Source organism: Pistacia vera, unplaced genomic scaffold, assembly GCF_008641045.1.
Source record: "Pistacia vera cultivar Batoury unplaced genomic scaffold, PisVer_v2 Contig261, whole genome shotgun sequence".
NCBI lineage: Eukaryota > Viridiplantae > Streptophyta > Magnoliopsida > Sapindales > Anacardiaceae > Pistacia > Pistacia vera.
In genome coordinates this window covers 86,415-158,503 of record NW_022196070.1, presented here as the reverse complement: position 1 = coordinate 158,503, position 72,089 = coordinate 86,415, and the positions used below count along the sequence as shown (strand labels likewise).

General features: G+C 33.9%; 5 protein-coding genes across 6 annotated transcripts; 4 read left to right on the top strand and 1 right to left on the bottom strand.

Moving 5' to 3' along the window:
• The first annotated feature begins 7,259 nt into the window (after nucleotides 1-7,259).
• On the top strand, nucleotides 7,260-12,494 carry LOC116132892 (agamous-like MADS-box protein MADS2). The gene is made up of 8 exons (XM_031418572.1): nucleotides 7,260-7,444; nucleotides 10,505-10,583; nucleotides 10,676-10,737; nucleotides 10,849-10,948; nucleotides 11,813-11,854; nucleotides 11,956-11,997; nucleotides 12,143-12,285; nucleotides 12,383-12,494. Exons 1-8 carry the CDS (start codon nucleotides 7,260-7,262, stop codon nucleotides 12,492-12,494), a joined length of 765 nt encoding a protein of 254 aa, XP_031274432.1.
• A 10,770-nt stretch (nucleotides 12,495-23,264) lies between these two features.
• Nucleotides 23,265-27,354, top strand: LOC116132890 (truncated transcription factor CAULIFLOWER A-like). Its single transcript, XM_031418568.1, has 8 exons — nucleotides 23,265-23,729; nucleotides 25,836-25,911; nucleotides 26,151-26,218; nucleotides 26,308-26,407; nucleotides 26,511-26,552; nucleotides 26,618-26,659; nucleotides 26,736-26,839; nucleotides 26,934-27,354. Exons 1-8 carry the CDS (start codon nucleotides 23,545-23,547, stop codon nucleotides 27,034-27,036), a joined length of 720 nt encoding a protein of 239 aa, XP_031274428.1. The 5' UTR covers nucleotides 23,265-23,544; the 3' UTR covers nucleotides 27,037-27,354.
• A 1,167-nt stretch (nucleotides 27,355-28,521) lies between these two features.
• LOC116132893 lies at nucleotides 28,522-29,971 on the top strand. The gene is made up of 3 exons (XM_031418573.1): nucleotides 28,522-29,042; nucleotides 29,149-29,234; nucleotides 29,562-29,971. The coding sequence occupies exons 1-3, from the start codon at nucleotides 28,706-28,708 to the stop codon at nucleotides 29,844-29,846; spliced, it is 708 nt and encodes a 235-aa protein (XP_031274433.1). The 5' UTR covers nucleotides 28,522-28,705; the 3' UTR covers nucleotides 29,847-29,971.
• Nucleotides 29,972-30,614: 643 nt separating this feature from the next.
• Nucleotides 30,615-34,416, bottom strand: LOC116132891 (ADP,ATP carrier protein ER-ANT1). 2 transcript variants are annotated; one of them, XM_031418570.1, is made up of 4 exons: nucleotides 34,240-34,416; nucleotides 32,939-33,234; nucleotides 31,260-31,631; nucleotides 30,615-31,018 (listed from the first exon to the last, which is right to left on the bottom strand). In XM_031418570.1, exons 2-4 carry the CDS (start codon nucleotides 33,200-33,202, stop codon nucleotides 30,707-30,709), a joined length of 948 nt encoding a protein of 315 aa, XP_031274430.1. In that variant the 5' UTR covers nucleotides 33,203-33,234; nucleotides 34,240-34,416; the 3' UTR covers nucleotides 30,615-30,706. The 2 variants fall into 2 exon arrangements, with proteins under 2 accessions (XP_031274430.1, XP_031274431.1); XM_031418571.1 differs by having other exon boundaries at nucleotides 32,939-33,219.
• A 3,573-nt stretch (nucleotides 34,417-37,989) lies between these two features.
• LOC116132889 (probable galacturonosyltransferase 11) lies at nucleotides 37,990-44,660 on the top strand. The gene is made up of 2 exons (XM_031418567.1): nucleotides 37,990-38,575; nucleotides 42,875-44,660. The coding sequence occupies exons 1-2, from the start codon at nucleotides 38,423-38,425 to the stop codon at nucleotides 44,327-44,329; spliced, it is 1,608 nt and encodes a 535-aa protein (XP_031274427.1). The 5' UTR covers nucleotides 37,990-38,422; the 3' UTR covers nucleotides 44,330-44,660.
• Nucleotides 44,661-72,089: the final 27,429 nt, after the last annotated feature.

The following is a 72,089-nucleotide window of genomic DNA, read 5'->3' as shown; positions in this document are numbered from 1 at the left end:
GGGAACGAACTTCTTTTTTGCCAAGTCCTTGGCTATAGCTTTCTTCAGGCCACCAGCTTACCTAGCAACCTCTTTGCTTGAGCCACCTTGCTACTCGACAATTTTTTGCTTTCTAGAGCCCCCCTACGGCTCGGTTGACTTCTTCTTGCCTGAGCTTTCCTATTGCTCCGACACCTTCTTCTTGCCCAAGTCATCCTACTACTCAAACATTTTTTGTTGTTTTCTTTGTCGGGCCCTTCGAGGGCTCGGAGGCACCTTTCCCCCTGACTACCTTAGAGGCAGTCACAGGCTTCTTGGCACTTAGGCCTTCCCCAAGCTTGCCATCATTGCGCTTGAGGACTAGGCATGAGGCACCTTGCCCAAGCATCTCAGTAGTATCAGCCGGCTATTTCTTCGCTGGAGCAATCGATGGTTTCTTGGCAACACTAAGCGCTGGTGCCTTCTTCTTTAGGCCCTTGGGTTTCTCGACCCATATATCTGCAAAAGAAGAAGCAAATTGTTAGCGACCTAACAAAGCAAGGACAAAAACAGTGAGCTATTAAGCACTTACCTTTTTGAAAAATGATATTGAATTTAGCTTCGTCAGCGCAAAAGTTGTACGCTTTCAACCGAGGAAGCGTAATAAGCTCAGTAACGTTGCGCTCGTTGTCGAAGAGATTGTTGAAATGCTGAAGTCACTTTAAGCTCTCTTCAGGAGGGAAGTTATGCTCGACGTTTAGTGCAAAGCAAAGGAATTTGGTTAGTTCGACGGTCAAGCTTGAAAACACTCTTTGAACACATAAGGGTTGGAATCTTACTAGCTTTTGAAGCAAAAATGTCGGTTTCCCTAGCCTCATAGAAAAAATACTGAGAGTTCCAGTATGGAATTTTCTTCGGAACTTCGAACAAATTGGCAAAATGTACTTTCCTCACTTTAGAGAGGTAGTACGTTTGGTTCTGACTCTTTTTCATATTATACAAGTGGACGAGCTTTTCTATAAATAGCTCGCCCAAGTCAGCTATTTGGTAAGCTATATACATGCCTACAATAATTATGTACAAGTTCGTCGACAACTGAAGAGGAACGATACCAAACCATTCCAAAACGTTGGCAATGAAGAAATGAGAGGGAATTGACATCCTGCACCTCAAGAGGGTATCATTGACTGCCACACAACTGGTGGGGGGATTTTTCTGGGATAAGCCTCTCGGAGCCCTCAGGGGAAGTTGAGGCGCATAAACTTTAATTATGCGCTCAATATCCTCAACCCTAATCGAGGAACATGGTCCCTTCTAGGGCCTATGAGCTGGAGATTTCTTTGACAGAGGAGTCTCCGCAGAAGCATGGTTAGAAGAGCCAACTGCATCAGCATCCAAGCTCCGTACAATGAAGTCCTCGAAAGCCTCCAGGAATATGTCCCCAAGAACTGTTGAGCCCACCGGAGAGTCAAACATGTGGTCTATACTGTGGCTGCCTGACGAAGACATGGTAATAGCTCGCCTTTGGGTACTTGAAACAGAAGCAAACAAGTGTTAGAGCTCAAAAATTCGGTGACCTATCCACACTTTACTTTCAATTTAGGCACCCAGGGTAGCTCGTGTTGGACAACGGACACAAGCGAGCTATTGGGATTCCAGCGGCTGCCTCTATAAACCCATATTAAACCCAAAACCAATGGAGACACTCAAAAAACCCTTAAAAAGCTCTAAAAAGCTTAATGTGGCCACGACAATGGCCACCCTCAACCACAAAAGGCGTAAAAACAAATGGAAGGAAAAGAAGCCTTACCAAAGTGTAAAAGTGGAGGATATTCGCCGGAAAAACGCCATGAAGTCGAAAGAATAGCGACGGAGTAAAAGCTAAGAAATCTGATTTTTTTTGCAAAGTGTGTGGATTCTGACGAAGTTGCCCGTTTTTATAGTGGTTTGCATGGGAGACAAAGAGGTGAGATTCGACTGTAACCATCGATCTACAGTGAATCTCAACCCTCTAATCGTCGAGCAATCCTAGCCATTAGATGTTGTCACGTATCAATCATATACGAAGGTCGATCAACCGTCAGACTGCTGCAATCATAATCGTCGCCACACGTCGCCTCGACTTCACGCACTAACAATTGTAGTTGCCCACACGCAACTAAAAGTAACTGCCAAAGGCTACTATATTTAATGCGACATGACCATGTGGAAGTTACACATATGCCCTTCATTTCAAATTTCAAAATTTTCAAGAATATCAGAGCAGAGGAAAGGTTAAGTGCTGATTACGTCGATCGAAAATGAGTTCAACTCATGAAGCTCGGTCAGATCTTTCTTTAGTGCACAACCTTCGAAGTTTGAGCTTGACATAAAATCAAGCATTTAGTCTTCGAAGCTCGAAACGAGCACCAAATACAAGGGGTAAATATTGTGTGTGATTTTTCCATCAAGCTCGAAGAAGTCAGAGATCGGCATGGTTATAGCTCGACCCAAAATCAATTCGGCTCTATCAATTGTCTGGCCCAGTATAAGCTCGTTGAGATGTAGCTCGACCCCAGAGTAAGCTAGTCATGACCAATCTCGACAATTGTTCAATCAGCTCACAGATAACCTTAGATTCTGGATATCTCGAAAGGGATCAGATCGACAACAATCTTGGCGCAATCTCAACGCTCAATTGCGAGAATATCGGAGTTGAATTTCAATTTTAATTGTAATCCCTTTATTTTCATTATTTCCTTTGTACATAATCTGTATATAAATCTCGTCCAACGAGGAGAAAAGGGTTAGCAAATTATTCTAGAAATACTATTGTAAGCTCTCATAGCAAGTACAAAAACAGTGGACATAGGCTCAAAATTCAAACTTGCCGAACCACTTTAAAACTCTCTTGTGTCATTTACATTATTGCTTCTTACATACATTGCTGGTTATCCTTAATCACGCACACCTGGGTTCCAATTCTATCAAAGTCAATCAGATCACTCTAATTGATGTAAATCTAGTATCAACAGATAATATTATATATTTGTGTCCACAAAATTAAGTTAATTATATATAACTTAAATTTTAGATAAGATATTCTGTCTTAACAACCTTATTAAAAAATTTCCATTTTGATTATAAAACTTTTGAAAAAGAATTGTGATAAAATTAAGTTAAATTTTCACATATTTAGTAAGATTGGTTGCGGCGGGTTGATTGACTATAGTAATGGTACAACTTTGCTCATTTTGATGGATTTTTTTTTAAGATAAAAGAGGGCATGGGCATCGAATATGTATATATATATACTTGAATACATACAAGCTATTATATATTTCATGGAAGACGAGAGATAATTAAACTTGATTAGGACATTAATAACTTCATCATCAATGAGAATATTATAACTAAACCGATCCCACTAATTAATCATATTGTTGTACAAAGGCACCCCAACTCTCAGTTCAATCATTTAATTTCATCATTAATTATTTAACTACCATTTTGATTAATTTGTCCATTTTTTTTTTTTTTTTCCACATATCTATATCACATTGGAATAAGATTGTTCTATCATATGAATATTGCACGCAAAGATTGTAATAATGATTTTACAATATTTCAATATGGTATTAATAAGGGTTTTGCATGATAGGTAAATTCTATAAAATAATATTTGTTTGATGCAATAATATAGTATTAGTCTTTTATTGGAAAATTTTCAGAGGTGATTAATTTAGCTAGCTGTTTGAAAAAAAACCTTTGAATTTTCTCTGCCTCCGCAATTAACCATTTCACTCTAGATAAGCAAGATTTATTATCTCATAATCCATATTCATTTGAGATGGAAAAGGTTTTTTTTTTTTTAAATCAGGACTTTAATGTGCATGTGTGATCTTGTTTTGACAACAAACTCCGATGATAAAATTGATTCTATTAAATCAAAATGATAGTGATAATGAACAATATTTAGGGTATGTTTGGTACATGAATTCTTCAAGAAAAACTTAAGTAAATATAGTTAATTATATAAATGATTTTTCATATTAATTCTTCTAATCTTAATGTCGTATTACTTACTATCATTTAATGGACATTTATTATTGATTTTTCATATTAATTCTTCCAATTATAATCTAACACATCACTTTGTAGGAAATATTTTGTATAAAATCTGTGTAAGTGTAGTATTATTCTTTTTAAAAACATATATAGTTGAAGGGTATGCAAAATTTATTCTCTTTTGTCCATCTTAATCGTGGTACAATATGAGTCTTGTTATGACAGTATTTTTCACTATTTTTTTTTTTTTTAATTATGAATAAACTCTGTCAAATTGAGTATGAAAAATAAACCTAATTTTGGTGCTCCTTAAAGTATATTCATCTTCATTATTCACAGTCAAACACAGAAAAAAAAAATCCTTTTCCGTGCACATAAGCCAGACCAGACAAGCACGTATCCATTGAATCTAAGTCATTGCAATTGTTAGAAAAATCAACTCAAATCTTAAAAAGTTGAAATTCCTCATTCAAAATCTAAATCAAATCAACGCAAAGGTGCCTTAATTCCTCATCACATTTGCATATAATGAGAAAAAATAAATTATGAAAAAAACAGTTCGTCCTATGCATATATATTTTTTATTTATTTCTTATTTTATTTAGCGAAATAATTAAACAAAAAACAATCCATCTTATAAGAATATGCCTTTACATTCCTTAATATAATTTCTTTCCTTTTAGAGCTAATCAAATGTCTAATACTGTTATGGGTAAAATTATACTAACATCAGCACCACCAATCATAATGAGTTATCAGTCCCATCAATCAAAGTTTAACAAGAGCTAACAGATAAAGAGAATGTTTGCCTGAGCTTATAAGCTGATCAAATTAGCTTATAAGTTATAAAATTAAGTTGACATGTTTGTTTATAACTTTTTTTTTTTTTTTGGTTATTTATTGGATTGACCAAATATATTACCACATTATCTCTATTTAATTTTAAAATTTCACTGTATAATGAATTATTTGATAAAATAATGTAGCACTATTTTTAGTCATTTTAATAATAAAATGTACTTATAAGCCACATTTTACAAAATGCATCAACTATTGATCAATCACTTGTAAATATTTTAATAAAAAACGTAACTATAAAATTTCAAATGCTTATAAACTCAAATGAGCTTATAAATATTAACTGCTTATAAGCTAATTTTTATAAGCTTAGCCAAACAGCTGTCAAGACCAAACCAACCTAAGAGCATTTATATCAATCATATCCTATTTTAAGATAAGGATTAAGGAGTGGTCCCCAAATGTCAAGACAACTTACAAAAAATACTTATTACATTGAGTTCAAATGTATAAATAGACATCTCTTCATGAAACGAGGAGGCTGGATATATGTGAGTTAAGCATACGTTTGAGCTTCATTATTTTCTCTATAAACAAAGTATCATTCCATCTTTGTACGCCTCACAGGCGATATCAGAAAAATAGTCAGAGAATAATAAAATAACAGTGGATGTAAGATTTGCTTTAAACATCCGAACCACTATAAAAATATATCTTGTCAATCTTTTAATTATGTTTCTTCAAACATTTATCATCTTAACTCCATAATCAACTCTCATAATCATTTCATGTGTAATTTCTAAGACTCTCTTAGCACTTTGTACATGCGACGTCGTTGGTGTCAAAATCACGCATCAACAAATACTTGCTTCCTTAAAACTGAAAGTCTGTATTATTGAAATGAGCGAGCATGTCTTATACAAAATTAAAATCTATAATGTTATCAATATATATGTTATGTAATTTCTGTAAAATGATTAAAGTTGCAATTTTGATCTTGAAGTAAAAAAGCAATAATTTATAACTAATATTCATTAATTTGACCGAGTCTCAAATGTATATAAAGAGTAAATTAGAAGTGCTATAATAGGAACTTGTCTAAAGTAATATAACTTGTCTATATCATTTCTCATAGTAAATTTGTAAATGGTATGCTTAATTATTGACTGGTACTTTGTGTTAATTTAATAAAGAAAGGTCCACATGCTTGTTACCTGAAATGCATTTCAGAATGAAAGAATATTCATTAACACCATTATACTTTAATTAAAATTTTAATATAATTCAATGGGACTTAGAAATCCTGTTAACTTTTAGAAAATATTTCTTATTGACTATCTTGTACGTTGGGGTAACATGCAACATTTTTTTTTTTTTTTTTTTTTTTTTTACCGAGGTTGTCCAGGCCAACTCATGCACTTTAACTAATTAATCCCTTGAGACCGTAAAGTTAACGACCAAGTAAGCCTCCTGTGACCACCCTAATTAGGAACCGAGATAAATTAAACTCAAAACCTCTTGAGTAATATACCCAAGAATCCTAATTGACCACTTGACTACTCAAACACCTTTCAAAGAGAAAACGGACCTGTTATTGGATTAAAGCTCAATAAATAATGTACATTATACTCTACTTAATTCAAATCATATTAATTGAAAGGATCTAACTTATATACCTATATAATATTTATTTAGATAATAATCCTAATATTAACTATATCATGATGTCATATGATTAATTACAGGTAGATTATTACATAAAAATATTATTTCAATCCAACTAATAAATCACGATACTTAAGTATGATCTTGACAAAATTAATTTCGTATGTCATTATAGAATTTTTTTTGTGTATATACCTATATTCAACTAATGCTTTATATAATTTAGAAATTTTAAAGTGAAAAATTTGGTCATCAATTTTGAGGATAGCATTGACATCCAGTAGTCACTGACGTTGCTATGACAAAGCTTTTGTATTACATGTTGACATCCATTAGGCATTGCTATGTCACAAAGACATTACATGGTAAAACCAAAAATAAAATTTATAAATAAATGGTAAAGGTTAAAATAGTATTTTTATGAATAATATTTGCAATTGTTTAACGGTTAATGTAAGCAGATATAAAATAAATCTGAAGAACACACAACACAGTGAAAAACCTGGGATTTGTACAGTGTTTAAACAGTTGCTAAAAAAAAAAAAAAAAAAAAAAAACCCTGAGATAGATACAGGGAGAGGGAACAGTATCTAACAAGTATAAAGATAAAGCAAAACATAAAAACAACATCCATCTCTACAACCAATTCCCAGGGTTTCCATTTCTCTCTTTTATTTTCTCTTTTAATGCCCTATAAAGACACCCTTTCAGTAAAGTTTCTTACCTGTTAACCAAGATTAGAAAAACCAAAAAGAGAAAGGAAAAAGAGGAGAAACAAAAAAGAAAAAATTATGGGAAGGGGAAGAGTTGAACTGAAGAGAATAGAGAACAAAATTAATAGGCAGGTTACATTTGCTAAGAGAAGAAATGGGTTGCTAAAAAAAGCTTATGAACTCTCAGTTCTTTGTGATGCCGAAGTTGGTCTCATCATTTTCTCCAACCGGGGAAAGCTTTATGAGTTCTGTAGCAGCTCTAGGTATGATCTTCTTCTTCTTCTTCATCGTCATCATCCTTACTTTTCTTTTCTTTTCTTTTTTTTTTTTTCTTATAAATTTTCAATCTTCCGTTGTCCAACCTCACTTCTTTCTTAATTGTGAGTGTTTGTGCAAGATCTGCACCTTTTTTTTAAAGAGATTTATTGTTACGTGTTTGATGAGGTTTAGTGGTTTTCATAAGCAAAGACTTATCATTTTTGCCCTTTTTCTCTTTCAATTTTCTTGAAAACTGTGGTTTAGGGTTTTCATTTGCTCTACCTCTATCTGGTTTGATTATTTTTAATTTTTTTCAAGAGAAAAAAAAAAAAGCTTTTTTTATTTCTTTTGTGGATGTTCTTGTAAAGATCTCTCCCTTTTTCTTTTTCTTGTCTTGGATTCTTATAGTATTAATTTAGGTTTCATATAAAAAAGGATACTTACAAAAATTTGCTATATTTTTAGTTATTTGTCACTTTTCTAACCTATTGTTGGGTAATAGTAATGAAAAGAGTAGCTGTGCAGCTGTATATACAACTTATATATACATAGTTTACTTCTAAAATCAACAAAACTTCAAAGCCTCTTGTTGATCACTGGTTTTCTTCAGGGAGGTTTGATCTTTACTGGGTTATTTTGTTAATTAAAAATAATTAAAGTTTTTCTAAAATTATTAGATCGAGGAAACTGGTGCTACTTCTTGACCCTAATTATTATCAGTTTCAGGTCTAATACTGATTTAATTACTGTTGTGATTCACTGCCATGGATGTGATGTTTTACAGAGTTTAGTTAGCTGCACTTTGTGGTGCAATTAAACCAACTCTTTCTGAGGAGAGAGAGAGAAAATAAGCTTTTGTTTTTCTTCATCTAGAGCTGCAGATCTGTAAAACCCATCAAAACAAGTTTTTCTTTTTCATTTATTGGTTTTTCTTCAAGTTTTTGTATAGAAAATAATTTGATCTCTCAGTATTATTAAGTCACAATAACGGTTTGAGAAACACAGAGTCTGCTATATACTGAAGTTTGATCTGACAGAAACAACACAAGATTCATTTAGAAATAATTTTACCTGGGAATTGACTTTATTTTATTTATCTTTTCAGGGTAACCTACATTTTTTTTATATATATATATTTTATCACTTTTTTCCACTTAAAAAAAGCCATGATCTTGAATATAAATGTTTTCTTTTGTTTTTTCTTTATTTATTTTTTCGTATTTTCGGTTATACTCTTTTCTTTTTCTCTTTGCATATATAATTATTTGGTCTATAAATATAAAGGTTTTTGGAGTTAAAAAAAAAATTAGAAACATCCCTCTCTTTGCTTCTAAACTTGAAGAAAGCTTTCCGATTTGTTTGATATTTTTTTGTTTTATTATGCTTTTTTTTTTTTTTTTTAATATTGTTCTAACATGGTTCTCACACACATCTACACAAGTTTTTTTCTTTAGAGTAAAGATGTTTTTGTGGTTTTTTTTTTTATTTTTTCGTTTATTTATTTATTTTCCAGAGATAGGTTGGGTTAGTATAGATATTGTTGAGAATATTAATTACAGAAAACTTATGCAGTGTTGCTGCTTGAGTCCATGTGAACAATAATTAGAAGCATAATTATCCTAGTTAATTTAGAAATAAATTTTAAGTTTTCCCGGAAGTCTTTTCAAACTGATTGTGAGTTAGCTTTGACAATGAGAAAAAAAAAATCTAGTAATTCAGTGTTTGAGTTTAATTATGGATTTTTTTACACAAAAATCGTTTTAAAATATAAACCGAATCCTTAATCTCCAAGTTGAATTTCAAAGTAAGTTCAACTTAATTTTTAGCTAGATCATTCTTTTTGTTGATCATTGTCATATGATGGAACTAATTTTATGTCAAGTTAGAGACCTTTTGGTGCTTTGTTTTCAAGTGAAAAATCTGGGTAACAAAATTTAGGACTTAGCTTAAAAACTTAATGTCAATGCAAATAAACAAAAAAGATTGACAGTAGGAAGTAGAACTGATTATATACAAGGACTTGAATTTCTGAGGAGAATCAATATACGATTATTAGTAAGAGAAGAGATAATGAAGATTTTAATTAATATATGTTAGCTTTGATAATTTCTGAGGTGCCTTGATTATTTTTTCCTTAATTTGTTGATAATTATAGATAGTTGTTTACTAAGTTTTGATTCTTTGGCTTGCTCATATTGGCTGTTAATTTCTGAGCATGTTCATTAGCAACACCCTATATGATGTAATATTGGTGATTGGTATCCATTTTCTCTATGATTAATTTGAACAGATGTTTAAATACCTTCAAGTGATTCTTGATGCAACCTACTTGAACAGTTTTAGCTAGTGATTAATTATTACTTGCTCAAAAATTACCTATATATTTATCTATCTCTATATAGATACCTGAAATGTCTGAAATGAATATACTGTATGCGAAAGCCAACCTAGTTTCTTGTGGCATACACTTTTTTTTTTTTTTTTTTTTCTTCAATTAGCCTTAGGTTGTTGTTGGGTATGATGTGGCATACAACTTCATTTCTGTATATACTAATGCATTATGAGAAGAAATATCTTACCCATCACACTTAAATTATGATATTCATAATACTTTCATAATTTATTTCTGGTTGTGGGTTTGATATGTTAATGGTTTCTGTTTAATTCTTTAATTTCCATGATTTAATTTCTTATTATTGTATTGCTCTGGCTTCCTTCATGTAAGATGATTTGATCATTCTTGTAACTAATTACGGACAATGTTGCACTGAAGAGAGCTTTAAAAAAGGATTTGTAGCTATGATATCTTTGAATCATGGTCCTATTTTCATGGTTATTGCAGCTTGATTGTGTTTGATATATATGTGTGTGATGACACTGGAATAGATAAAATTTGCCGCATACATCTTTTAATCCAAAGTCTGTTCATCCTTTATCATTCTATTGACGTGCGTATAGTTTTATATGTAAGTTTCAATTAGCTTTAGTTCATATACATGAATTAGAAGTTTAAACTTTGGGACCTGACCACAATATTATGTTTTATTTGTTTCTTCTTTAATTAGTATGATGAAAACTCTGGACCGATACCAAAGGTGCAGCTATGGAGCACTAGATGCTAACCGGGCAGGCAATGAGTCACAGGTAAATTCTCATTTTCACACTAATCTCACAATGAAAATACACAGTTTAATCTATGAAAATATAAATTAATTGTTATTAAATTCCTGAAGCAGGGAACTTACCAGGAGTATTTGAAGCTGAAAACAACGGTCGAGGTCCTACAGCGATCTCAGAGGTTATTTACTATTGCTTTAAATTATTGTAATTTGTACAACGAGGACCTCAATATGTTTTGTAGATGAAAATAGAAAAATGATCGTGATTTGTTTACTTTGACATGGTGCAGAAACCTTTTGGGAGAAGATCTCGGTCCGTTGTGCACAAAAGAGCTTGATCAACTTGAGAATCAGCTGGAGACATCCTTGAAGCATATCAGGACTACAAAGGTACGATGCGTGAAAAACTTTAAAGAATGATAATATGAAATTAATTAGCTAAAATTAATATTTTTTTTTTCCTTATTCTCGATTATTTATAATAAATGTCATACTATTATATCTCATCCAATTATCGTATACCAAACGAGATGTTAATGAAATTATATTAGATTGGATTTGCGTTTGTAATTGTTATTATATTAATGTTTGTGGTTAATCATAATTGTGTTCTATCCAGATGTGTAAAATAAGAAGAACCGCAAACCCTAAACCTAATTAACGTCTGTTAATTATTTAGTCACGTAACTCTCACTAATCACTGATATTCTTCATACTCCCACGTAACCTATTCAATGTGTCTTCAACATTCTTTGAAACCTGATTCCAATTCCCCGTTGTTCATCAAAAAAGGATACCAACATGTAGAACCTACCAGAATGTCTGTTTCTCTCTTTCAATTATCAGCTGCATGGCATTTTCTGTACTGTGTTGTCTCTTAACTCATCTGTTAACTCACCTCTCTCTCTCTCTCTCTCTCTCTCTCTCTCTCTCTGTCAATATATATATCTCAGTTGGCTTTTATTGTCTCAAAAGATGAGACTCGGATGGTTATCTTTCTCTTCTTCCTTGCATATTTCTTTTTTCTGCACTCATTTAAATTGGTTTTCATGGGACTGTTCAGGCTAGATTTACGTAGTAAATTTCTTTTCTTTGTTGTTTTGTGAACAACTTGGACTTATACATGACAATTGACATCAAAGGGATTTGTTATATAACATAGTTAAAAACCTGACCATTAAAAAAAAAGCTTCACGACACAACCTATATTTTAGCAATTCTCACATTATTTTTCTCTCTTTGAATGATTTACAGACACAATTTATGGTTGACCAGCTTGGCGAACTTCAAAAGAGAGTACGTATGCATGTCATAAAATTGTGAATTTTTGTTAAACAATGGTGCTATTGTTAAATGCATTTTACCTATTTTAACGTCTCAATTTCTAATTGATTCAGGAACAAATCCTACTTGAAACTAACAAGGCCCTGAGAAGGAAGGTACGAATTTCTCAGTGTCATAGATCGAATTCACAACTTTATTAATTCCGGCATTCTTTTAATAAGCACCCTAATATAACTAAGATTCGATACCAGAACTTATCGGAAAATTGGTGAAAACAAAATAAATTCTCTTTTGAAACAGTTTGAGGAAAGCAGTGCACAAATTCCTCTTCGACTACCATGGGATCAGAATGGAGAACAAAACATGACATACAACACTCGTCTCCCTTCTCAATCAGAAGGGTTTTTCCAGCCCCTGGGAGCCAACTCCAATATCCATATGGGGTATCTTCAAGAACTTTCACTGACTAGGTAAAATTATTGAAAATTTTAAACTCGATAAACTGATAATGTTCAATAATTGCTTTTTAATTTTTGACAGATACAATCCAATGGTGGTGAGTACTGCTGGTGCGGAGGAGGTGGTAAGTGTTAGTGTTGCAGGGCAAACTCAGAGTACTGTGAATGGATACATTCCAGGATGGATGCTTTGATTATGAGTTTGGTGAATTGAAGTATTTGATTAAATTTTTTTTTTTTTTTTATTTTGCTTGGCTTTTATGGTTGTGATTATCTTCTTCATGCAGCATGTAATTACGTATGTGCAAAACTCTAAGTATTGTTTGTAAGTTTTATGTAATTTGAAAAATGACAGATGCTTTTATTATTGTGTTACACTGTTACTTCATGTAAAACTTCTAAACCTTTTAATTAATTTTCTGGGTGTGTTAGCCATTAATATATCTTTTCTCTTTTCTCTTCTCATATTAATTTTGTCATTTAGGGATAAAATTAACTAACCAATAGCTCATTCTGAATAAATATTTGCCACTACCCATAATATCTCTAAAAATAGAGCTTTGAACCACCACTGGGTGGCCTGATGGTTATAAGAGCAAAAAAAGGTTCTATGAGTTCTTAAATTCGAGTCCCTACAAGCTCTAATAAAGGTGGTTATTGAGGGGTTTACTTGGTCGTCAACTTCAGGATCCCAAGAGATTAATTGAGATGCATGCAAGCTGACTCGGACACCCCATCATCAAGAAAAAAAAAATAGAGCTTTGGTTATTTATATATGGAAGGGATTTTGGTGGGCCTGAGTTTGACCCAGACTAAGTTAATGGTGTTGAAAATAAATGGCCCAAGCCTACCACTGATAAATGTTTCTGGGCAAAGCCGCTAAGGAAAATTTGCAAACCATTTATTTATTCACTATTTTGATTTTATTTATTTATTTATTTATTATTCATGATAATTCCTTTTTAGATACTTGGATTCAAAGGGAATATTGATGTGTTTTCAGATTGAGAGGTCTTAGTTTCCTTTTTTGTGATGACTTAATAAACAGTTTTAAACTATTATTTTACTAGTAAATCGATGTCTAAACATAAACATAATCATAATCATAATCATTTTATTTTATTTTTATTACCAAAGAGTATTGGTGATGTGAAGTGTAACCCAAAGCTTATAAAATGTGTTTATTTATTCTCACTTAAACCATCATTATATGACCTCATTTCTAAACTTTATTCTCTCACTAATCACTCATTTAATTTTCATAAACAAAAGGGTGTTAATGTTATTACTACATCCATTGACCTAAAGAATTATATTTAAATATAAAATAAAAATGGTGAATATATATATATATATAAAGCTGAATACCCCCTTGGCTGTAGAATTGTTCTATCTTGACACATTGGATTGACAAGTAAGATTTATGGTTTAATGAGCCCAATCAAATTGTTTCATCTTGACATGTTGGATTTTACAATTAATAATTAATAAAAATTATTGGATCTGTATCAATAATAATAATAATAATAATAATAATAATAATATATGTGCATTGCATTGACATTCTAAAGCTGTAACCATTAATAACAATAATATAGGTGTATTGCATTGACATTCCAAAACTGTAACCATTTTGACATGTTGGATGTGCATTAATAATAAGTATACATGTGCATTGGATTGCTATTAATAATTGTAGTTTAATAACATCTGTCTAGGATTATTATTAATAATTATATAGGTGCATTGTATTGATATTGCAAATATTTCTTCGTATTTAATTGTGTTGGTATTCAAAATGTCTGAATAAGGGGTTAGAAAATGGGCAAATGTTCAGTTCATATTATCACAATATGTTAGTTGGTGTCAACAATACGTCTGGTGTTTTATTAATTATTTATAGGTCATGTTAGTTTGTGTCAATAATACGTTTGTTCTTCATGATTTTGTTAATCGATGATTTATTTATTTATTTATGTTTTTTTTTTGTCGGTTACAGGTAAAAGATTCATGAATTAGCATGGAATAAATGCAAGATGTCCAATTGACATTGTCAAATGAGTTGTTATTTTGATTTGTTCTTTGAAATGTAAATATATCTTCTAACTATTTTAATATGAAACTGTAAGTATATCTCCTAACTATTTTAACGGTTATTATTTGATTGAATGATTATTTTTGTTCGGTCAATCTATTTGAATGATTAATTGTGCTAGTCTTGTTGAACGGTAAATGTATTCCTTAACAATTTTAATATAAAGATTAATTAACTTTTGTTGATTTTGTTTTCAGGTAACGGTTGTTATACGAATGAATCATTGTTCCTTAATAATTTTAATATGAAGATCGATTAAATTTTGTTATATTTGTTTTTAAGGAAATGTTCTTGTACTTTACTAAGATCAAATTGAGGATGATCATATTGTCAAATGAACTGTGAGTATTTGTCATATCTATATTAGTTGAAACAGTTCATTTGTGTTGAATATGTTTTCTGTAAAAACATTCGTGTATTTTAATTTGTTATATGAATGATTAATTGTTTATGTTCTACTGATGTGCGAGTATATACGTTAAATTAATTAATTTTGGTTGATTCAGTTTTCCAATTAATATGTGTTATTTGAAATATTTCTTATCAATCCTAATATGATAATTCCTTAAATTTGGGTTAAGTAAAACATTCATTTTATCATCACATACATTTCGATTTCCATTGAACAATCGGTAGAAAATTGACCACCATAACTTGCTCAATAAAAATCTAATTGATGAGAGGATTGAATCTTTAGAAACTAGACAGAAAGAGATTTAATTTGATATATTATACGCTTAATTTGGATAACTGTAGCCCCACTGCTGAACCATTCTTTTTATTATCATATACGTTTCATCTTTCACTGAACATTCGGTAGTAAATTAACCATAACTTGCTCAATAAAAATTAAATTGATGAGAGGTTTGAATCTTTAGAAACTAAACAGACAGAGCTTTAAATTAATATATTATACACTTAATTTGGATAACATTAGCCCCACTGACAAACCATTTCTTTTATCACCACATACATTTTGGTTTCCCCTGTTTTTAGATTTCCATTGAACAATTAGTAACAAATTAGTCATAACTTGCTCAATAAAAAATCCAATTGATGAGCGATTTAAATCTTTAAAAACCAGATAGATAAGACTTTAATTTGATATATTATATGCTTAATTTGGATAATTGTAGCTTCACTGCCGAATCATTCCCTTTATCATTACACATATTTCAGTTTCCACTAAATAGTCACTAGTAAATTAATCATAACTTACTCAATAAAATCCAATTGATGAGAGGTTTGAATCTTAAGAAACTAGATAGATAGAGCTTTAATTTGATATATTATACGCTTAATTTGAATAAATGTAGCCTCACTTATGAACCATTCATTTTATCATCACACACATTTTGGTTTCTCCAGTTTCTCGATTTTCACTTAATAGTCAGTAATAAATTGGTCATAACTTACTTAATAAAAATCAAATTGTTGAGCGATTTGAATATTTGGAAACTAAAAAGATAGAGCTTTAATTTGATATATTATACGATGAATTTGGATAACTATAGACCTACTCTTGAACCATTTATTTTATCATCATACACATAAAACCAATTCAATTTTTGTAATGACAAAGGAAAACAAATATTGATATGTAGTTTTAATTGTATTTGTTCTATCTCTTTTTGTTAATATTTTTTTTATGTTACATACATATATCATGAAAACAGGTTGTTGTTGAATATAACCAATTTGATTTGTATCACAAATATCATTTGATGTTTGTTGCCAAACCATGTAGCTTTAGTAAACCATTTGTAATATGCCGAACCATTATTATTATCCTTTAAGGAAAACAAATATTGATATGTAGTTTTAATTGTAATTGTTCTATATCTTTTTGTTGATATCTTTTTATATTACATGCATATATTATGAAAAGAGGTTATAACTGAATATAACTAATTTTATTTATTTAACAAATATCAACTGATGTTTGATGCCGAACCGTATAGCTTTAGTAAACAATTCATGTTATCATTACACACATTTAGGTTTTCACTAAACAATCAGTAGTAAATTGATCATAACTTACTCAATAAAAATCCAATTGATGATAGGTTTGAATATTTAGAAACTAGACAGATAGGGATTTAATTTGATATATTATACACTTAATTTGGATAATTTTAGCTCTATTATCAAACCATTCCTTTTATCATCACACACATTTTGGTTTCCACTAAATAGTCAGTAGTAAATTGACCATAACTTTCTCAATAAAAATCCAATTTATGAGAGGTTTGAATCTTTTGAAACTAGATAGACAGAGCTTTAATTTGATATATCATACACTTAATTTGAATAACTGTAGCCCCACTGTCAAATCATTCCTTTTATCATCGCATACATTTTGGTTTCCACTGAACAGTCAGTAGTAAATTGACCATAACTTGCTCAATAAAAATCTAATTGATGAGAGTTTGAATTTTAGATAGTGCTTTAATTTGATATATTATATGCTTAATTTTGATAACTATAGCACCACTTTCGAACCATTCCTTTTATCATCACACACATTTCGATTTTCTCTGTTTCTCGATTTCCACTAAACATTCAGTAGTAAATTAGGCATAAATTGTTCAATAAAAATCCGATTGTTGAGTGGTTTGAATCTTTTGAAACTAGAAAGATACGACTTTAATTTGATATATTATACAATGAATTTGGATTACTATAGACCTGCTACCGAACCATTCATTTTATCATTATACAGATAAAACAAATTCAATTTTAGTGATGACAAAGGAAAACAAATATTGATATGTAATTTTAATTGTATTTTTTCTATTTCTTTTTATTGATTTTTAGATTGATTTTGTTGTTTGATTTGTGGGTTTTACAATTATCATCTTTCTTTAAGATGCTATCACCAAATGTTTTTTTTTTTTTTTTTTTTTTTTTTTTTTTTTTTTTGCTATATGTGGTGGTCAATTCTAATTGCAGCAAATTGATTTGTGTCAGAAGACCTTTATCTTCATGACTTCTTTAATGTTTCAATTTAGTTGTCTTTTGATTATACTGTTAGAGTTGTTGTTTCTTTCTATGTGAAATCTCTTCTCAATATTCTTAATTTTTTTTATTTCTAAAATAATAATAATAAAAATAATTCACTTTCTCTTCTCAACAATCAAAATCATTTTTTTCCTTTGACTCTGTAAGTCTCTTGCTTAAAAGTTCACATTTTTCAGCAAGGTTTCTCTTTCTCTAATTGATTTATAGACTTATTAATAATACACAGTAGGTTATTCTGCAAATTTTTTTGCTTTTCTTGATAAAATTTTACACTTTGGTTGCAAATGTGAAATAGTAACATATTTGAGAAAAACCATAATGATATAGACTTTGAGTTAAATTTGTGGATATTTTATTTATTGATTTTTTAATTATTAATTTAATATAAAATAAACTTCAATACAAAAAATATATATTTAAAACACAAAAAAACTAATAATAATATAAAAAAATATAATAAACATAGCCATGGGTGTTTTCATCTAGTAATAAATATAAATACGTTTAGCCAACTACATTCGATGCACTACAGAATCTTTGTGAATTCATAAATGGGATCTTTTCTTTTTCTTTTGACATGTTAAATCAACCACGGTGTTAAATAGTTTACCAACTGAACTCATTTCACCCTTCAAGGTTGTACTTAGAACATAAATAAATAAAAAAAAAATATATATATATATATATATATATTGGTAATCGTGATATTCGAATCAATTTACAATCATCTCAACTAATCTCTAAGATTCATTGAATACTCTACAAACCTAAAGAACCAAATATGTTACAATATTATTATGGTAGGTGATCTCAATGTTTGAACCGTCAAACTAACCTTTTGAGATTTAAATAAATTTAATTGTGTCATGTCAAATCTCAATTAATTTTTTTTCATGTTACTTCTTGTTTTAAATTAGCATTAATTACTAGGTTCAACTCATAATTAATAACTTAAATACCATCTTATAATATAATCTCACTATCTTTTATCAAGGTATAATTCTAATTTTTCAAACATACCTAAAAGCCTATGCAGCTATCTTGTATGAGATATTTATTAGTACAATGTTGAAAATGGATAATTTCCCTTTCATCCCTAAGGTTTGGTTTGTTACACTTTGGCCCCGATATTATGACATACCAAAACTTCAGTCTTGTTAAATGCTTAATGTTAGTGTTGTTGGCTAACTTTATTAACATCGTAAGAGATTATGGTGTTAAGAAAGTGGGCCAATAACACTCGACGTTAGTCATCTAACAGGGTTGAAGAGTTCGAATCCTATAATACTAGGGCAAGGACAAAAGCGTAAATATCCAAAGACAAAAACTACCTTGGATGGTTTAAAGGAAAGGCAGGTGAAGACAAGGTAGCTTTCACTTTCAAATTTATCCTTAATGGTGAATCTACCAAGGAAATGGAGAAGAGTTGAATGGAAAAGGCAAGTATCAAACATTGTCCATGATAAATAGCAGAAATGAATTGGGCCACAACCCACGTGAAATACCTCAATTGAAATTTTGTACTGACCCTGACCCTGACCCTGACCCAGCTCCAACTAAAATTATAGTATTTTTGACCCTTTAATCACAAAAATGGCGCAACACATTTCCCTTAAAATTTTCACGGCTTTTCCTTTTTTCTTTCTTCTTTTCAGTGTCTTATATAACTTACATTAATTAGACTGGACTGCTTTTATTTCCACCATTATAGCTCTTACTTTATCTATGATTTCTTTTTTATTGATTTTGACCGAAATTTATTATCATAATTGCCTAAATGTTTTCATATTATGTACCATATCTCTCCATCATCATTTAATGTAAAAAGGCTCCAATCTATTTCCTAAGATTTAGTGATTTACAATTTTACTGTCATTAACAGCTTAACTACAAAACTGACTACTTACCCACTAAATATCTATGCCATGCCATCCATTGTTAAAGCAAAGGTTATTGCATTTACTCCCTCCCCTTCGGTCTACTATTCTGGATCCTATAGTTTAAGGTCACCTTAAGGGCTTTTTTTTTGTTGATAATCGAGGGTGTCCAGGCTAGCTTACGCTCATCTCAGCTAATCTCTCGGGGTCCTAAAGTTAACAGCTGGATAATTCTTTAATGGCCATCCCTATTAGCAACCGAAGAGAATTGAACTAAAGATCTCTTGAGTAATACACCTAAGAGTCTTAGTTAACCACCTGATTACCCAAGGTTGGTTACCTTAAGGGCATTTTGTCTTTGCTTAAAAAATGTTATTTCAAAGTTAAGATTTCATTAATGGTTGTTAATTTGACAGAGGTATTTCAAAGGTCATTATCTTGACCCTAGTAAACCAAAAACTTAGTGTTTTGATTAAGGCTTTTTCTCATGATACTACTCTTTAATCGTTGATCACATGCCACCCGATTTAATATTTTTCTTAACATCGTTATTAATTTTAATGTAGTATTGTTAAATCAATGATTACATTACTTTAAATACAAATTTTTAGATACTTAATTTGTAAGTATACTATTATTGTACTATCACCCAACTCAGTTCTCTGTCTACCTATGTTAAATGTGATTAATTAAACTTAGTAAAGGCTCACTTACCACTATGAAATGGTAGACCCATTCTCTATTTATAGTTATAAGGGGGAGTAATTGGTAATTACCTAATGAGTATTATATTATAATGTGTCAATAATTATATTACAATCACCACCTAATAGTAAAAAGGTAAAAGAAGATTGTATGAGTTCTTGAGTTTAAAACTTTTTATATGATAATAAAAAAGTAAAAAAAGATTGTATGAGTTCTTGAGTTTAAAAATTTTTGAACCCTAATAAGATCACATTGTTTGAAAAACTTGTAGGGACAACCCAGTGACAAAAAAGTAAAAACTGCATGACATAATTAATTTCAAGGACTAATTATCAACTTTCTTGTCAAGAATGAAGATGATAATATCATGGTACATCAATCAAATCCTTTTAGGATTTTTATCAGAAAATCAGTACAAATCACATGTGTTTTTATTTATCTTTTGTACAATTCCAGAGCTCCCCTCTTTACCTAACATTTACTTAACATTCGTCTTACAATTTTGCTAGGAGGTTACACAATATTACCGAATATCATATTATGTTAAGATATTTGACAGTGTAGTCACAAGTCACGACTGTAGTAAATGAATATTTGGCAGTCGGGAAGACTCATCTCTAAATAATCTAAGGATTTGTCATCCGATCACAAATTGAGTAATTGATAATATATTTGATTGTTACATTCATTTTTATAAATTTTCTAGTATTTTTTTTATTATATCTTTATAATGTTAATAAATTTCTCTCTTGTCCATGTATGTAAGGTTTTATTGGAATTATATCAATTTTTTGTGTCTTTTAAATCATTAGTAATTTATTCCATATAATATTTTATAGTTACTTGATTTCCTATTGTATCAAACATAAAAGAAAATATTTGATATTGTTGATGTGTGATGCATGATTTTGACACCAACGAAATACACATGTGAAATATTGAGTTGACCCAAAAGACACACATGAATGGAAAGAAAAATGACAGTAAATGCAATGAGAAAGTGGTTTTAAAGTGATTCGGATGCTAAGGAAGCAAATCCTACATCCACTGATGTTTTTATTAATGATAAGGGTCAGGTCGTTTTAGACGACTGACTTTACACTGATGATACAAGGTATCAAGGACTGTCTATTCTAGAGAGAGAGAGAGAGAGAGAGAGTTTTGTCAAGAGTAAAATGAGCGAATCCCCTTAATGAGAAAGGAGCTCTCATTTTATAGTGGGATGTCTTGAGGTAATGATCAATGAATCTATAAGTTGGTGGGATGATTCGTGCAAATCCTTCTTTTAGAGTAATTCATGTGATTTGCTGTAGGGATTGGATACGCGGGATCATCACAACTCCTAGCTGGCCTGAAGTTCACCTATTATTCTGATGGAAGCAAGCTGTGGGTGTTACCATGATCACACGACGCGGCTACGCCGGAGTACCAGTAAACTTTTCTCAAGGTCTGACCTTTCGCATTTAATTGGACGTTACGTCAGTCCTATTTTCCTAGGCATAACAGATATGAATGTAAATATTTAGTCACGATTTTGTTTAATTAAATCAAATCATGTCTGGAAAAGTTAGTCCCATTCCCACCTAAGTGGTTGATTCTTCTTTTTAAATTAGGAAAGTTTACTCGATTATTTTGGTTCATTTATTAATTAAATTTTAATTTGCTTTATTGATCAACTATTTATAATCGCTTCATTATTATCGTTGCTTCGTCTTAAATTACTTTTTACATCCATCTTTAAAACTATAATTTAATTAAAATGACAACTAATTATATAAGAGAATAAAAATCCATTGTAGTAAAAAGCGACCACGTTTTTAATTGCTTAAATGTGGAGTGGTGGTCCAATTAAGTTTGACATTGATATAATTCGTTGACTCTTGTTATTTTTTTATTGCATTGATTAATTTATTCTTTCTAGACAATTAGAGATGAAATTGTTATTTTAATACGTAGTATTAAAAATATTAAATATTCACTAACTCATCATCTCTATATCATTACAACATATGAGTACACATAAACTAATAAACTATACATGCAATTCAATTAATTAATTAAAAGAATATGAAAGGATATAAACTAGTACGAATTACAAAAGGGTCACAAGAAAATATTAAAAAAAAAAATAAAAAAATGATAGATTTGATTGGTCCAATCCAAAACGCCCACCTTTGGACGCAACGGAACGTGCCAAATCCAAAGGAGAAAAGAGATAGGGAAAAAATATGAAAAACGATAGCCAAAAAAATAAATAAATAAATAAAAGAAATAATAAATTCTGCCGTAGCATTACAGCCATTACTGTCCTATGCCCATTCTGCTGCAGTCATAATAACAATTTTAGCCCTAATATTCATATTAACTGCACTAGTTCAGTATAATTCTATATTTACGTTTTAATCCTTGTAAGTAACAGTACCAACAGGGATTAAAACATTACTAAAAAATACTAGAAAAATAAATAAAACATGATAGACTTGATTGGTCCAATACTCCAATCCAAACACCCAGATTTGCACGCAACGACAACTGGCAAATCCAAAGGAGAAAAGAGATAGGGGTAAAAATGTGAAAACGATAACTAAAAAACAAAAACAAATTCTGTAGTAGTCGTACTGCCCATACTGCTGCAGTAATTAATAAAATTTTACCCCTAATATTCATTTAATTCTTAAATACACTGTAATTCAATATAATTCTATAATAACGTTTTAATCCTTATAATCTAATCTCAGTTGCAACGGTCAGAGAGATTTGTTTTATTTTTTGAGTTCTTACATTCAAACTTTGGAATTATCTATCACAATAATATTATAATTTATTTAATCTTTTAGATTTATAATATATTTAATAGATTCTAAAAATTAATTGAGATATGCGTAAATAAATTTGAACATTTATACGCAACATTACTAAGAGAGATTAAAACATTACTAAAAAATTCTACTAGACTGGAGGGGCATAAACTAGATATTGGGGACCAAAAAAAAATAGTACTGTGCCTGGTGGCCCTGGACTTATAGAACTGTAGCACGGGTGAGTCAGAGCGAATGGAAAAGGCGATTCCATTGATAAAAAAAAAAGACAATGAAAAATGAAATTAAAAAGTGTACGGAAATTCCTAGTAGGCTATGTGGTCTAAAATAGAACAGACAATAACGACTGTTGCAGCTAAATCAACCAATGAATAACCGACAACACAATTGACGAAACCACTCTGGTTTTTCAAAACCACTATTTTCTACATCAAACCCACATTTGTTTCCCCAATGTGATTTTTCCAAGCCTTTCATATATATATCAGTCTTGCCCTTTCTTTCTCTGTACATAAATTTTCTCTTCTTTCTTTCTTTCTTTCTTTCTTTCTTTCTCCATCTGTGTATAAACACCTCCACACGCAATTCTATCTTTTGCTTCATTAAGATAACACAGAGACAAAGATACTCCTCCATATTGTTTTGTCTCTTCTTCTACTAGTATTTGTTTCTATTGCTTTAATCGTTCTTTGAAGTGAATCTTATTTTTATCGTCCTCGTCGTCGTAATGGGGAGGGGTAGGGTTCAGCTGAAGAGAATAGAGAACAAGATCAATAGACAAGTGACGTTTTCGAAGCGAAGGTCTGGGTTATTGAAGAAGGCCCATGAGATCTCCGTACTTTGCGATGCTGAAGTCGCGTTGATCGTCTTTTCCACCAAAGGCAAACTCTTCGAATACTCTACTGATTCTTGGTATGATCCAATCACTTTCTTTTCAACTGTCAATTTCATTGCGTTTGCTTTCTTTCAAATCTTTTGCTTTTTCCCTTCACTACTCCTTATCTATTACCGATTCCATTAAATTCCAATGCGTAATACTGAACGGTTACAAACTTAGAGTTCATGTTTGGTTGGCAAGAAAATGAACAGTTTTTTTTTTTTTTTTCTGTGTTTGATATTTGTTATTTTTTTTGTGTTCCTTCATGCACGGCCCAAACGGGGGAATAATCGGCGTTACGTGATATTATTTTTGTTATTTTGTTTGTAATTAGATTGTTTAATTGGATAGAAAGAATTTATTATCTTACTGAAAAGCCCAGACTTAAGGAAGAGCTTAGATTTGCAGTGTGCCTTATTTAATTAAATTCCCACTTGAATTTAGAAAAAAAAAAATTGTGATGATAATATTTCACTTTCACCCACGTCCAAATTGAGAAATAATTTTTACTTTGTTACTATCCGTAATAAAAAAAGGCACACAAATCTAAAAAGTACTAATCCATGACTTTTTAAGTGTTATTTTTGGAGGCCTTAAATATTTATCTAGTCGGACTCCATTAGTCAAATTGAGTAAGGCCAGAGAAAATTAAGAAATTTAAATTTCTTTGGAAACCTGTACTTTTATCTTGCATTTCTTGCAATGCAAACGTACAAAGATATTCTATATTTTGTACGTCCATGCCCTCTTTCTGCATTACTCATATTTTATATAATAATTCTTCAAGTGCTTAATAAATTACTACCCTGTCGATCTTTAAGTGATTAATTGGGGATTTTTTTTTTCATGTTCAAGTTTTATAAAATGTGAAATTCTTCTTCAGTGTGTGTATTTATTATGATTTTTCATTTCCAATTAGGAACGAGAACACATTTATATTGTTTAATTCCCTCAATTTGTTAATCGATATGTTATGATAAGTAATTTTAATTTGCTATTAAGGGTAGTGATATGCACTAAAAATACACTTTTCTCATTTTCAGGAATTTAAATAACATGTTTTACCATTGTTTTCACTTTAAATAAATTCAATTCAATAAAAATGATTCACAACCCTTGCTTTCACCCAAACTCATTTTAGAAGACAGAAAGAGAATTGGTAGAATAATTCTATAATACTCAATTCTTTTAAGTTTAATACTACACGTATAAAGAAATTTACGAAGAATTCTAGTATAAAATGATGTGGTAGGAGATGAATGGAAAGTGAATATGATAAGTTTAACTTTTTGTATTCACTATTTCATTTATCTCCTGTCATATCACTTTGTATAAGTAATCTTCATAAATTTCTTTTTACATCTAGTATTATTGTTCTCTTACTTCAAATATGAGAAGCAATAATATCACTGAGTATAGTCCAGTTCTAATTGTCATCTTTATCTGCCTTGGTGGAATTACAATAATATATATAAATTAAACAAAGTCTTAATTTTCAATTCGCATAATAGTTTTAGTCCAATTAGTCTAATAGTTGTTAACAAATACTCAATAAGTCGTATTAATTGTTAGATTCTAGGGTTGAAATGAATGATTTCTTATATTTAGATCAAAGTAGTACTCGATAATGGTTGTGATTGTAGTTGATTGTGTGGTTATAAGTTGTATTAGATGATAAATGCATTCTATTTCTCTTTCAAGCTTGAGTAAAACATATATAAGTTTTGTTATCAATAATTTTATTTCTTCACTTGCAAATCTTCATTAACATGAGGAAAACACAACCATCGCTATGGCAGAAAGAATAAGGTCATTTAACACTAGGTAAATGTATTTAGTTAGCTTCTCTTCTTCAAAATTATCATCTAACCTGATCGATGTTGTAGTCACTAGAGCTCTTAACCAATTGATAATTTCAAAATCTCGGGAATTAGTTGAGGTGTGTGTAAATTGACCAGAATACCCCCGATCATTGAAAAGAAAAAAGAAAAAAAAAAAAGATATTGTATGAACTTTTACAAAGTTCTATAAATAAGTACTCTTGAAACATTGCGCAATGACGCCTTATATATAACTCGCGTATTTGTTTATTCTGAAGTCTGTACTTATAACAATATAACTATATTTTTCTTTGGTATCAGCATGGAAAGGATCCTTGAAAGGTATGAGAGGTATTCCTACTCTGAGAGGCAGCTTCAGCCAAATGACATAAGCAATGTAAGCTATCTATCAACTCAGTCAATTGTAGAATTCTTGAATTTGTTAAGTATGCTTTCCTTCTTCTTGTTTGAGGTTTCCGTTTATGCATATTCAAAAGCTTCCGACTAACACAATAAACCAACTATTCCTTTTACATTTCAGTCTGAAATATATCAAACATATGATAATTGTTTGACTCTTTACATACAGGTTTAGAACATTTTATCATAATATCATAACACTATTATAACATGCAGCCGGGAAGCTGGACTATTGAACATGCAAAGCTGAAAGCAAGGGTGGAGATTTTACAAAGAAATCAAAGGTATGGACATGAACGCGTGCAAGTTTTCTAATAAAATAAGTAACCAAAGAAAAACACCAAGAAAAGTATATATTTCTTGATTTTTGCAGCCATTTCATGGGACAAGAGCTGGACACTTTAAGTCTCAAAGAGCTTCAAAGTTTGGAGCACCAGCTTGATTCTGCTCTTAAGCACATACGCTCAAGAAAGGTAATATCAGTATGAATGACCTTTGAAGTTCTTATATAACATATTTCAATCCCACTTAAAAAAAAAATGTCCTAATCGGAATTGGATTTCATTTTTCGTACAGAATCAACTCATGTTTGAATCCATTTCGGATCTTCAGAAAAAGGTAAGAGCTATCTTCCTAGAAGTACAATGTCCCATGGATTGCCTAACTGGTCCTTTCTTTTACAGGACAAGTTACTCCAGGAACAAAATAACTTGCTCTCAAAGAAGGTAATACATTTCAAAAGATTCCCTAATTTGAACCCATTTTCTTTTTCAAGTTGTAAATATTTTGAACCATAACTAGGTGAAGGAGAAAGAGAAGAATTTGGCCGAACAGGCGCAGTGGGAGCAGCAAAATGATGGCCTGAGCTCACCCTCCGAACTTCTAATGCAGCCGTTTAACAACAGGTTAGCACTGAGTCTTACAAAACTCCAGTCGAAAGTCCTATATAACGTGTATCTTTAGAACATATATTAATCGATTTAATGGGAATGCGTGCAGCGGCTCATACCCAGTGGGAGGGGCCAATGGAGGAGAAGATGATGACATTCCAACATATCGAGTGAATGCAGTGCTGCCCTCATGGATGCTTCCTCCTAAATGAATGAAGAAAATAATAAGCAGATAAGTGTTAACTGTGCTTAGTATGTATGGAAGCTTTTTGAAATAGATATATGGATATGGAAATGGATGATGACTGTTATAATTAATGGTGATGTAAGGAGGGTCGATATCGGGTCTGTCTGTCATTGTTGACTACTGTGTCTCTACCAAAAGTTACAGCAGTTTGACACCTGCCAGGTTATGGATGAAGGTAATATTTTATATATTCTGGACAGAGTCAGATGCAAAACTCAATACAAAATAAATATATTAACCTCTGTACTTGCTATTTTGTAATAATTTTGTCAATAATTAGCTACCACCACTATTTTATGTGGTCCTCTTTGCATATGGAATTATGCTTCTTTCAGCTTTTTCAAAGGTTTTATATATTATTTCTAAACAAATATTCTGGTACTAACATTGTTTTTTTCTGATTTTATTTATTTTTTTAATTTCTTGGCAGTTAATAGTTTTCATTCTCAAATTTTGCCTCAAATCCAATTTTCTATGATCATTTAAATTTCTAATTTAGAAGGTTTCAAATATATAGTAAATGAAATGGACGATCTTATAGTTTTTGGTTTGTGTTAGGTATTTTATTTTAATTTTTTCCAATAAGGGCGAATCTAAACCTGTGTTAGAGAATAGGAGCTAAAAATAAAATGAAACAAGTAGTTGCAACTATTGAAAACTTAGTTGAGGCTTCCCCACCCCCATAATTCCGGCTAAGCTGTTGAATTTCAACTCTTTGTATATATATCTTTTCTCATTGAATTGGGTTTTGGAAGTGCTTTTGCACCAGCACTTCAGCCAAATTGACTGACTTTCTGATAAGAATATTAAGTCCACCCTTCCATAATGAGACGATGGCGTTTTGTGATAAAAAAAAATCCAACCCACCATTTCAAAACTACCCAGCTTCCCCGCATTAATATCATTCTCACCAAATTAACCCACCAATCTTGCCATCCAAATTTCATAAAGTCTTTTTCCTTTAAATTATTTTAAAAAGTATTATCATAGAAAAGAAAACACGTTTAATTTATATAAGGTTTTTATAAAATAATTTAGTAAGAAATTATTTTATAAAATAGGAATCATGGCTCCCATGAAGTCAAGGAAATCAGTGAAGAAAATGCAGGCAAGTCTGCTGAATCATTCTTGGAATTTTGCCAAACTTATTAATCAATTAATTAAAGGGCTTGTAGTTGGACTTTTGATTAATTTTATTATTATATTCAAACAAAAGCATGGTATTGTATATATGGATATACCACTGTCACGTCTACACTTCAATTAGTTAATTAATGTCTCCTTAATCTTCTTTACACTTCTCCATTTTTGATTGGTAGAATTCTGTTGTATGAGTTTGGACTGCAACATAGATGTTCTGGTTTGGTGTTATTCGACTAGCAAGATGCTTAAGTATGGTTTATTATTTTAAGTAGGTTAAAGATCCTAGAATTCTGTGCATGAACTTTATTTAGAATTTGCTTCTTCCAAACATGTGAAAATATTAATTAATTCATATTACTAAGTCTCAAACTGGATGACTTTTACAAGACACAAACAGATTCATGGGAAACACGTTCAACATGAGTCCCCACAGGATTTTAACTTCATGTATATATAGTTGAGTTTGTATATCAATATTTGAGATAAAGAAAATGGGTCGTTCACATAGCAGATCACCAAGATTGTCCCTCAGTAGGTCTGTGGGTCGCGTTCGTGTTCGTGTTCTTTCGCCTTCACTTCAATGCAAAAGAGCTTCGAATTCTATCGAAACTGATCAGAAAGTTGAGTTCTTGGGCAACGGGGAGGAGATTGAATATGTCGGGAGCTATGAAAAAGAGAATGGTGGTGGGACTGGAAATAAGGTGATGGTGGTGGTTGACTCAAGTCTTGATGCTAAAGTAGCTCTTGAATGGGCACTGTCACACACTGTTCAAAACCAGGACACCATTCTTCTTCTCTATGTTAATAATTCCAAGTCCTCCAAGAAAGGTCAGCTTGTTTAATTTTTTTTATCAGTTTCTTCAATGAAAGTTCAATTAGTGAGGACGATTTATGATTAACCAGAGGTTTTGATTACTTTCTAATTGTGGTGCAGGTAAAGAGTCTCATGGCAAGATTAATTTAAGAGCTTATGAAAAACTTCATTCCATGAAAAATACTTGCCAAACCAAGAGACCTGGGGTAAGTCAATTTCATTTGCAAAGTGTCACACCCCGAAATGTGGGCTGCCCCGACGCAACATCGCGCCGGAAACTGAATTTCTGCGTCGATGTAAACGATATCCGGCGCAAGCTTTTGCGCCGGAGACTCACCGGGGCATGCCTGTTTTTTGCAACTAGATTCTTTTCCATAAAAGTCAACTACGCGTTAATTACGGCCAAAATAATTGAACAGAAGTCAAGAGTTTCAATGAACAGTTCTCATTGGAGTATGCATGAACCCACTTAGATAATTAAAAAAAGATTGAACTTAACACATCAATCTAATCTGAAACTTGATTCTTGGCAGGTTGAAGTTGAGTTGATAATGCTTGAAGGGAAAGAAAAGGGTCCAATAATCGTGGAGGAAGCGAAGAAACAGAAGGTCTCATTGTTGGTTCTCGGGCAAAGAAAGAAATCGATGGTGTGGAGATTGATGAAGAGATGGGCAAGCAGGAAAGCCAGGGGAGGAATTGTTGATTACTGTATCCAAAATGCTTCATGCATGACAATTGCTGTGAGGAGGAAGAGCAACAAGGTTGGAGGATATTTGATTACCACTAAACGTCACAAAAATTTTTGGCTTTTGGCTTAATTTGATCTCACAGAATTGATTCATTTATTTGGCTGTTCTTCCATGCATCAAAGGTGCAATTTGTGGATTACTGAGATAAAAATTTACCATAAATTTATTTTATTTAATCCTAATGGTGCACCAAGACAGTTGTTGAAGTCATGTTCAGCTTATATGAATAAATTTCATATTATATTTCTCTATATTGAATACAATACACATAATCTAGTATTAAGGTTATACAATTAAAGAGATAAAGTGGGTTCTTGTTCTTGAGTTTATGGATGAGAAGGTTCAAAGCATTTCATTTGGCGACTTGAGATTCCTTCTACCAAATTGTTCTGTGCATTTACCACAGGAAAGACTTAAAAAGTGGTCAATTTTAGGCGCATAGAAGAGGCTTCAATTCCAAATCAAAGGATTGACTTTTCTTATTGCACAAAACATAAAAAACTATATCGAGGAATATGGTTTAAATTAAGCTGAAAATTCTAATTCTCATTTTCTCATAGATTAGATTTCAATATTAAAGAAAGTGCCCAAGTGATAGACACCGATAACAGAACCATAAAAAGTAATATGCTGCTCAAATTTTCAATTATTTTCTTTATTTAAACCAAAAATCTTATAAATTGTTTTACAAATAAATCAATTAACTCTTTCAACTGTACAAGCAGTGTACATGGAAACATTTGGTCTGCTCAATCCAGTCTCGGGAGGAAGCAATACCGATATATGAACATTTTCTTCCTCACTCTGCCGCAATTTTCATCCTCACTCTGCCGCGAACTTTCGGTCTAAACCCTTCATAAATTTTCGGCCCCTTTTTTGATATGATCAATTTATGAACTACACAAGTATACAGTTTCCAAGTTCAGGATTTACTTTAATACCTTTTGATGTGGCTCAAAGATATGTCCACGCGTATATGCAATTCGATGAAGCTGATCATACCCTGCAAGCACTCCAGCCCCTGCCACACCAAGAAGCATATTTGCAGTAACCCCTCGGAACAGCGCTCTGAAACCCTCAAGTTGAATGATCTCACGTAATGCATGCATGGTATTGCGATACTTAATCGGTTGTCCAGAAGTAAGCATCATTCTCCGTCGCAGAGTGTCAAAGGGATAGGCACAGACTCCTGAGACACTGGTGATGCTCCAACCCAACAGAAAACTAACAAAGAAATTACCCTGCAAACAAGGGAAAAGTTAGATTGAAATTTGTAAGATAGGTTCTGGAAGAGTGTGTTTGCAAAGATGTAAATCAGGATGATTATTTTTCCAACAAAACGACTGAGAACTTGTAAAGTCCTCAAATTGGAAGTTCAAAATCATCTGGCCAAACATCAACGTGCTTAACTTAAAATACTACAGGTGAAGTCTATGCACAAACTCATAGTTCCAAGTTCCAAATAAAGGAACTGACAGATACCTCAAAAGGCCCCACCAAAATGATAGGCTTCAGTGTGTCATAGAGCCCAAAGTACATGCCTCGGTACAAGGTAATTCCAATGATTGAAACCCCAAATCCTCGATACAAGCCTGCTACACCATCAGTAGACAAGGTTTTACGGTACACATCTAGTAGCCCTTTAAACTGACGTTGTCCATTAATAGGACACTCCCTTGCATCAGTGCCTAATCGAGTACGTGCATAATCCAAATGGTATAAGAATATTGAAGTTGTGGCTCCAGCAGCACTCCCCGAAGCCAAATTTCCAGCAAACCACTTTAGGTAACCATCCTTCTCTTTTGAGCGGCCAAAAAGGGTTTTGAAGTAACCTTTGAATGCAAAGTTGAAAGCCTATCGACAATCAAGCATCTGTTCAGTGACAAAATTTAGAAACAACCAACTATGTATATAAGAGATGCAATAAAATAGCTGCTAAATCAAAAATCAAAGTTCTAAAAGAGGGTGCAGAAGAAATTAACCCAGCAATCATATTTCCAGATCTCGTCATTTGTTGTCTTCGACCACAATTTAGCATATCATATTTAACAAAAGTATGTGATCAATCATAAGGGAATCTCTTCATAACCCAAAGCTTTCATAGTATGTTTGAAGTGCTTCACTCCAGATTGAAAACCGAGTCAGCAATCTACCAGGCATCACATAATTGACAGGAAGAAGGAAATTAACACAATATCAACAGTTTTTCTGTTGATACCAAAGTTCAGGAAAGTTCATAACATTGAAAAGAATAATTACTGGTGCAAATACATGGGAGCATATAAAAGGCAGCCCAAAGGAGATGACAGCCGATGTCTAAACGCATCACAGAAATTTAACATACAACTACCAGACATTCTTCCACAAGTTTATAAACTGTTTAATTCTGTTTAGCAGGTCTGAAGCTTGGATGAAGAAAAATGGTATCTGTAGACAGAAGCTTTTTGAATAGTAATTCACAAAGAGTTACGTTCTGACACAAAACATCAAACTGCTATCATCTTAGTAACATACAAATATAGGACAATTGATTTATATCTGATATCTGAAATTTATTTGATGAAAATAAATGACTTGTTCTGCTGATGGAAGACAACACCACATAGTTTTAACAAGAAAAGGTTTGACAATTGCCCATCAACTTATGGGTGAAATAATCAATGGCTGTCATTAAGAAAATAACAATTATCTGTACACTGAATTAAACCACATCATCTTGAATGGACACTTCCAACCCAAACAATCTGATATGTTGCTAAGCAATGCCACTTTGCACGCTTTTAGGAGAACAATAAGATTAAACAGCACAGTAAATGCTAAAGAGAAAGAAAGAATTAGTGACCAAGATCATGCTCCTAGATCGAGCTTCAAATAAAATCATTGTTCATATTAACAACATATATTTAAAATTTAAACCGAATTACAAATTCTCACAAGGACAGAACGTCCAGAAGTTTGGCCAATGAAAACAAGAAATACATGCTCTTCTAGAAACAAAGACAATCCAGTAAACAATTAAATCATCTAGTTTCTCATCACCCATCTCCAAGAAAAAGGGGAGAACATTTCAAATAAAAAATTAAGCATATAAAGGAGATAATAAACTCCTCTTTAGAAAAATAAGTTCAAACAAAGGAAGATAAAAAAGAAGAATCATATACCTGAGTAGGGAAGTATCGTATGACATTGGCCTGGTTACCTCTCCAGAAAGACAAAAAACCTTCCTCTCTCAAGACCCTCTTAAAGCAATCACCAATACCCATATAAGGTCTCTTGAGCTGTCCTCCCTTGATCATCTCTCCTTGGTTTTGCAACAAAAGCTTCACTCTCTCAATTGGTGCTGCTGCACTCTTTGCCATTATTGCTGCCAACCCTCCCATTACAAAATCTGCAGAAAACCTCTCAGGGGCTTTGGCTACTTCCATTTGCTCTCTTTGTCCCCCTGCAGTCGTAGCAACTGTTACAATACCAAAAAACTAGCAATATGACGTAAATTTCATAAAGATCAAAAAAAAAAAAAAAAAAAAAGAAAAAACTCAACCATCAAAAGACAATGGCAAAATGCAGAAACAAAAGAAGAAATTAGACTCTTAATTCAGTGCAAGCAAGCAAACCAACAAAAGTTCAACTAACCCTTTACAAATTTAAGAAGCGTTTTGCCCTGGTAGAGCAAATCCATATAAAGCTTGAAAATAGAAACTCCTACTCATACCAATGTGAATGAATTAGCTATTGCATCACTAACAAATTATTGTCATAAGGGATGGCTTACATCACATGTATTAAAATTTTACTAATATCAAACATCATTAAAACTGCAATATCGACAAATTGAAGAACTCATCAACCTAGTTAAGTAATTGCTTACGCATAAATCATCAATCAGCCTAAAATTTTCAATTCAAATAGATTTCACACATTCATAAGAATTTTCTTTTATAACTTAAAATATTCCCAAAACCAGCTTATCAATATTGATTTCTAAACTTGAGCTCTTGTCTAAACTTATATCATTTGGGAAGCAAGAAATTCAAGGCTTTTTCACAATGTCTTAATGTACAGCTTCTTAAAACATTGGACACAACATACATTGCTGGTGTATTTCCTGCCATTTTATCTTTTGAAACAAACCAAACAAAACAAAAAAAAACAATGATAATAATTCACTATCCTTTCTGAAACCCAAAAATAACAAAAAGAAAATGAAACGCTAAATATGAGAGCATTAAGCGCAGCTAAGCATACTCTTATCATATTTTCAATGTCATAAACAAAAGAAAAACCCATGAATCAAAATGTTCATTCATCTTTCAAACTCAAACAACTAGCTCTAACTGGGCACTAAAATCAAAACTCCTGAGATATAAAATCTACCCATATAAACAAATTAAAAAAAGAAAAAGATAATTGAGCGAATATAACACAATAACGTAAAGACAAACACATGAGAGGTGAAGCTAACCAGGTTGTGGGATTAAAGAACACTACACTTGTGGATTTGAGCGGCAAGTATTGGATTTGGTGAGAGCGAAGCGAGAGAGATACTTGAAGTTGAAGATTCTTTGGAGTTGGCAATTTGAAAGGCAGGGGATTATTCCTGAAATTTTCAAAATATAGAAATAAAATTGGTATTTATCTAGCTTACTCTAATTTCTGCGAAATTGTAGATTCCTCCCCTTGATATTTGTTTGGAATTTATATTTAAGGTATTTAATTAACCATTTAATGATAATAATTGAGTGAAGGAGTCTTTATTTGATATATATATTTATTAATATTTAATAAGATTGAGATGTATATTATTCTATTAGCATTTATTAACAAAAAAGAAAAAAGAAGGGTCAAATTTGTCAATAAGATAACGACCCCTTTCTTCCAACAATTTAAGTCACATCCCAAATTATGCTATTAAAGATCACAATAAAGATTAAAAGTCCAAGAATTCATTCATGAAATTCTAGATCAGTAAATCCCTAATTTTGGATAATTTTAAAGCCACCTTCTAGATTACAAATATTACAACCTACTACTAAATTTTGAGTATATTCATAAACAAACCCCCACAAGATTTTTTAAAACGAATCAAATCTATTGGAGGCATTTTTGATATACAATAAAATACAGTTTTTTTTTTTTTTTTGTATTTAAAACAAAGGATAACTCTTTTTCTTTACAAGAAATAGTTGAAATGTTCAAAAACCGAATGCAATCCATACAACATTTGTAAAATAAATAAAATAAAAAACAATTAAAGATCGTTTTCACAATTTTCTTATTTTTTAGCATAATTTTTTTTTTTTTTTTTTAATATCATATCAAACACTAGTGTTGAAGCCAAGAATTAATTTTTGGGACGGCCGATAAAAACTTGTCAAGTATTCATAAACTAAAATGTAAAAATCATTGAACTTGCTAACGTAAGATAGTTGTATTGGTAAAATAGTACATATTTAATATAATAAGTTTTATCATTCAAAACATATATTTTATTTTCGAAATGAAGAAAAACTACAAAAATACATGATATGATAAAATAGAATTTATTATAATATTATTAAGAAGAGAAACAAATTATTTTTAACTTAAAATAGGAAGAAATGTGTGAAAAACAGAGGAAAAAAATATTTTAATTCCAATATTTAAAAATAATTTATATTTCATTTTATTTAAAAAGTCTACTTGGGCTACAACCAAGGGGAGCCTAGGGCTGCAAACAAACCGAACAATTTAGGAATAATTCGATGTTCGTTCAATAACTGTTCGCGAACAATTCATGTTCGTTCGATAATATGTTCGATTGAGTTTTAACATAGACTGTTCGTTCGATTATGTTCATAAATATTATACGTTCGACTGATCCATCTGTTCATGAACAATCTGTTCGATTGTTCGTTCGTTTATGTTCGAAAAACATGGTATGCATTATTATAATTTATATTTTTTTCTTATTTATATTATATTTGGTTTAGTTTGGATATTTTTTTTTTAATGGTAATCAATAATAAAATATTATGATACTTTTGTTTTTCTTATATATATAATATGTTTGGATTTTTTTTCTCCAAATGTCATCAATAATTAAATATATAAGTATATAACATTTTAATTAAAAAGTAATAAATTATTATGATACAAATTTAATAACATAATAGATTGTATGATCAAGTGATATATAATATAGTAAATCCAATAACATAATTGCTTCATATTTTTGTAAATGTAATCAATAATTAAATATTATAAGATAACGTTTCAATTAATAAATATAATATGGTAAATTGATGAACATAACATGTTGTATAATCAAGTGATGTATACCATAATAAATTTAATAATATAATAGTTTAGTTAAATATATTATGATAAATTGATGAACATAACATATTGTATAATTAAGTGATATATAGCATGACAAATTTAATAATATAATAACTTAATTAAATAAAATATGACAAATTTATAAACATAATGTATTGTATAATCAAGTGATATATAGCATGACAAATTTAATAAAATAATAACTTAATTAAACCTAAATTAATCACACATTTGTATTGATCATATATTATAATAAACTCTCGTACTACCATGAATTTATAGGTGTTGATACAAAATATATATGTAAATAGTTATTCGAACGAGTTGGTGTATATTTTTTATTCGAACGGGTTATTCGAACAGGTATTTACAAGTTATCGAACGAGTTATTCGAACAGATATTTACGAGTTAGTCGAACAAACACGAATTGGCCTTTTGTTAATCGAACAAACACGAATAGTCATCTTGTGTTCGTTCGAGTTCAAACATGAAATCAAACAATCGAACATGCTTATCGAACAAGTTTCGAACAGGGCTGTTCGTTTGTGTTCGGTTCGATTACAGGCCTAGGGAGCCACCCCTAGTTCCGCCCATATTAAACAAACGGACCCAAATATTAAAGGGTCCGTTTGTTTTATTATTTTGGATAGAATTTTGGGAATAATATTGGATTGTTGAATAGGGGAGTATTACGAGGTAAAATTTAAAAATTTATAAAAAAACCCTTAGGTTTGCTAATTTAATAAACACCCCAATATATAAATTTTTTTTAAATGACAAAACACCCCCACCATCTATAGTGCCAGATTCAGGCCACCACCGCCAAAATCTGATCGAAAAATTGCGTTACACCACAGACTGGTCAGATCAGGCGGGTATGGCGTTGATATGGCATTTTCCAGCCAGATCCACCACAAATCTGGTCGGAAAAAGCTAGATCTACTACCAAATCTGGCTGTCGACGGGCGCAAATGTCCATTTGATGGCCAAAGATATGACAAGTATTGGTGGATGGAGGTGTTTTTGTTAATTTTTAAATTTTATTAGGGGTATTTAATGAAATTAATAAACTTAAAGGGTCTAAAAGTAATTAAAAAATAGATTAATATTTCTCAAATAATGTGTCAAACAATATTTGGGGAATAGGATTGAGAATATGGGTAAAAATAATAAGCCAAACGGAGATATTAAGATATAACTAAAAAAAGTTGAATTATAACATATTTTAGTTTGTAAATTATTTGGAGATCATAAATCAAGCATGCCTAATTTGGTAATAGCATTAGCCATCAACCGGACTGGTTTTTATTAAATATAAAAAATTTAGAGATGAGATTTTAAATATGTCAAAGATTAGTGATAACTGATAATTTTTAAAACCTTTTGGGTGGTTGTGTAATTAGTAATTACCCTATTTGATTGATTCTACAAAAATTGCAAGTTGCATTATCTTTAAGTGGGCTAAGGGTAAGGAATACTCTTTCAATAAAGTGCCATCTTAATTCAAAGAAACGACACAAAAGCTGCAAATTATTGCATGTTAGCCCCCTTTCACTTTAAATTGTTAAATTTTTTTTTTTTTTAAATAATAAAAATTACTAAGTAAGACACAAAAGTATTTTACACACAACCCATGTAGAACAAATCTTTTGCTATTAATTTAAAAATTTTATTTTATCTTCTAATGAGTTTGTAGATATTTAGATATGTTTTAAATTATACATTTTGAGAAATTGTGATTATTGAATGTATCCGTCAAAACACCAGGCAAATAGCATTGTATTGAATATTAGAAATTCGATGTTACTGTATTTGATATATATTTCCATAAATGGTTGAAGTTGAAGATGGTAAGTAAATTTTAAAGTTTAAGAGAATAATGGTAAATTATTAAGAAAGAAGACATCATCACATGTGGTGTTGTGGGTGGCTCTTTTCTTTCCCTCCCCGAACCGAAACAACCTGACATTTTCATATTCATATACAAACGTAACTGAGCTCTTTTACATTCAAAAACCAACAAACAAGAAACGAAACAAACCCTTTGTGGTTAAATTTATATCAATCTTTTTTACTCTTCCGTCCTTACTGTTTACGACAAAACATTCACTCTACTTTCTTCCTCCCAACTCTTCTTATGTGTCTTTGGATTATATAAACACAAAAGGGTTACTCAACTTTTCTTGTTCATCTCGTCCATATTGGGATTGGGATGCTTAGACATTGTTTTTTTTGTTTATGCCCATTGATTTGGTGATCAAATCTGGTACATGGGTCGGTTTCGATTCTTGATTTGGTGTTGAATTGTGGAGAGAATCAGTGAAAGATGCGGAGGCGGGCTGCCGACTATCGGCGCCCGGTTCGAAGGAGGTTTTCTGATTGGATCTGGGTTCTTCTTGGCTTGTTTTTGTTTGTGGGATTGGTTTTGTTTGTACTTCACCATAATCAACATGAAGATCGGGGTGATAAAATAGTTCAGGTAATTGTAGTTTCAGAACCCTTATTTTGTTTTAGTATAATTCTGATCTTATGTGATGTTCTCGTTTTATTGATATCAAGTTGTTTAGTTCTATATGTTGGGTTGATTTTGGAGTTGCCTATTTGATCTTGAAGCTTGGGATGTTGATTTCTGTGTTAATATTTAAGTTTTCAATTGGTCTTGGAGTTTTGATGCTCTATTGATAAAAAAGTATGAAAGGAATTATTGAGTTTTAGTGCTTTTGTTTAGATTGTTCTTGTAATTGAGGTTTTGAATTCGATGTGTATCATTGTATGTATGGATTTAACGTCTCCGGATAAAGATATTTAATTTCAGTGTTCACATGTGAACATGATATAGTTCTGATTTCTGAGTTGTTAAATTATAGGGGCTATGTCCAGGATTTTAAGTTTGTTGACTTGCTAAACATATGTCTTGTGAAATTGGTTACATTTCATTATCGATTTTGTGGTCTTTGTAGCAGAGGACTGGATGTCTCTGTCAATGTTGAGTTTCCCTAAGAAAGGTTCAGCTGATACTTGTGATGTTGTACTCTTATCATTATAAATCCTTTTATCACTAAAAATATTGATTTTATTGTAGATCATCAAACTATCATTTTATGTATAAAAGTGTTAGGGTATCAATTCAATACTATTTATCAATGAACTTTTGGCTTTTGATTGTGAAATTTGTCATTTTTAACTAAAACTGATAATAAATCTCTTATTGTATCACCTATGTTCATTTCTGGAAACTGGAAATTCTGTATTATAATCTATACCGGGGACATATTTATTATTGAAGTTCTTGACTGCTTGGGCTATGCTGAGCAGCCTTGTCGGGAGTTTTTAGATGTTGGAAACAGTAACTCAACTGGCACTAAGTATTATTGCAAGCCCTGAGATTCATGAATTATGCTATTTTCTTGCTGCTCACTAGTTCAATGGTGAACATATCTTTCTTATAATGAATGTGCTTGTATGTTTGTTGATGATGTTGTTTTATTTATCATACTTTTGATTGAAATAAGGGATGCAGTGAGAATGTGAGTGGGTAATATTAATGAAAGACAAGAAATGTTACATTTTGGTGATTATTTGTCGCAAAGCATGAACAGGAAATGTGAGGTTTCCTTTACTTTTGAGTTAAAAGGATAGAAGTATGAATTGCATGCAAATTATGGGAATCATGTGAACTTTAGCTTAGGTTTTATCAGTGTCTTATTGGATACATAAATGGGCTTTTTTTCCCCTGTAATTGATGATCAACATTTCATTAAGACAAAAGTATAATTTTGGATTGTCTTGTTTCAATTTCTTTCCTTTCTTTTTTAAATATCTCCTGCATTATCGATATTTTGAATATTATTTTTTATCATGGCCTTCATAACTTATCTTAAGAATTATCTCAAAAGTTTCTTACTTGCATTGCTTAGATTTTAGACAATTGTCTGAAAAGCGAGAGTTTCCTTCTCAAGGAGTGGGGGATCTTTCAGAACCAATGGATTTTCTCTTCATACCATGCTAATGTATTTTTCGAGGAAAGAAATCAACCATTTAAGGATTTAGCTGTATCATGTGACCTTGAACTCAAAATTACAAAATGATGTTAATCTCACATCTTAGGCTCCTAAAAGAGATTTTGTCATCCTGCTTATGCAAATATTCGGTAGTACCACGTGTGAAATTTTTTGAGTATTAGCATTTCCCAGTTTTCTTTTAGGTCATAAATCAAGCATATTTAACTTAGGGTGTGATGTTTGTTGTCTTATCTAGCTTTCTTTTATTCTTTAACACATTATTAAAGAAATTCTAGATGGTAGAGATGTTTTCCGCTAATTCTGGGCCAAATGCACCTTTTTTTTTTTTTGAATATGACATATTTTATGCCTTCCCCGCATTATTTGAGCTTTTACCCATGTGACAAACTTAAGAATATTCAAAATGCCTTACTGCTGAATAGTTGTGATATTCTTGAATCTTATTCGGCATCTTGGAAGCTGTAGATGATGTGGTCCATATTGCTTTTTTAAAACATTCATCCTACTTAAATCTCAAACTTCTTCATTTGTCTTTTAATATTCTCTGAAGAAAGGATGGAAGAATTTTCAAGAGCATATACATTTAACAGCTGCTTTATGAATGTTCATAAGTAGTTATGGGGAATTCATCACCTGGTTTCATCAAGAGGCAATGTCTTTTTCCTTCTCTCTTCATGGAGTTGTGATATTGTCTTAATTCGGTCTTGGAGTTGGCCAATATGTTTAGGTAGTTAGGGATGGCAATTTGGACAGCGCAGACTTTAAAGGGACAGGTCTGGGACAAAGACCAGTCACAAGTTTGGGATGGGTCTAGGTCCTTTTTTTTTTGGGGTGGGGGTGTCCGGGCGAAGCCTAGGCAAACTCGTCCAAGACTGAGGCCTGCAAAAGAAATATTCTATTTCTTATATAAAATAAATAAAAGAAATTCATCTGGTCCATGAATTTGTGGATTTGCAAGTACAAAACCCTAATGAGATGGGTCTGGGACGAAAAAGGTAATAGTTCTGAATCTTATTTTTTTTCGTGTTTGGGTTTGGGAAAAAATCTTGGACTCAATAGACCTGTCCCAGACCTGACCTGTTGCCATCCCTAAGGTACTGATTGGTGTTCCCTATTTAAGTGGCTTCCAAACCATTCCCTAGGTTGAAAAAGAGGCACAAACATCATACTATTTAAGAAGGTTTGAATATATTATGTTCTACTAAAGAATTTTGGTAATTTGTAGTAGAGAATTATGTTTCTGGTGCACTAATTTTTAGTTAGTATTTATTGGTGTTTAAACTGATATCAGAGTGTCGTTTTGAGTTCTTGCGGCAAGTCTTGATAATAAGGATGCATAAGAAAAAAAACCAAATGAAAAGAAGCTTCTTTTAATCCATCACCACTTCTACCACCACAGCCATATTGGTACCTGCAATCACTTCTTACTTGTGCCACTCCTGTGGAATCATTATGCCACTTCTTGATGACCTTTCACTGTCTTCATGATCTGAATTTACCATAGCTTCCACTATTAGAACAGCTGTGTGCCCCCTTCTTGTGGGTATAGGTCTTAAATACAGTAGTACTTCTACTGACTCTGATTTACATTATTTCCTGAATGCAGTTACCACTGATCTTGATGATTCATCTAGATAACGTAGTGTTGATTTAAGAACAAAACTTAATTCCTTGAAGCAAACTCAACCTTTATCAGATTTTCTTGATTGATGATTATTTTTAGGCTTCTGGTTGTGTTTGAGGGACACCAATAAATCTGTCCACACATATGTTTTTTTCCTTTTTAAAATTAAATATTAGATACAAGTAGGGCTGTATACGAGCCGAGCCGAGCCGAACACTACGGTGTTCGAAGCTCGGCTCGTGAAAATTTAACGAGCTCGAGCTCGAGCTCGAGCTCGAGTTCGACGAGCTCTGAAAACCAGGCTTGAAGCTCGAGTTCGTTAAATATTTTGAGCTCGAATTCAGCTCGCGAACCGCTCATTTATGAGTCCTCAATCCAAAGCAATCCATCAACAATCCTTCAAAATAGCCCCAATACAAAGCCAACCCACAAATCATCACCAACCATCATCAGATCCAAAGCCAAATAGCCACAAATGTATGACTCAAAATTCCATCGACTGTGAGAGATAGAAGAAAAGAGAAGAGGAGGGAGAAGGAAAGAGATGGAAGAGTGAAGGAGAAGTAAGAAGAAAGGTGAAGAAGAAGGAAAATGGAGGAGAAAAAAGACGAAGGAGAAAAAAGATGAAGAAAAGGGAAGGAGAAAGTGGCGGCGCTGGAGAAAGAAGATAGGGTTTAGGAAGTGGGATAATTTATATTGGATATAGTAAATTACATATAACCCTCTGATACTTAAAAAAATAGCACTTATACCCTTTCGAGTCATTCACGAGCCTATCGAGCCGAGTAGTGGGTGGTTCGTAGCTCGGCTCGAGAGGGTACTCGAGCCGAGCTCGGGCTCGCTTACAGCCCTAGATACAAGGGTGAAGTAGTTAATTGGAAAATAAAATTTTGATCAAATCATCCAAGTCAATCTTTAAGCTGTTATTTTTGCTGTCAATTAAATGTTTCACCATGTTGGGCCTCTTTGCACTTCTTGCAATGTCATCCTTCTCAGCAAGTTATTCTTTGAAATAAATTCTGTGAAGTAGTTGAATATTAACTAAGCATAATAAATAGTTTATGTGTTCTTGCTCAGTGGTTTCTGGATTAATTACTTTTGGGGCTTACTCTTCTCTTCCTATCTTTGCCAGGAAAAAAGTGCAAGAACAGAGCAGGTTGCCCGTGAGGGTTTAAATTTTACTGAAGAAATATTGAGTGCTACCTCATTTTCTCGGCAGTTAGCAGAGCAAATGACACTTGCCAAGGCCTATGTCATCATTGCCAAAGAGCACAATAACCTTCACCTTGCTTGGGAGCTCAGCAAGAAGATCAGAAGTTGCCAGCTTTTGCTTTCGAAAGCTGCTATGAGAGGAGAGCCTATTACACTAGATGAAGCAGAGCCAATTATAAGTAGCTTATCATCCCTCATCTTTAAAGCGCAAGATGTGCATTATGACATTGCAACTACAATAATGACAATGAGATCTCATATTCAAGCCCTTGAAGAGCGTGCAAATGCAGCAACAGTTCAGAGTACATTGTTTGGGCAATTGGCAGCTGAATCACTACCAAAGAGTCTCCACTGCCTAAAAGTCAAGCTCACAGTTGATTGGCTTAAAAGCATGCCTCTTCAAGATCTTGCTGCTGAGAGAAAGAATTCTATGCGACTTGTGGACAATAATCTCTATCATTTTTGCATTTTTTCAGATAATGTGCTGGCTACCTCTGTGGTTGTCAATTCTACTGTCGTCAATGCTGATCATCCAAAACAGATGGTCTTCCACATTGTCACCAATGGAGTCACCTATGGAGCTATGCAGGCTTGGCTCCTCAGTAATGACTTCAAAGGTTCCACTATAGAAGTGCAGAATATAGAAGAGTTCTCATGGTTGAACGCTTCATATGCTCCCATTGTGAAACAGCTCTTTGATGCAGAATCACGGGCCTATTATTTTGGTGAGTATCAAGACATGAGTGTTGAGCCAAAATTGCGGAATCCAAAGTACCTGTCTTTGCTAAATCACCTTCGCTTTTACATTCCAGAGATCTATCCTCAATTGGAAAAAATAGTTTTTCTCGATGATGATGTTGTTGTTCAGAAGGATCTGACACCACTCTTCTCATTGGATTTACATGGAAATGTGAATGGTGCAGTCGAAACTTGTCTTGAAGCATATCATCGTTATTACAAGTATCTCAATTTCTCAAATCCAATAATTGGCTCAAAGTTTGATCCGCAGGCATGTGGATGGGCTTTTGGTATGAATGTATTTGATCTGATTGCTTGGAGGAAAGCAAATGTGACTGCACGGTATCATTACTGGCAGCAGCAGAATGCTGATCGGACACTGTGGAAGCTGGGAACTCTGCCTCCTGCTCTTCTAGCTTTTTATGGACTCACAGAGCCACTCGATCGGAGATGGCATGTTTTAGGATTGGGTTATGATATGAACATTGACAATCGTCTGATTGAGAGTGCAGCTGTTATTCACTTCAATGGAAACATGAAGCCATGGCTGAGATTGGCCATTAGCAGGTATAAGCCTCTATGGGAACGGTATATAAATCAAAGCCACCCGTATGTCGATGATTGTGTCACAAGTTAAAATCTGCTTCTTCTTGATCATCAGTAATTTAATGGATCTTCAATATTTTAAATCCTCTACCAGTGATCGCATTGTTGTAGAGTCTAAAGTAGAAAATTTTGACTTTTTAGGAGCTTTTTTTCATTTTTCCTTTTCTTACCATAGTATCGAAAAAGAAAACAAATTTCATATACATTAGAAAGTTTAAAGGTACTAGGTGAAGAGTTGTGGGGGATTCATTTTTGGCTGATGGGTTTTCTTTTTCCCTTTCTGCAAGCTGTAGAATTATTTGTTCTTTAGCAATTCTTGTAATAATTTCTCAGCTCTTTCGGATTATAACATAGTTGAACCGGAATATTTCTTTTTCTTCTTCTTCTTGTTTTGTAACTTAAAACAGTCCAGATAATCTGGCCATCATTGTGTATTTGTGAGATAATTTGAAATTAATTCTTTTGAAGTCTTCCCTTTTTAAAGAATTTCTTGAGTTGGAAAATATTTACTTGGAACTATGTGCAATTTTTAAAGCTTGTTTATATGTACAGTTCTATCCATTACTATAGTACTCACTTTCAGAAATTGAGTAATTTGATTAAGTTCAGTGCAACAGCTTAAAGTACAATGGCAAATCGGCATGTGTTGGCCATATGGCATTTAGGTAAATTCTGTATGATTGGGCTTTCATGTAATTAGAATCAATGAACCTTTCTGTAATACCTAAAATTTTGGAAGCCACCCAGAACTCCAGGGACAACATTGCTTGCATTACAATTTGGAAGCCACCCAGAATAGAAAAAGAAAAATGCTCTTCACACTTACACATGAAGTGTCAATCCAGAACCATGCAATTTCTCTTCTGTGATTGATCCAGACATTTTATCATCTCAGGCGTGAGATGATTCTTCCAATCACCAACCTCCCTTTTGAAGAAGAATCGATTATCAACAGTGAGTTGGTTGCTGAAGTTCTGGCACTGTTGATTTACTTCCAAGTTGCTCAGTTCTTAAAACTGCACGCTTAATTATTTCCCGCACCACACCTTCACTCTCTTCCTGTGCTGAAAAAGGTTGACCCAAAATTCAGCCAATCTCTTCAAATGAACCACAGGTTCCCTCTTCATTTCCTCATATTTAGAATAAGATTTCTCCGGGATTCTAAACTTGTTCTCCAATACCTAACACATGGTCCCAGAATGGTCCATCATGTGAATCTTCACAAAAAGCTCAAATGCTTCTTCTAGTGAAAGACGGTAAGTCTTTGGACCTCAACTTGTTCAGAAGAACCACTTAGAAACAAGAACATCTTTTGGATTGCGGCACACGTAAACGAAACGGCAAGAAGAGTCTGTGATGGATTGGGAACAACTATAAGGAGATGAGTCGAGAAAAGGCGAGGCGAAGGACTAGTTTGAGATTAGAAATGGATTCATTTTGACTTTGTATGAGTCCAATAACGGAAAACAATCATGAGGGCCAGTGTAAGTAAAGGGTGTGAAGAAAACTCATAGCGTGATCGGTTCATGGTGGTGAAATGAGAGCTCTGAACCACGTCGTACCGTTTTCGAGAGGTGGCTAAGAAAATATCAGTAGATTGGGTTGTGAACAATCGTGGATGAAGATGACTCCTTTTAGGGTGCGGATGCTAGCCAATAGCCTTTGTATTGATGTAGATCTAGTTGATCAGTCATCCAATGTCTTCCATGGGGAAGCTTGAGACAATCTCTTCATTTTTTGGTGGCTTTTCGGAAAGCTTCATCATCTTCTCTCGCTATCATCTTCTTCTTTCATAATGGTTGCCATAGCTTTGTTGCAGCTGCAGCTATTGACTTTGGAAATTAGTATTCTAATATTAAGCACAGATCTTGTGTTTCAGTGGGGACCGCTGCTTTGTTGCTTGGGATGGTGATGGCCATTTTTAAATATGTAGTTTTTTAGGATGTTGTTTGTTCAATTTTTAAATTACTTTTATTTTAAAAAATGAAATACTCAAATATAAATGACTAAAATATGTTTTTTTTTTTTTTTAATTCTTATTATTTAATAATAAAAAAACTGAGAGCTAGCCACTGGGTTGCTTGGCTGCTGGAGCCTGGAAGTCATTGCCAGCGGCGAGTGTTATGTTTTAATTTTTTTAATTTTTTTTTTTTTTTTTTTTTTTTAGTTCTAATACTTTCTTTGTTTGTCGCTATATCCTTTGTCAATCCGACAACAACTTTTTTTTTTTTTTAATTTTCGTTTTAGTTGTTGAATTCAAATTTATAAATTATAAAAAGAAATAGAAAAAACCCAGCAAACAAAACAAAAAGGGTTTTGAATTATAGGATTTTAGTAGTATAAAATCCTTTAGAATTCTAAGTAGATTGAATCCCCTTTACCTTGGTAGCCTCGCCTATAAAGATGGTTCCATCATGGGATGATTTACGTTCTAACCATATAATTAGACGTAAGATTCTCAATCTTTTACAAATTTCTAATGATTTATTTGTTAATGTGCACGTGTGTGTTTGTAACTTTGTATTTATGATTTTTTATTTTTTTATGATTGGAAGTGTTCGCAACAGTTTACTCGCATTTTAACTAATTCTTCGAGATCTTATAACTATTGTCGAATAAGAGTTCTAGTGATTATCCTTATTAGTATTTGAGAAGAGACTCGAACTCATGACCTCGTGAGTAATATATCAACGAATTTTTATTGAACTGTTTGATCATCCAAAAATAGTATGTTTGTATTTATGATTGATAAGACCAGGGCTTTGTATTGTTTGTAAAAGAAACCCTGAACAATGTAAGATTGTTTTATAATTTATAAAAAAATTTCAGTCGACCCCATCTTAAACATTATATATTAATGTTTTCATGTCATGTGTCGGCCAACTATCCAATATTTTAATTATTATGAAATCCTTGGAAACAACAAGTGTTTTCTTTGTAATCCGATTAAGCTTTTCGAAACCTCATCTCGCCTAAAGAAAGCTTTATTTTCTAGTTTCGTGACCTTTGTTCACCTCTAACTTACTCAATTTTTTAAAAAAGTACAAAGCTTAATTTGTTGTTTCTTCAGCTACACCTCAATTGAGAAAGGACGTCCTAGAAACTTAGCCAACTCTTTATGTCTTCATATTTGAAGAAAAGGACACATTATCATAATAGTAGCATTTTGGAAATGAGGCTAAGAGAATGTCACTGGATTTTGGCTTAAAGTTCACAAGACTCCGACCCCAAATATCTGTTCACACCATGACCCCTTCGTATAAGTGATAATTGCTATTTCCCAAGCCTTCTGTTTAGGAAGGGCTCTTTTTACATTTCTGACAAATATTGGTTTTTCTTCTTCTTCTTCTTCTTCTTCTTGTTGTTAATGATTTTCATCGTTGCTTTCTCGATTTGAAGGTTCTTGATCAAAATCAGCATAGACAGAGGCAGAGGCCATGGGGTAAAATTGATTTAATAAGGAGAGGGGTGTAAACGAGCCAAGTCAAGCCGAGTATCACTCTAAACGAGCCTGACTCGGTTAAGCATTAGACAAGTTTGAGTCGAGTCACGAGTCAACCGAGTTAGGAAAATTCGACTCGATTATAATCGAGCTAGCTCGTGACTCGACTCGAAAAACTTGATTATAACTCGATTAACTCGAGCTCGAATTGGCTTGATTATGGCTCAATTACGGCTTGTTTGGCCATTTTTTTATATAACCTACAGATCTTGTTTTACACAAATCAGATCCAAGTTTTGGTAAATTTGCATCCAAATCAACATAAATCACATCAAAATACATCAACAAATTACACAACATAAACAATGATTAGCAATATGACAATAGGGCTTATGATTTTGTGGAAATTGTTTATGCGATTTGGGTTAATTGCAACTAAGGGTTAATTTACGATTTTTTAAACCTTTTGCATATCAAATTACGAACCTAAAACTTGTATTTTTCGCAAAAAAACCCTAAACGAGCCACTATTGACTCGCGAGCCGAATCAAGCCGAGCCGGGGTAGACTCAAACTCGGCTCGGTACCTAATTCGAGCCTTACTTGAGCCGAGTTTGAGTATTTAACAAGCCAAGCCGAGTGGTTCAACTCGGTTGACACCCCTTTTGAATGAATTTTTATTTGATTTGGGCTATAAGTTTGTATTTTGGGCTAAGAAACCCACTAGATATTGAAGATGAACCTTGTGGTTTGATGATATTAGCTATTCTCAACTTTGATCATAAAATTTGAATTAGGTGGTAGATGATGGTGATTTTACAATAATTTATGTATACTTTAGGGTTGATATTAATTAATAATAGAATGTAAAGAAAATATTTGTAATTGATCTGAATCTTTCAACCACATCTGACAAGTTACAATCATCTACTACGGAAATGAAAGTAATACAAACTCTACTTAATTAACCACAAGAAGAACAGAAAGATCACTAATCTTGGGTAAAACTAAAACATAAACCGGAACCTTGGAACTTTTGCCTTGAATTTCATCAAGACGTTTCGCCATTTATTTGTAGATGATTCTCCCAATCTCCAACCTTTCCTTCTCTAAGAATACATCGTTTTAGTTTTGCGAACACGGTAGAAGCCATTCTTATTCACCTCCAAGTTTTTCATCTTCTCAAAACTACATAGTGTCAGAATTTCTGCACAGTCCCATTTTCTTCTTCTTCTAAAGAAAATGGCCGACCAACAAACTGCGCACTTCTTTATATTGAGTAAAGGCTCCTCTTTCATATTTCATATTCAAGAAAGGATCTGCTTGGAAACTCTAAACTGCTTCCAATATCCTAAAACATGATCCCAATAGGATCCACACGGAGAAATCCCTTCACAAAAATTTCAAATGCATCTTCTAGCGACAGTGGAGGCAGATCCTTGGGTTTCGCCTTCATCATGAATTGCCATAAAGAAACGAGCACATCTTTAGGGTTCAGAAATGTAAAAAATCGGACAGAAGAATTTATGGAATCTGGTAAAAGTGAAAGGTATATGATTGCAAAAAGAAGTGGTGATGAAAGAACTTCAGGATCAGCAATCGGAGTGGTCTTGAAAAGGTCAAGATCATGAAGGGAACACACTCAGGACACTAGTGGTAAGCAAGGGGAGTTGAAAAAATCATATCGAGTTCGATTCATTATAGAGAAAAGGAGAGCTTTAAGCCAAGTAGTACTGATTTTGGAGAGGAGATAAGGTAAACGTCATGTTAGTTTTGCATGGAAACGAAAGAGAAAAAATGATGAACAAAAGAGAAATTAGGGACGCAATAATGCTCTGTTTTGATTCAAAAAACAAGGGTAAAAATATACACCAAACGTTACTGTTTCCACAATGATATTTCAAAATTCAAATTTAAACTTACTCCACCTAAATACACGTACAAGCAAGTGAGAAACTACACTAACCCAAACTTAATACACCTAAACACGTCACTGAACAAATCAAACACAGTGACACAAAAAAAAACTGCTTCACATGAATTACTGGAGATCAACGGCGTTAAACTGCAGTTCAAAATTCTGCACACTTTCTGCATTTCCAGCATGATATCACCTTTCAACACTCCTCCTTGATATCATTGCTGGAAACACCAAGTCTGAACGAAGTATTCAAACTTGGCTTGGGACAACGGCTAGTCAGAATATAGCGGACATGTTCTTTCCCCGGCAGTGTATCAACTCAACTTCATGATCTTGCACACTTCCCTTACTACATGGTATTTATCTTATATGTTGGTACGACCATGATTAACTGGATTTTTGCCATAGAAACTGTAAACAGATTGTCACAGAAAATTACAGTAGGCGTCTTTGAGTTTGGTTAAGATCATTCAAAATCTTCTGAACCAAATGGCTTGGTTCACAGCAGCAGCAGCAGCAGAGATGTATTCTGCTTCTGCTGTGACTGAGCTACAGTTGCCTGCCTTTTGACAGCCACACTCCACTACAAACCAAAATTTAAGAAAATCATAGCCGGATGTACTCTTCATGTCATCTATTGATCCAGCCCAGTCACCATCCGAATATCACAAGCTGAAACTTTCAGATTTCCTGAATCACACACCAATCCAGGATTACCTTTAATATATCTAAGCACCCTCTTAGTTGCCTGAATGATTTTCACTTGGATTAGTCTAAAACCTGGAGAGGAGACTTGTAGCATACATTAAGTTAGGCCGGTGTTGCTATAGATACAGCAAACAACCTATTAAGCTTCTGTATAAACTCTCATCCACCTTGACAAGCCCGTCCTTTTTGCCTCAATTTCTGTAGTAGCAACCAGAGGTGTATTGACTGGCTTGCATTTATCCATGCCAAACCGTTTAAGAACATACCACAGCATACCTCTTCTGATTGACAAATATCCTACTTGAAGTTTGATTAATTTCATACCCAGAAAGTAAGACATTATCCAAGATATGTCATTTTCAAACTCACAATTCATTGCTTCTTAAATTCATTCCACCTTACTTGGACTATCTACCGATGATGAGAAGTCATCACCATACAGTGAAACAATGATCAATTCACCCTCCACGTTTCTTACATATAATGTATGTTCATTGGGACTTCTCAAGTACCTAAGCTACTCAAGTATTCATTGATCCTGCTGTACCAGGCTCTAGGAGCCTGTTTTAGGCCATACAAGGCCTTTCTCAAAAGATACACTTTATTCTCCTGGCCTTGAACCTGGTACCCCTCCGGTTGCTCAACATAGATCTCTTCATTAAGCTATCCATTTAGAAACGCAGACTTGATCCAGTTGGATATTTTCCATCCGATTGTGGCCGCAAGAGCAAGAACATCTAATCGTGTCAAGCTTGCCACCGATGCAAATGTATCATGAAATAAATTCCATGTCTTTGAGCAAATCCCTTGACAACCAACCTTGCTTTGTGCTTATGTACGGAACCATCAGGATTATATTCTCTTGAAAAATCCACTTGACTTGAATCACATTCCTATCCTTTGGTCTGTCCACAAGCTTCAGGTCTGATTTTTTCATCATTGCCAACCTCCTGCCATAGCAACTCTCAAAGCTTCAGATTTTGCTGCTTCAGTGAAGTTAGTGGTTCAAGTGTGGCCAATACACCTCTCATAAAACTCAGCCATGAACGGTACCTCTAACCGGAGCCTTCTTCAATTTCACTGCATCTCTTCAACAGCTATCACTAACACCACATCAATCTGCCGTGGACTTTCTTCTTTATTAACTTTGTTCTCTTCCAATTCCAAACACCTTTCTCATCAACCCTTATATCTCTAGTGACATGTATCTTTTTGGTTTCTGGATTATACACTTACAAGCCTGGAATATTAATATATCCAATGAAAATGCCTATAGTTGCTTTATCATCCAGCTTCTTCCTTTGGCTGTTGGAACAAATAATAACAGGTGCTGCCAAAGACCCTTAAATGATCCACAGTAGGTTTGATCCCATACCAAGCTTCATAGGAGTTTGGTTGATCAAGGCTTTTGTGGGAAACCTATTTAGTAAATAAACCGCAGTGTTTACAACTTCTGCCCAAAAACTTTTCGGCAGTTTCTTCTCAGCCAACATGCATCTTCCATCTCCCAACGGTTCTATCCTTCTCTCACTTACTCCATTCTATGTAGAGTAAAGGACTGCTAAATTGGTGCTTGATTCTTGCCTCTATGCAGATTGTTTCAAACTCTTTTGATGTGTACTCACTCCCATTGTCACTCTCACCATTTTGATACTCAAACCAGTTTGGTTTTCAACCAACTGCTTAAACCTTCCAAAACTCAGCTACTTCATTTTTTTTGCTTCAAGAAATACAGCCAACACATTCTAGTTTTATCATCAATGGAGAATACAAAATAACAAATCCCATTCAAGAAAGGTGTTTGCATAGGGCACATACGTCTGTGTGAAGGTTGGAGTTTTCTGAAGCTCTCCAAGCTTGGTTCACAGGAAAGGATGGTCTGACAGCTTGCCAAGATGACATGCATGACACATGGTGTTTACTTCATCAATTTCGGGCAGGTTCAGAACCATCTGTTTGGTCTGAGCTTGCTTGAGAACCGTGATAGTGATAATGGCCAAAACGCTTGTGCCATATTTCAGATTCATCTAGCTTAGCACTATGAGCTTGAATTCTAAATTTTTCCAGTCATGGGAAGCTTTTTCCCATCATTCTAACTCTCATGAGTACTGCCCTTACTATCTAATATCTTACAAGATTGATCTTGAAAATGTATGACTATTTTCTCTCTAACATTTGTCCTACAAAGTAAACTTTGATTAATTCAGGAACATAAAGCACATCAGAATCAGTTAGTTACCTGATGAGTTTGCACAGCCACATCACCTCTCCCTTAACATCCACAAATTCTCCATTCCCTTCTGACTTTGGATTGAAACGCCATGTCTAAGCTGATGAAGCTTTGCAAATTTGGAGTCATATGACTTGTGCATCCACTATCAATCAACCAGGTTTCATTGCATGATGAGGCAGAACCATAGGATGCCACAAAATTGCTCAGCTTCCCGCCTTTGCTGCAAATCTTCCACCATCTGAGCTTGCTGCTGAGAGGATTCCCCTTTATTTTTACAAACTCTCTATATGGCCGAATTGTTTGCAGGCTCTACACTGAATTCACGTTTTTCGAGTGTCCCTTCTTCTTGCAGTGGGAACATGGTGGATACTCTTTTATCCAACCATGTTGTTCCATTGACCATTAGCTTTCTCTTCCGCTTTTATCTCCTGCATTTCTCTTATTTCCAGCCTGCACAAAACTTCCCTTTATGTGTTGCAACCCATAGCACCTTCACCGCGTCTTCCAGCCTTAAAAGCCTCTTTGTTCTTGAGCTTGTAAAAAATGAACCAGCTCAGTTAGAGTTATTTGAGTCAGGTATTTAGAATCCTCAAGAGAGGAGATTTTAGCCAAACCTTTCAGGTAGCGTTACTAACACTTTCTCATAATTCTCTATCCTCAATTCCACCCCAAGCAATCTAATTTTATTAACCACACTCATTAATCTATCAACGTACTCCCTTACCTTCTCACTTTCTTGCATTTTCAGCAACTCAAATTCTCTTCTCAGGTTCAACACCTGCATACCCCTTGTTGTATCACTACCCGTATACTCTTCTCTCAACTTATCCCATGCTTCCTTTGGTGTTTCATACGCCATGATCCTTGTGAATACAAGGTCAGTCACTACTGCATGAATATGAGAGAGAGCTCTCGGTGCCTTGGCAGCTTCTTCTTCATGCATCCTGATTTGATTCAGGGTGGGATTCGGTCCCAAGTGAGGCAGTTGATGATTCTCTTCCACATACTGCCACAAACCCTGTCCACGAAGGAATGCTTTCATCTTGACTGCCCACATATGCTATTAGTTGCCATTAAACACTGGAGGAGTGAGAGAGACTGGATGCTGTGCCATTGAAACTGAATGTTTTGAGTTTTGACAAATAGAGTAACGAAACCGTGGTTGAAAGTGAGAAGAATGAAGATTAAATTATCAGGCTCTCTAAGATTACTTAAAGCTCTGATACCAATTGTTAGTTTTGCATGGAAACGAAAGAGAAAAACTGATGAACAAAAGAGAAATTAAGGACTGCAATAATGCTCTGTTTTTTATTCAAAAAATAGGGGTAAAAAATATACACGCAAATGTTACTGTTTCAACTAATGATATTTCAAAATTCAAATTTAAACTTACTCCACCTACTAATACACGTACAAGCAAGTGAGAAACTACACTTAACCAAACTTAATACACCTAAACAAGTCATTGAACAAATCAAACACAGTGACAAAAAAAAATTGCTTCTGCATGAATTACGGGAGATCAACAGGCGTTAAACTGTAGTTCAAAATTCTGCCACCTTTCTGCATTTCCAGCATGATATCACCTTTCAAAACGTCAGTGGGTCGAGAGATGAAGTGTTGTTGCATCCACATGATTCCTTCAAGACCAACCAAGGGTTGAAACCAAAAACCTTGATATTGACAGAGGTGCTGAGTTGCCCAACCTCTGTTTCTTGGAAGGGTTGCAATTATGTTTCTGTAACTGTTGTAGATTCTTTCGATTTCTTCTTCTTCCTCCTTTGATTTAGGAACAAAGCATTTGGCAACTGTGATCAGAGCTTCAGCCATGAGAATATGTTGTACTAGCCTGTTAGTAGCTACAGAGCACTGAATGAAGAACTTTAGGAAAACCTGATACGAGAAAGATTAACCGTGCTAATTTATATTAGATTGTCTCACGGTCAAATCTTACCAATTTTTTCTTATAACTCTGATACCTCGCAATTGAATAGACAAAACCCATTACAAATTGACTAATTGCGAGCTACCACATCAGGATTATAAAAAAGAGTTGATAAGATTTGAATTGTAAGTATAATATTGCTCTTATATTAATTAAATATTATTTAATAGTATTTTACCATCTTGATGGTGGAATACCAAATTTGTTTAAGAGGGTGTTTGTCTGAGCTTATGAAAATTAGCTTATAAGGAACAAGTGCTTATAAGCTAATTTTAACTTAAAAGTATTTTAAATTTTAAGCAATTACGTGTTTGGTTAAAGTACTTATAAGTGACTGATAAGTAGTTGACGTGTTTGGTAAAATGTGGCTTATAAGTGTATTTTATTATAAAATGACTAAAAAGTGTACTACATTAAATAAGGGTATATTGTGGAATTTTAAAATTAAATAAGGATAATGTGGTAATATACTTGGTCAAACTAACTTATAAGTAGAGTGCTTATAAGCAAAAAAAAAAATAAAAAATAAAAAAAAAAAGTACCTCCCCCCGACTTTTTTTTTTTTTGGCTTATAAGCTCAAAAAAGTTATAAATAAATATGTCAGCTTAATTTTAGAACTTATAAGTTAGTTTGACCAGCTTATAAGCTTAGACAAACACCTAAAGTCTTTCCGTTAATGAATATAAAAAAGCAACGATTATATATTGAGTTAATTACGTGGAAGTTGCCTCTTTCAATATTTTATAAGACTATAGAAAAAATTATTACGTCAACACAAATACCCTAGTATTTAAGTTTCTGTTGATGCTTTGTTAGGACTATTTTCCTTACATCTCCTCCAATATATGAAACTAACATTTTCCCCCGTAATTAGCCACTTACACCTATTATCGTCAATTTTTTGTGTCAAAGTTAACTAAGGGAAGGGTGAAATAGACCTTTTATGTTAAAACACAGAGTTGTAAATTACATAAATATTTAGAAAAAAATTTAAATATAAAATATATTTAAGATTTATTAGTATTTTTAAAAGAAATTACCCTTTTTTTTTTTTTTTTTTNTTTTTTTTTTTTCTGTGTCTTTGCTGCAGCCTTTGGTAGCTACAAACTCATGCACGCATTGTCAGCTTTTTGCTAAAGTCGAAGTTGAAGCTCATCAACATGATCTCAAAAGATTGGCTTCAACCTATAAATTATATTAATAACCCAAGTTTCTATGTTACATGCTGATACCTTGTTACTTTCTTAGGGTTTTCAAAGCCAATGAATGTATATATATATATATATATATCTTACCCAAAAACTTTTCTCAACCCAAAAAGTCTTAAACGAGGTGTAAGTATCACCTAATTTATTTTCAAAAGAATCAGTGGGTCGAACCTTGATATTGGAAGATATTCTGGTTCTTGTAAGGACTGTGATGCCAAGAAGATTATTTTTATTTTATTGTAAACCCTACCAAAACTATCAATTAACATAACATATCTTTTCATTAAATAAATGAGTAGACCTAACCAAAATAAATGCATTATTCTCCTTTATCTTTCCAAGCATATAGCTACGTAATAAATTATTTAAAAAACTTTTGAAACATTGAATGTTAAGTATAGCTTCATAATTTTCATGAAAAAGAGTCGAAGAAATGGCAGCTGGCCGACTCTACAACTTGACATAATTTTTATATAAATATATACAATCTTACATAATCTTCAATTTTTGGCTAAATCTTTACTCCCATCTTCAATTTTTAAACAAAGATATAATTGTAGTAAAATATATATATATATATATTATCTCCTCTTTCTGAATATAATTGTATCATGTATCCTCATATAAAAGAGCAAGTAAGTACCCAACAGTGCTCACAGTTAGATATGTGGACGATTTGTGTTGATGCTTGATTTTGATACCAACGACTTTACACGTGTAAAGTGCTAAGAAATCACATGTGAGCTAATTAAATTTTGAGGGTGAGGTACTATATGCACAGTAACATGCAAAGACGTAAATGTAAAGTTGACAAGAGAATTTTTATAGTGGCTTAGATGCTTAAAGCGAATCCTACATCCACTCTATTCGTTTATATTAATTTGTTCCTGGTTGTTAGACAGGCTTACAAGAGGTTGCGAACTGTGATATGTTATTACAAGTGTTTGGTTTTCTAAGTGTTCTTATAGAATGTCAAGCCAGTCTCTTTCTAGTAGTGTGTCTTTGCTATTTTCTTTGTTGAATTCATGAGTGTCTGATCTCGAAATTGTGAGGGGGGGCTGCCTATTTATATCCGTTTTGCTCAAGGTAATGATTACACCTTTGTAAGTGGCCTGATGCCGTGAAGATCTTTTCAGCCTTCCCATTTGTTGAGAACTCAAAGAATATCCTTAAATTAAATGGGGCTTGGACAGGTGTGCGAACCAAATTCATTCAGAGATAAATCCTTGAGTCGGTTGGGTTGTTGACAACTATATTCCTTTTGCCTTTGTAGACGTGGCATGTTCTGGACAATGGAATACTTTCTTGAATTCTGATTGGTGCTTGATGACACCAGTATAGATCAGCCCTTATTTTAGGCATAACAGAAGCTCCACAGTTCTTGAGATTCAAAGTGTTGAATTTTGGGAACTTCATGATTATGCCACGATCTAATTGGGCTGGTCTTGGAGACATGCATCCGATCTGAGAGTTAGGGCGACCACATTGTTGGAGATGACTTGATGCTAGTTGCTGAGAACCGAAAGCTATCGCTTCATGCTATCTATGAGATTTTGTCTTGATCCGTGAGTGGTGGTCGACCGTGAATTGCAATCTGAGAGTTGTGCACACAACCTCAAGATGATCTTTTATGGAGATCCGACGATCTAAGCTTGATCGTATCTCGAGACCTCGGAAAATGCTTTGGACTCTGGTCATTATTCATGATCTGAAAAACTTAGATTTTTCCATGGCTTAGAGCTTTTGAACGATTTGAGTTGGTGTTCGCTTATGGCAATTCAAACGAATGCCTTTTTTGAACGACCTCTTCAGATTTTTTTGTCGCATTGACAGCTAGTACAACAATAAAGTATTCTTTATCTGACAAAAGTGACACTGTGCACATTAAATGTTAGCCATGAACATTAAATGCTAGCATGTTGAAATGACATTCTTTTGGGGTGCATTTAATGCGGTTGAGATGATTATGCCGACGATTTCAATTCTCGATGGAGGCTATCGTCGATTGGTTTCTAGCAAAACATGGGAATCACTCTTTCCGTGGATCGATGACACGTGGTCGAGACCAACGGTAAGAAATTTATTTCTGCCCTAATTTTGCTTATATAAGGCAACTAAATCGTCACCTTTCCACCTTAAAACCCTAACTTTGCCCTAAATTCTGAAAACTTAAGAATTTTTTCAGAGAAAACTTTCGTTTCTTGCTCTAAAAAAGCTTAGCTTTCTAATCTCGTTGATGCAAACTCAACGTTACGTTAGAATACCCCTCCGGTGACTATAAGGTAAAAGCTTTCTTCTCTTTTACTCATTTTTTTTAATACTTTTTTGGTATTTTTACAGTCACGGTGATTTGTGGGTATCTGGTAGGGTAGATAAAAAGCATTTTTCTAGGTTGTGGTCGAGGGAGTCATCGAAAAGCTTAGAAAACTTAGGGTAAAGAATCTTGATGGATCTTTTTAGGAGTTTCTACGGTTAGTAGTAAATCGCCCATAGGTGGATCCTTTGAGTCTTCTTCTGAGTCATCCTTTGAGGTAGATTATTTAGGATTTGAATCCCCATTAGTTGTCATGCCTTTATAGATGGTAGAACCAGTGGAGTATATAGGTGGTTATCGGAGTGAGTGGACATCAAGAGCTGAAATGGGGAAGATTGGTGAAGAAGACACCTTCCAACCGGGTACCTCATCTGTAAGAGCCGAAAACCCGAAGTTCGCTAGGTCCATTATCTCGGCAGAAGAGCTTTAGAAGATGATAGATCAATATGCGATCTCAGAGAACTTGTATCAAAAAAGAAGCTTTACGCCTCAAGATCCTCCCAATGGAATAGCCGCGATCTCCGAAGCGATTTTACGTGCCTTGTTTGCCAGCAAGACAAGGTAGTATAACAACAACTGACAGGCTCGCTACAACCATTGCCCGTGCCCAAGAGACCATGGGAGAGTGTCTCAATGGACTTCATCACATGTTTGCCAAAGTCCGAGGGATCCGGGAGCATCATAGTCGTTGTGGACAGATTTAGCAAGTATGCCGTCCAAGTTCCTTTCCACCCCTTCATCAGATCGATACTCGACCACTCGGGATTGCACCATTCAAGTTGATGTCGAACGGGTACATCATGGCAGTGGCGATGTACATCTCATTCTACGAACATGACCTAGGACACGACCTAGGAGATCCTAGGCGCTAGAGCTTGCATGTGCCTACATGCTGAAAAAGAGCAAGGATAAAGACTCGTACTATCTCTCCAAGCGATCAACGATCAAAGGAGGATTATTTGGTTATCCTAGTAATGTGGGACATTACGAAACCAAATATTTTTTCTTTAAGTACGATGGGTTCTGTAAATTTCAGGAGCCGAGTAGGTTTTCCTTTTCGTTTAGGTCCATTCCTTTTCCTTTCTCTTTATTTGAATGTAGGCTAACGAACTCTTTGTTGTGCAAAAAACAAAGCGACTAAGTTGCAATTGTTAGAGGATCATAATCACATTCAAGCTTTTGGTTGCTTCCCGGAGGATTTTCTCGATGTGAAGAAGCTCGTTATGATCGAGAACCTTAGGAAGCATAGGTTCTTTTCTGCTGACACATATCTAGACTCTTCAGCTCGTAAGTTTTCCTCTTTGCCAAATACTTAGTTTTTGTTTCTTTTTTAAGTTGTTTGCTGATCATATTGCTTTTTTGATGATACAACAATGCAACCAAAGAGAGTCAAGAGAACAACGAAGATTACATTCCCTAGACTATTTAGGGAGTCCACAGCTGAAGAGACTCCAAGCAACGCCCTTGTAGCAAGGACTTAAACTAGTGCCGAGAAGCACCGAAAAGAGGAGCAGCTTACTAAAGCTCCTTAACCCGGGGTTAAACCCTAAAGAAGAAGTCTGTGGCTTCAAAGAAGGGGAGGAAGATAGTGACAAAAAAGTTTGAATCTTCTTTAAACGAGCTCGAACAGCGACCAGCCAAGGATCCCAAGAGTGGATCCATGGTGGTTGCCACAATTGCCCATTCGTCGATGCCTCAATCAAAGGACATGCCAATGGCCACTCAAGAGAAATGTGATGAGGCCACTCAAGACAAGGTTGGGGAGACTTATGAGGTGAGGGGTAATAATGACTCCGTCTTATACCTCATCGGGAAGCTCCCCAAGCACTTATGGCCTCTACTTTTCACCATGCTTGAGTGTCGATTGGAGACGACCTTCGACAGGTATCAGAAGGCCAAGCCCTTTAACCTTTTGTGACGACACTTCAGTTACAGAACCAGGTAGAATATCTTTATTAAGATTGATTGAAAATCCCCCTTTTTATGACTAACTCATATTCTTTCTCCTTTGCAGGCTGCTCTTGCCTTGAACATTGCCCACAACAAAACAAAACTTTCCTCCAAAGACAGAACTCAGGAACTGAAGAAGGAGGTTGTTAAGTCAAGGAACGCCCTTACAGAGACAAATGTGACTGCGAGGGAGGTTCAACTCTCGGCAGAAAAGCACTTGGAGGAGAAAAAGACTGCTTTGAAAATGGTAGATTTTTAGAAGAAGGAGCTTCAAAAGGAAAGAAGATCTGGCCAAGGAGCTTTAACTGACAGTGGCGAGATTCACCAGAGAACTAAACTCAAAGGAAATGGAGCTTCAAGAGAGAGAGAGAGAGAGAGCTTCAAGAGAGTAGAAACCGTGAGAAGGAGATAGAGGCATCTCGAGCCAAGTTGTAGGTTGTCATAGAGAAAGCTACTAGAGAGAAGGATAGAGAGCTTGACATTGCTTACGAGCAAATCTCCTCACTGAATGAGCAGTTACAACGAACTAATCTTGAGGTAGAGAAGAAGGTTGGGGAGTGTTTGTTGCAAGTTATCAACAAATTGCGTGAAGATAATCCTGTTCCCGAAGAATATTGGGAGGCCATCTTGTCGCTACCACTCATTCATTATGAGGAGGAAAAAGATGACTAGGATGCTTGCGAGAAAGGTAATCACAAAGAATAAAAGAATCTTGAAGGCAGAGCTATCGATCCGGAGGTCGAAGCAATTAAAGCCAGTGATCCCGAAGACGAGGAAAAGTGATCATCCTCCCTTATGCTCACTTTAGAGAAGTTTTTTCATTTTGTAGTTCTCTAGATTTCCTCTTTGTACATATTTTTGAATTAATATATACAAGATTTTTTTTTTTTTTTTTAATCATTTGTGATCGTACTTTTATATTTAAGCACTTCACTAAATGAACACAATCCTTCTGATCGCATAATTTGTACAATATTGTAAATAACAAGATTATGAAGACTTAATGTGATAACACAAGTAATTCTTGAAGAAGAATAATCTTATTGATAAAATTCGCAAGTACATGAGATCGGAAAAAATAGAAAATAACTTGGAATTTACTGATAATAAGATCACAGTAATTCAGCGTTCCAAGCTCACAGTACTTCAGAACTATTAAGTCGCTTTAGATAATATGTTCTAGGTCATATGACCTTAACGACCCGATAGGGACCTTCTCAGTTAGGTCACAATACTCTTGCGCTCGATTCTCGAGTACCAAGAAGGACTTGTTTGAGGACCAGATCTCCGATCTGGAAGTCTCTTATTCTAACTTTAGAGTCAAAGAACCTCTTAGCTCATTGTTGATAAGAAGCTATTCGTAACTAAGCTTTGTTGCGATGTTCTTCAACTAAATCCAGACTGGCACATATGAGTGCTTCATTGTCTGTCTCGTTGTAGGATTCCCTCTAAAGAGAACTTGTCTTAACCTCAACTAGGATCATTGCCTCGCAGCCATATTGTAGCGAGAATGGTGTTTCCGCAATAGAGGTTTTCAAAGTGGTTCTATATGCCCATAAAACCTCTGGGAGATAGTCGACCCAATTGCCTTTAGCTGTGCTAAGTTTGGCCTTCAAAGTATGCTTAATGGTCTTATTGACAGCCTCAACTTGCCCATTAGCTTGCGGTCTTGCTACTAAGGCGAATTTCTTCTGAATCCCCAGATCTTCACAAAACTGTTTGAACTCTTCATTGTCGAACTGTTTCCCATTATCTGAGATAAGGGTATGAGGAATCCCGTAGCGATACATTATATTCTTGAAGATGAAGTCTTTCAGCTTCTTTGTAGTGATTGCGGCCAAGGGTTCTACTTCAAATCATTTTGTGAAATAATCTACTATGACCATTGCATACTTGATGCCACTCTTACTGGTTAGCATGGGACCGATGAGATCAATTCCCCAAATAACGAATGGCCAAGGGTTTGTCATCGTTATTACTTGGTAGGAAGGAGCTCGTAGTATGTTCGCAAATCTCTGGCATTTGTTACATTTCTTCACAAAGTTATCGGTATCTTCATAAAGTAAGGGCCAATAATATCCTTGTCGGATAATTTTATTGGCGAGAGATTGTGCGGCAATGTGATTACCACAGATCCATTCATGTATGTCTCTCATGTTGTATACTGCTTCTTCATCTATCACACATTGGAGCAAAGGAGTATTAAATCCTTGTTTGTACAGTTGGTTTCTAATCAGGGTGTAACAAGCAACTCGAGTTTGTAGGAGTCTTGCCTCAGTTTTACTGTTGGGAAGAACTCCTTCTTTGACATACTGAATAATAAGAGTCATCCAGGTCACTAACTCTATAGTACCACTATCTGGTCGGGTGAGTTGATGTTGGGAACTTTGATGTATTTGACTGGAATGTTATCCTGTACATCAGAATCTAGCAATGAAGCTATCTTAGCCAAAGCCTTCCCAACAGAGTTGCTATCTCTGGGAATTTGCTTGATCATATAGTGCTTGAAGGACTCGAGTGCGACCTTAGCTTTCTTCAAGTAATTAATCATATTCTCTTCTTTGGCTTGATACTCTCCCAATATCCGATTAACGACAAGTTGGGGGTCGTTATTGATGTCGATCACTTCTGACCCCATCTCTTTCGCTAATCATAAACTAGCAAATAATGCTTCATACTCAGCCTCATTGTTAGTGGCTTTAAATCCAAACTTGAGGGCTCCATATATGCGAGCACCCTCAGGGCTCATGAGCAGGAGACCAACTCTAGCTCTTTTTCTATTAGAGGATCCATCAACATAGAGACTCCACATTGACAGATTATGGATAGTCTCTTGGATTGTGTCATTAGCTGGCTGATCGGGTTCTCGATCTGATTGATAAGAGAACTCTGATATGAAATCAGAGACAGCTTACCCTTTGATAGCTACTTTAAGCTTAAAATGCAGATCGAATTGACTTAACTCCATTGTCCACTTAAGCAATTTACCTGAAGCCTTTGATTTCTGAAAAACCTGTCTGAGTGGGTAATTAGTTAAGACATGGATGGTGTGGGCATAAAAGTAAGGTCACAGCTTTTTGGAGGCGATTACCAAGGCAAAGGCTAATCGCTCCATTTCTGGATTACCTTGTTGTTAGAGTAGGTGCCCTAGAGCCAATCAATTATTGTAAAATTGATTCTGTAATAAATGTTTATTTATCAATAAAAGGCATATTCTTCTATATCGTGTATGTAATGATATATGTCCTTAGGATGGTAGAATCGTGACGAGGGTATCAAGTGTTTCAAATCTTGATAGTGAGAACCCTATGATCACATATGGTGGTCATTCTAAAAACGTTTGTAGCCCTAGTATTATTCTGACCAAGGACATAGATAATACGATAAGGCTATCATAGTGTTGAATGACTCTGTCGAAAGGCAGTGACTGACCTTACTTGTCAAGGTTGTTTGTCGACAACCTGGTGCAATGCATGGGTGCTTGCTAGAGGCAAGTTCACTGGACAAACCTACCAGAGGATTCCATATGGATGGTAACCCCAGTGTCTAAGGAACAAATCCTCTAACGGATGGTGGTGCATGTGATCCTTAGACTTGAGATCACCGGAGTGCCTTGTGCACCAATTGGTGTAGTTTGACACTAGCTCAACATAGTTTTATTGAGAGCTATCAATACGGTAGTGATTGGCTACATTGAGAAGTGTATCGAGACTATGGTGGATCGACAAATGATTCATCACTCCTGGGTACGAGAGAAGTTATCTCACTGGGTAATTCAGTAAATGGCAATGACACTAAATCTGTGGCCATAGTGGGATTGAGTTGATGCTCAATCCAATTTAATATTCTTGTTATTGGTCTAGTAACTGAATACAAACATGTCAAGGATATCTTAGGTTGACACTATTTCTTTACCTCAGTCTCGATGAGATAATAGTTGATGAAAGGATTTGATTGCATGGTAACCATACCGTTGACAGGCTACGGTTTCGCTGAATCTGAATCTATCGGGTGGCCATGATGCCTTGCTAGGGGCCAAACTTGGTCTGTGTGTAGTGAGACGATTAATTGGTGTTAATTACGATACTACACACTGCTAATATGATGAGGAGCCTACGGGTCACACACTTAGAAGATAATTTAAGAATCAATTTGTTAGAAGGGTATTTTGGTAATCTCATAGTGCAATTAAATTTGCTGAGGTTGTTGCCTGTATTTAATTTTAATATTAAAATTAAATTAGTGAGATTATATTTAAATATATATCTCTATATATATTTAAATGAATTATTATTAATTAAATGTTAATATATTATTATATATTAATTGATTTTAATTATAATAATAATTAATTAATTAAAATACCATAAAGGGTGTGTTTGGTTGTAAAGGTGAACTAGGGTTGGAGCTCATGACTATTCCTAAGTGGAATAGGGTTTTAATTGTTGCACTACATAAGTGCAACTTAAAATTAAAACAAGTGAGGATTATTCATTCAATTAAAACCATAGCCACCCTATCTCTCTCTCTCTCTCTCAAGAAGAAAACTTTTCTTGTTCTTCTTTCTTGATTCTTGAAGCCCTTAATTGTTCTAGCAAAATAATCAAGGGTTCTACGAATTATCTTCGTGTGGACTTCCGTGAGTGCGATCATACTTTGGATTGATTGACGAAAAAATCACGTGAACAATAGATGGTGAACAGTGTTCCTGTCTAAAATCAGAGATATTCAAAGGAGCCTCCAAACATACGTAAGTATTCTAATCCTTGAATGGATTTACTTTATATAGATTTTTGTTTATAAACATGTAAACAGTATAAACTATACTCAAATCTAGGCAAAGATAGGTAATTGATTTACCGATTGAATTTTTGTTTTTCGCTGCGTATGGTAGACCAATTACTTACTGTTTTGGTGTCCAATAGCCATTTGTTGGTGTAATACACAGGCCATTGAATTTTGTTTTCTTCTTGAATAAGAACTACACTGATCGCATGTTGAGAAACGGACAAGTAGAGAAACAAGATTTTCCTTGGGATGTGGCTTGGACAGAACAGGTGGCTTTCCAAGATCCTATTTCATGCTTTAGAAAGCTCGCTCACATTTTGAAGTTCATTCAAATTTTTTATGGCTCTAAGTACATTGAAGAATGACAAATAGCGATCTGTAACTCTTGATATGAAACGATTACGAGTCGTTATCCTTCTATTTAAGCTTTTAACTTGCTTAGGTTTTGTAGGACTACTCATATCTAAGAGAGCTTGGATTTTTTTGGGGTTAACTTCAATTCCCTAATGGTTAACCATATACCCCAAGAATTTATTCGAGGCTACCCCCAATGAACACTTAAGTGGATTAAGTTGCATTTTGTTTTTTCAGAGTATGTTGAACATTTCTAAAAGGTAAACTATGTGATATGAAGCGACAAGAAACTTGACTAGCATGTCATCAACATCAACCTCCATTGTTTTCCCGATTTTTTTTGAAAAACATTCAGTAAACCAGGCGCTGGTAAGTTGCTCCAGCATTTTTCAGGCCAAAAGGCATGACCTTATAGTAGTATAGCCCTCAATTTGTGATGAACGAGGTATGTTTCTCGTCAGGCGTGTACATCAAGATCTGGTTGTATCTCGAATATGCATCCATAAAGCTTAATAGCTCGTGCCTAGAAGTGGCATCAACGAGCTGGTCGATTCTAGGCAAGGGGAAACTGTCTTTGGGGATTTAAGAGTTAAATTGTTAATTGTGATTAAATGTTAATCCAATGTTATTGTTGAAAGAAGTTTAATAACTTCATAATAATTATGGAGTTATTTACAACTGCAAAACAATTATGGAATTGTTAAGGAAGTCCAAAACAATTATTGAATTGTTTACAAGGCTACATATATAAAGAAAATGATATACCAATTTTAAGATAGAGATAAAAAATTTCTAAGAACCCTAAATGTCTCTATTGGCCTAATTCTTCTTTTACCTTAGTGTGGATACTCTTTTGTTTAAATTCTCTTGAAATCAAAAGTCTCCAAGGTTGCTAAGGACTTAAGGTAACAAGTTATACTTGTTTTTCAGTTTGATTGAATTTTTTTTGCAAAATAAGAATATACATACTGTAGTATCAAATGCACCATTCTCCATGCATTCCATCTTTAAGAGAATTCCCATAGTGGGCCAGTAGAGATGCTATTAGAGATCGATGAGCATGAGCCAGCTCGTATGTTGAGAATCGGGAGTAATCTCAACCCCCAGCTCGTAACTAATTTAACGAGCTTTCTCAGACAAAACGTCGATGTTTTTGCATGGACACATGCTAACAAGATCGGGATCAACCCCGAAGTCATATGCCATGCACTCAACATCGATCGTGAGATTAGGCCAGTTTACCAAAAAAGAAAAGCAATGGACCTACAGCGCTATGCAGTTCTCAAAAGTGAGGTGGATAAGCTCTTCTCAATTGGGTTCATCCAAGAAGCTTATTACTGTTAGTGAATGACCCAGTTACGCAGCGGAAAACAAAAACATAAACTACATGGATTGTTCCTTAGAACCAAGATCCGGGTACAAAAATCACAGTTTATAAAAAAAATAATCAAATCTGCACAAAAATCAGTTCAAGGTTTAAGAACCATACCCACGTTGAAGGCTCCTCCAATTTTATCTCTGAACGTGTTTTGCTACCGACCTAAGTGTAGGATCGAGCCGATGAAGTCCACACGAAGACAATCGCAAGGAACTAAAGAGGGATTTGCTAGATCCTCTTTAGCCTTAAGAACAAAGAAGAAAAATCAAAAGAATTTGATTTCAAAGCAAAATAAGCAATGTAGCGTGGGAGAGAGTGTTTTTAGGGTTGTGTGTTTTTCTTTCTCAATCAAAGAATGAATCATTCATTAAAAATCACACACACCTTTTCTTTTATAGTCATATTTTAGTTACCCTATTCCCTTATGGAATAGGCTTGAGCTCTAACCCAAACACCCCATGTTTCCAAACACTCCCAATTAGATATTTATTTTAATTCATCATTATATATTAACATTTAACAATAATGATAATTTATTTAAATATATGCGAACACATATTTAAACATAATTTCACTTATTTAATTTTTCTAATAAATTAAATAAAGGCTACGACCTCAACAAATTTAATTACACTGTGAAATTACCAAAATACCCTTTCGCCCAAAAAGACGAAAACGCCCTTCTTTCTTCCTGGCTCTTCAATTATCTTCTATGTGTGTGACCCATAGGCTCCTCATCATACCGGTAGGATATAGAATAAAATGTCTTTTATTGATTAATGAACATTATTACAAAGAGTCAATTCTACAATAATTGATTGGCTCTAGGGCATCTACTCTAACAATTACCTTAGTTGAGTCGCAAATCTTGTTTTGGTGAAAAAACCCAATGGTAAATGACAAACATGCATTGATTTCACATATCTCAATAAGACTTGCCCCAAAGATAGTTTCCCCTTGCTTAGAATCGACCAGCTTGTTGATGCTACTTCTAGGCACGAGCTGTTAAGCTTCATGGATGCATATTCGAGATACAACCAGATCCTAATGTTTACGTCTAACGAGGAATATACCTCGTTCATCACAAATTGAGGGTTATACTACTATAAGGTCATGCCTTTCGGCCTGAAAAATGCTGGAGCAACTTACCAGCGCCTAGTTAACTGAATGTTTTTCGAAAAAATCAGGAAAACAATGGAGGTTTATGTTGATGACATGCTAGTCAAGTTTCTTGTCGCTTCAGATCACATAGTTTACCTTTTAGAAATGTTCAACATACTCTGAAAATACAAAATGAAACTTAATCTACTTAAGTGTTCATTGGGGGTAGTCTCGAATAAATTCTTGGGGTATATGGTTAACCATCAGGGAATTGAAGTTAACCCCAAAAAAATCCAAGCTCTTTTAGATATGAGTAGTCCTACAAAACCTAAGCAAGTTAAAAGTTTAAATGGAAGGATAACGACTCTTAGTCGTTTCATATCAAGAGCTACATATCGCTATTTGCCATTCTTCAATGTACTTAGAGCCATAAAAAATTTGAATGAACTTCAAAATGTGAGCGAGCTTTCTAAAGCATGAAAGAGGATCTTGGAAAGCCACATGTTTGGTCAAAGCCACTTCCCAAGGAAAATTTTGTTTCTCTACCTGTCCATTTCTCAACATGCGATCAATGTAGTTCTTATTCAAGAAGAAAACAAAATTCAATGGCCTATGTATTACACCAACAAATAGCTATTGGACACCAAAACAGTAAGTAATTGATCTACCATATGCAACAGAAAACAAAAATTCAATTGGTAAATCCATTACCTATCTTTGCCTAAATCTGAGTATAGATTATATTGTTTACATGTTTATAAACAAAAATCTATATAAAGTAAATCCATTCAAGGATTAGAATACTTTATATGTACGTTTGAAGGCTCCTTCGAATATCTCTGATTTCGGACAGGAACACTATTGACGGTTACTATTTAGGGTTACTATTCACCATCTACTGTTCATGTGATTTTTTTGCCAATCGATCCAAAGTAGGATCGCACTCACGGAAGTCCACACGAAGATAATTCGCATAACCCTTGATTATTTTGCTAGAACAATCAAGGGCTTCAAGAATCAAGAAAGAAGAACAAGAAAAGTTTTCTTCTTGAGAGAGAGAGAGATAGGGTGGCTAGGGTTTTAATTGAATGAATAATCCTCACTTGTTTTAATTTTAAGTTTCACTTATATAGTGCAACAATTAAAACCCTATTCCACTTAGGAATAGCCATGGGCTCCAACCCTAGTTCACCCTTGCAACCAAACGCACCCTTTATGGTATTTTAATTAACCCATTGTTAAATTCAATTTAATATAAAGAAAATGATTAATTATGAATTGGAATTCCATTTAATTCCAATTAGCAATTTAACTCTTAAATTATTCATAATAACTAATATAACCCTCTATTGAATCTAATTCAATGATAATAAGATAAATAACTTTATTACTCTTGGTAGGTGCTAGCCAACCTTAGATAATCAACTCTCTTTGGCTATTTCTCCATTCTCCTTAGTTTTTATGTGTGACTTCTTAGATTCACTCTGGCCTAGCCATGGGCCCAATAACATAGTCTATTCCAATATGTTTTGTCATAACTCTTTATGAACAAAAGTCCCACTGGTTATGGTAGGCATCTAGCAATGCTCCATAACCCCTAAGTCATAATGAAGATATACTCCAACGAACCCTTTTATAATCATACACGTTGTATAATCAAATCCTTCAGTTGTCTAATCCCAATTAAGAATGGATTCATGGTATGTCAAAATCTTTATCTTAATTTTATATCAAATTGACAATCAATACATATGGAATGTGTCACCATGAAACAATCTTTCAGGTAACATTTTCTATACCCCGGCCATAGATTTTCCTTTTCCAATGTATCTTGACATTTGTCTAGGAACTTGATATCAATCTATACCAAGTCAAAAAATCCTATCTTGACTATCACTTGTCCTCACACATAAACAACACATGGTCAAATCGGCTTATTAACACATGAAAACCAAGTCAACGGAGATTCATGGTTTGTCAAAATCTTTATCTTAATTTTATATCAAATTGACAATCAATACATATGCAACGTGTCACCATGAAACAATCTTTCAAGTATCATTTTATATACCCCGGCCGGAGATTTCCCTTTTCCAATGTATCTTGACATTTGTCTAGGAACTTGATATCAATTTATACCAAGTCAACGAATCCTATCTTGACCATCACTTGTCCTCACACATAAACAACACATGGCCAAATCAACTTATTAACACATGACATGATTATCCTCGTGTTTATACATCATATGAACCATATGCATTTATGTAGAACCCAACCATGACATCTCAGGTCTAAGGATTAATAATACACTAGTATGATCTTATGATAAATCATTGACTACATTTTAAATGTTCATGTGATTCATCATAAATGGTCATATTCGATAAACAGTTCACCAACCGCTTATCCATGCTAATGCCCTAGTGATATAACTTTTATAATCACCCATACTAATACCATCACATGATATTCTACGATGGCATTCAACATGCCTACTATGTAATATTATTGTCTTACTAATATTACCTATGTAGGGAATACTTCTTCTAAAGATTTGTATCATTTGGACATTTCACATGTAATACATATGTATAAATGAAGCAATAAACCACATGTGAAATAAGAACACTTTCTTCTATTGATAAGATAAAAATGTTTATACAAAATATATACATTAACATATATACACAAAACATAATCCCTTGGAACAGACGACACAATTGGTTCCTAGGGTATACACTAACATTCTGCTCCTAAACACGAGGATCAATATTATCCTCCACTAGGTTAGGCTATGGCTTGATCTTGCTTATCGTCATTGACTGCTCGAGCTTGCCTTTGGGCTTTCCTTTCCCTTTGAATGCAATCTAGACTGCTTGATTGTAGTAGTCACGAGATTCACCCTATGATCCCTTCACTTCCTCACACCATGACGGAGTGGAGAACTTCATCTTCTGATGGTAGATGGAAGTGACAGCTTTAAAGTTCTACAGTAGTGGTCATCCAATGATGCCATTGAATGCGGAGGGACAATCCACTACTAAGAATTTTGTCATCTTGGTCACTTCGTGGGGATCGCCCAAAGTGACCGGAAGAGTTATCATTCCTCAGAGAGTTAGATGGTCCCCGGTAAAACCATAGAGAGGATTAGGTACAAGCTTTAGGTCTGTATCTTCCAGCTTTATCTTCCCAAAGGCTTTCTGAAATAAGGTATTCACGATGCTCCAATTGTCTATCAACATTCTGTAGACTTCGTACCTTCTTATCTCAGTTGTGATAACCAATGCATTAGCATGAGGATGATGCACTTGTCTCGCATCTCTTTCAAAGAAGGTTATTCCTTCTTCTTTACATTGTTTGTAAGGTCTTTTTTCTAGATTGAGAACATTATAAGGCTCATATCGGCCTTCTTGTGCATGTCAAGAGGTCCCTACGATATGAGGTCTCCCAATGATGATCCCAACTAAATAGAGACCCTTGCAACCTTTGTGTGTTTCCTTGTCATCATAGTTTTTTTTCCATCAAAGGAATTGGACCGTCAATATACTCCTTGAAATGACCTTTCTGGATGAGGTCTTTAATTGCTTCATTGAGAGCTCGACACTCATCAGTATAATGTTCGATATCCCTATGGAAGCGATAATATTTTTTGTTACTCTTCTTTGACTGGGGTGCCTTCATGGGCTTTGGATCTGTGAGCAGGTTGGCTTCTTTTGAAACAGCCAAGATGTTCGAGATTAATGTGTTCAATGGAGTAAAGTTATCATGACAAGGTAATGGGGCATAAGCCTTCTTGGGCTCAAAAGGATGTTTCTTTCCCTTCCTTTAATCATCATTTGCCCATTAGCGATCATTCCTTCTACTTTCTCCCTGGAATTCATCCCTTCGACTGGGAGCGCTAGTCGAAGGCCCGAGGTCATGGCGATTTAGAGCTATCATAGAGTTTTCAGTTTGCAGATATTTTTCTATGAGATTGTAGAAGCAAGTAAAGGAAATGTTGTCTTCCGATTGCAGCTTATTCCACAGGTCGGTTTGCAGAAGAACTCCGACGATAATCAAAGTTCGAACTGAATCTTCGGGTGTGTTAGCCACCTTATTCAGTTCCCTATAGAACCTGTCAATATAAGACTTGAGAGACTCATTCTTCTCTTGTCGTATATTGCTCAAATAGCTGAGCGGCATTGAGAACTTCTGATTCGCTTAGTAGTATCTCAAGAATAATGAGCTCATCTGCGGTCACGTGTTGATAGATCCAGGTGGAAGCGATCTGAACCAATGCTTTGCATGGGTAGTCAGGTCATTCCCAAGCAGTGACACTTTGCCAAGTTTGAGACTTGGTATAGCTCCATGAGGTTGTTAAACTTATAGAGGTGATCCTGAGGATCAGCATTCCAATCAAATGCCTTCATGTCTGGCATTATGATTCTTGGTGGGAAAGGTGTTGTC

Coding starts and splice junctions, on each gene's coding strand:
- LOC116132892 (XM_031418572.1), top strand. CDS start 7,260: ATGGGAAGGGGAAGAGTTGAACTGAAGAGAATAGAGAACAAAATTAAT. Junction 10,949..11,812: donor AGCATATCAGGACTACAAAG/GTACGATGCGTG, acceptor AATGATTTACAG/ACACAATTTATGGTTGACCA. Junction 11,998..12,142: donor ACAAGGCCCTGAGAAGGAAG/GTACGAATTTCT, acceptor CTTTTGAAACAG/TTTGAGGAAAGCAGTGCACA.
- LOC116132890 (XM_031418568.1), top strand. CDS start 23,545: ATGGGGAGGGGTAGGGTTCAGCTGAAGAGAATAGAGAACAAGATCAAT. Junction 26,553..26,617: donor TTTCGGATCTTCAGAAAAAG/GTAAGAGCTATC, acceptor TTTCTTTTACAG/GACAAGTTACTCCAGGAACA. Junction 26,840..26,933: donor ATGCAGCCGTTTAACAACAG/GTTAGCACTGAG, acceptor GAATGCGTGCAG/CGGCTCATACCCAGTGGGAG.
- LOC116132893 (XM_031418573.1), top strand. CDS start 28,706: ATGGGTCGTTCACATAGCAGATCACCAAGATTGTCCCTCAGTAGGTCT. Junction 29,043..29,148: donor TTCCAAGTCCTCCAAGAAAG/GTCAGCTTGTTT, acceptor ATTGTGGTGCAG/GTAAAGAGTCTCATGGCAAG. Junction 29,235..29,561: donor GCCAAACCAAGAGACCTGGG/GTAAGTCAATTT, acceptor GATTCTTGGCAG/GTTGAAGTTGAGTTGATAAT.
- LOC116132891 (XM_031418570.1), bottom strand. CDS start 33,202: ATGGAAGTAGCCAAAGCCCCTGAGAGGTTTTCTGCAGATTTTGTAATG. Junction 31,632..32,938: donor TACGATACTTCCCTACTCAG/GTATATGATTCT, acceptor GATTGTCGATAG/GCTTTCAACTTTGCATTCAA. Junction 31,019..31,259: donor TTTTGGTGGGGCCTTTTGAG/GTATCTGTCAGT, acceptor CCTTGTTTGCAG/GGTAATTTCTTTGTTAGTTT.
- LOC116132889 (XM_031418567.1), top strand. CDS start 38,423: ATGCGGAGGCGGGCTGCCGACTATCGGCGCCCGGTTCGAAGGAGGTTT. Junction 38,576..42,874: donor GGGGTGATAAAATAGTTCAG/GTAATTGTAGTT, acceptor TATCTTTGCCAG/GAAAAAAGTGCAAGAACAGA.